The sequence below is a fragment of the Cuculus canorus genome, chromosome 1 (assembly GCF_017976375.1).
Source record: "Cuculus canorus isolate bCucCan1 chromosome 1, bCucCan1.pri, whole genome shotgun sequence".
In the NCBI taxonomy this organism is placed as follows: Eukaryota; Metazoa; Chordata; class Aves; order Cuculiformes; family Cuculidae; genus Cuculus; species Cuculus canorus.
The window spans coordinates 6,244,589-6,316,677 of NC_071401.1; the positions used below are offsets into that span (position 1 = coordinate 6,244,589).

Below are 72,089 nucleotides of genomic sequence, written 5' to 3' on the forward strand. Positions count from 1 at the left end.
CAGAAAGGGGGCCTTGGTGCAAAATTTTATATATTTATTTTGGAGAAGGGTTGGAGGTGTGTAAGGAAAGCTGCAGCTGGGACCTTATTCTTTACTGCTTTATTCAGGTAAGAATGTGAGCAAATAGTGGTGGTTGGTAAAAAGGCACCATCCCCATTTTGTGTGGCAAACTGCAAGCTGGAAGGGCAAAATGCTGTTGCTGCTGTTTCTCCATGGTTCTGTGCAGGAGAGGACAGGTTTAGGTTCTCTGTATGAGCCCCACTGCTTGTGTTTGCATTAGGCAAGCACTGCCTATTACTTCACTGCTTTCTTGTGGGCTGTTTCTGCCTAGCAGTCAGACTGCAAGTTGCTTTTCTGAGTATAGCGTATGGTTGGATTTCACTGCAGTGATGGAGTTTATGCTGATTTCTTTTAAAATATCCCAGTTCTAAAATGGGTATTTGTCACTTAACTCATGTAGCCCAGAAACATAGCACTGCGTAGCTGTTGAGTGTCAACAGGTGGGGAAAGCTATCTCCATGATGCTCTGTCCCCCGACATGGGCGTGTTCTGCAACAGAGAATATTGATGAGATTGAATCATACTTTATAATGACTGAAGGCAAGTATCAGAAGCAAGAGAGTTAAGGATTTCCCCTTTGTGCTTTTCATGTCCTTTGATCTGACACATAACTTACAGAATGTCCTTGACAGGGTCGGAGAGGCTTCTTTTAAGACACTGGTGTCCCACAGTCAGGGTATGTTTGCAGCTGCAATTGGCTAGTGTGTGGTCTGACTGACATTTTTTTGTCTTCTTTAATTCCTGCACACTTTACTTTGATCATGCTACCCTTTTCCTGTTAAAATTATAATGTATTGAACATCTCTAGTGCCAGCCCTGAGCCACACCAGCATAAAACCGCTGCCATGGAGAGGGGCCAACAAGTTTGATAAAAAGCTTTCCTATTCTGGGGATCTGAAGAGAAGTCTGCTTCTTCCTGAGGTCCAGTTTTCCCTGGTAGATTTAAGCAGCAGTAACTCCTCTTTGAGCTATACAAATAGGATCAGGGCCAAAAAGACCTTTCCCATCATTTATTAATCTATATTTTACTTTTAACTATTGATTTTTGCAATTAAACCCCACATGTTGCCTTTTGTCCAGTCAGCACTGCCCCACACTCAAGTCTTTTGTTCAAGTTCGCTGATGCAATGCCAAAAAATGACATCTACTTCTTTATTTAAAGTCAAAAGTTTTGACAATATTACCATCATGTATAAATTAATTTTTCATGTTGGGGACAGCAGGAATGGGTGCCAGCATTTCAAGTCTTTCAGTTTGCTTTAATTGAGTGTATAATTATTTTTCTACAACTAATCAATTCCCATACTATAATTGCAATTATCAAATAATGGAAAGCCTGTTTAGAAATGTTGAAAAGCAAGATCTTGTTAAGATTTTGCTAAAGAAAAATCTCTAAACTATTCCAATTTATTTTCATTTCACCCCAGAGAATTTTTTCTTTCCACCATCCTAAGTCAAAGGCCAAAATGCACAAAGGCAATTGGCAAAGATAAATATCTTCAGGATGATTCATTACATCAAGGGAAAGGCATGCTCTCATCTGATTCACAACGTTCCCCAATGTCTTTTTCTTCAGGAGTAAGTGCAGGCTAGTAGACTGTGACTGCAGCTGGCACAGCATAAGGAGGGAAAACTTGCTGACTTTATCAGCAGTGGATGAGTAGGAGATGCACAAGCTGGAGGGAAATGCCTGAGACCAGTTTTAGACAATGTGAGGACTTGCGAACATAAGTCATCTCCACAGGGATGCAAAATCTGTTGGATCATAAGAGGACGATGTAGTACTCTCATTCCTTGGGCCATTGCTTTCATGGCCAGATAGATTTGAGCACAAACCTCAGGCTGTAATGGCCTGAGCAAGAAAAACATTGACAATAAAGACCTAAAGAGGTTGCTCAGCATTACACCTGGTGCGGTAACATCCCACCTAGCCAAACATAGAAGCTGACATCTCTTGGGGCTGCTGTGGCAGATCCAAAGACATTGCATTCTTCACATTTGCTTTGTGATCAGGACTTGCTGTTTGTATATTTATATGACAGCAGAACTTCTGAGCCACCACGTCACCCCAGGAACTTCACAGTGGTGAGTAAGACCAGCTAGGGAACGGGAGTGGTGCAGATGTGGCAAGGGGCAAGACAGCAGAGGATCAGCTGGGCATTTTCAACAGATTCACAGACCCTACTTATTTGCAGCCTCAGACTGGCTATTGTGTGGCTCAGAGCTTCTACATATCCCTGGTGTAAATTTAGGTTTAGGTAAGGTATAACATATCACCTGGTCTTCTTGTATAATAAAATGAAGCCAACTGACTGAATAGGAAGATGTTAAAAGCATTTGGTCTGTTGCTTTTGGAATATAAGGGAGTTTAAAAAGTATCGTGTGATAATGTTTGTGTTTTCTCTATGATAATAATAGCAACCTGGATCATAATCTTGCCAGCACCATCTCTATTTGATTTAAGGCATAGACAAATAAAAATGTCATCCATACAATTTGTGTTACAGACAGCAACTCAACTCAGAGCTTCTCCTTCCATGACTTGACCACCCTGCATTGCATTTGTTAAAAGCTAGATCTCAGTCTGCATTTTTGTTGCTACAAAATGACATTATTTTCCCCATGGATGCTGTGCTTCCAAATGTATCTCAACAAAACAGCAATTAAGATCAGCACAGATCAACTAATACATACCAAAAATTGCCAGAAGAATAACCTGCATCCAAGTGGGTAGATAATAAACCTGTCACCATGGTAATCCTAAACTCAAACACGATTTTTCTTATTCACAGTCATGAAGACTAGAAAGTCTTAAAAGACGCATCGTCTGCATGGCAGAACAGAAAGAGAAAAGAGCAGCTAAATGAAGTTCCGTCTGTGGAGCAGAGAAGCCAGTTATCCATAACAATCTCATTGCCTGAAAGATGCAAAAGCAGGATTTGTGATGGTGTGAAATAATAACTAACAAGATGGGAGTGAGGGCAGAATCTGGAGAAGACAAATCGTGCCATTAGACTGTGACTACGAAGTGGAACCGGGCAAAGAAACGAATAAGAGAGAAAAAAAATAATCTGAGAAGCCAGCAGCAAACAATCACCACAAATAGCTGCAAATGTTGGAAATGAACTTCAAAGCAATTACTGAAATAAATTAAGTGCCAGTCAACATTCAATGAACTGAGAGTTTTTCCAAAGAGGGAATGGGAGAGAAAGTCTTAGAGATGAAGAAAACTGAACTTTTCAGTTGAATGCTTTCAAGGACAAGGTTCAGGTGTTTCTTCAGAGCTTTGTGTCTGGATTTTACTGGATTTGATCCCTTCTCTCAGCACCGTCCAACCCTGCTGCTCAGTGAAGCGATGATGCATTTGGGCTGAGAAACTGTATGGCTGTTTCAAATCTCAATCAATTATCTTCACAGTGGGTTTAAAATGCAAATGTGAGAATGCAAGAAATGCTCATAAACTGTATGGCCTTGTGGCAGCATGGTGCCCCAATGGCTACCTTAAAGCTCTCGGAATGATGGATACTCCAAATATTTTGGCTGCCTAGTGTGCCACTGGGCCACAGAAGCCTCTGCTAGAGACCGTACATGTCAAAGCACCCACACATGTTGCCAGTTCCTTTTGTTTTCAGCACGAATTGAAGCAGCATGAATATACTTATTAAACTAAATGCTTCATACTTTGTGTAGATGTCTACTAGACCAAGGGAATTTGGTTTGTTTTTAAACTGTTTTCCCCCTCTCAAAAAGTGTACTTTGGACCTCCTTATCCCAGGCTATGATTTCCCAGCCCACTGGGAAATGTGGTGGGGTTCTCCATCCAGCTGCGCCATGGGGACTAAGGTCCTATTGGCTGTCAGCAGGACTCCAGCTCTGGGACGTGACATGGTCCCTTGCCTGATCATACAGAAGGAGCATCCTGGGGGCTTCTGTCTCTGTATGTGTGCTCTGTTCACACCTCGTGACTGTGTCTTTTGCTTTGGTATCCATGCCTTTTCCCTGTGTTATGAACTTTTGTCTTCATGTTTCCTCCAGAAGGGAAAATTGGGTTCAAAAAAGTAGACTACCTACTGAGGAATTAATCTAATAAAAACCAAGACGCCGGTGCTGCACAGACCTATGCTCTCCACCTATTAGTTTCCTGGTGTTTACAGTGTTTGACCTGTGCTATAAATCCTAAGTGGCCTGGGGGCTGCCTACCAGCAGTGCCTCTTTGCGTGTGCCGCCTGTGGCAGAGGTATTCCTCAGAAGGTCCCAATGCTATTAATGTCTGCTCAAGAGAAATTAAAAAGTCCTAAGGCCTTTCTTCATCTCTAATCCTTTTGTTGTCTTTCTGACGTTCAATTCACTTTCCACGTGATTTTTGAGCTAGAGCTGACCAGAGTTGAAAGTAATACATAATGAAAAGATGCTCCATTGGTTTATTTAATGACATTAGGTTATGTAGATTGTAGAATGTATGTGTTATTTTCACTGATGGTCAGAAGTGCAAAACCAAATAAAAAAAGTCTGCCTGAAGTAATAGTAACATTTTTTTCCTGGTGTTGCAGCCAGGCTACTAGCAACCAAGGAATCTCTCCTGTCCTGTATCTCAGCTGATGTGAAATATGATAGAAAACAAGCTTCCAGTACTGCTAATAATGCATAACATTTTAACAGCTGCTGTATTTCACCATAAACCTATGTATTAGGGATACAAGATAAGAGTCAGTGTATGCGGTGAAATCACATAAGCACTATTTTGTTAAAATATTGTGAGGGTTAGAGAGGTGAAATGTACTGAGGATTAAAAAAAAAAAGCTATTGTGGCTTAGAAAACTTACTTCACGAAACAATATTTCATTTTTGCTTTCAAGAGTTTGCTGTGTCGACTACAGAAAGGAAAGTCTGGCTCCTGCCAGTGAGCTGTGACCTGCTCATCCAAACCTGGAAAGCATCTGTCAATGTCAGAGCCAAGGAGGCATCGGGCAAACCCAGTGACAGTGGTCAGGGAAGGGAAACTACTAGAGATGGTCTGGCTGTAGTAAGAGGAAGCGTTGGTCCCCTGCCCTGGGTACCAGTCCCCAGATTGGTCAGACTTGAGAGGGTTTTACTTTCCTTCTTGAGCCTTGCTGGCTACAGTGGGACTATGCCAGCCTTCGCCTTGCTCATTTTCCATTTGCCTGAGCACAGGCAGTGCGTTTACCTGCTATGGATGTTTTATGGAAACAAAACACTGATCCTTGTCCTTCCTGAGTCAATCAGTAGACCTTCCACTGGTTTTGAAAGGAGTTGTGCCAAGTCCTGAGCAGCCAGTCTGTGTGACCCATGCTGAAGAGGAATTCTTCAAGTATATTTGCTTTTGTTTTATTACCCCAAGGCCCTACAGAAGAGAGTCAATCCCTTTCCAAACTATGCTGGAAGTAGGAATGTAATTACTGTTGCTTTCAGCACAAAAAAAAATCTTCTAAAAGCTTTTCCATTTCTGGGAACAATGGTCTGTGTATCTCTCTAGGCTGATGATTAATGCATCTCCTTTTACATCCCTGTCATTTGATTCAGTTATCTCTCTTTCCCGGAATGTGTGTGCATTTAACTGTATGCAAAAAAGTACGTAGAGACCGGGCAGACCTCACCTGACACAGACTGTAGGGGGCACCTCCAGGCTGTGTAAACACCTGAGCACAACTTGCTCAAATCTGCTCACTTTTGGAATAAAGCTAAGATTTCTATTTTTTTTTTTTTCTTACAACATTTGACCAAGGGGGGGTCAAATACACTGTCGTTGACTGAGGAAATCTCAGAGCCAAGTGGGACTTGAGCTTTGCCATGCCTTAAAAAGTAGGGGGTAAGAAAACTGATTTTTTTTCATGACTGATTTTCACAGAAAAACTCAAGGCAAATCCCATAAAATTCTCAGTATGCTGTGTATCTAATCCTTGGCAAGATGTTTCTTACATTACTCATACAAATCTCATTTTGATCTGCTTTATGTTGTCATGTTCACTATCTTGCTGCTGACACCATGATATACATGGATTTGCCTGGGCTATAGCAGCCTTCTTGTGTTGTCCTTCAGAGATTTTATTTCATAGAATGATCTTGGAATTAAACGCTGGTAATGACGTTTCTCAGGTCTTAACAGTACTATGGGACATATGTAGATGTAGACAGAAGGTCAATACTGATTTTTATATGTCGTGTATCTATTGGACCTGTCCTCAGAGCAGATGTTAACTACAGGCTGGCATGAGGAGGTCATTTGTTGAGCTGTCAAGCCTTGTGAGCCTTTCCCAAGAAGAATGACTTTATCACCATGACATTAGGTACGCCAAAAATGTTTATTAACACAATCACCTTCTGTCTGAGCTCTTGTGTTTTATGAATAGGGAGAATGATGTTTATATTTTCAGTCTTAAAGCAGCTTTTATTTTATATTAATGAAAGCTGTAACCAGCTCTCTCCCCTCCCACATGGGAGATGCATCGTCAGCCCGACAAGCTGCAATGATGTTTGAGAAGAAAATGGCTGCAGCCTCTGTGCTTGGGTCAAAAAGCTTGGGAAAAGACAGGTAAGTAAGTGTGCAGGCATCAAAAGCTTCACAGCATTCCTGGGCATCATCCACCACGCAGGTCTCTGACATGTAAAACAGTGTAATTCTGTCCACGAGGGAGAGATGAAATTATACTGCTAATGATTTTCTCTACATGCAGCCAGGTAATTGGCTGGATTAAAAAAAAAAAAATGTACACAATATACTAAAGGCAATTTGCTACATAATTTGGAACAGTTATTTGACTCATAAGAATAAATCAGCTATTTGTTTTACTGGGTATCTTGTACATATGAGAGAAACTAGAGCGATTTGTGATGTATTTTATATAGAAAATGGCCTCTTGGGAAGAGGCCTACAGAGTGAAATCTGTCTCAGAATTAAATGAAATATCTCACATGGAAAATTTGACCCTCTCGCTTAAAGCATTTTTTTGCTGCCCCACTGTACTCTGTGATCTGCAGTGTCTTCAAAGGCAGCGCTCCCAGGGATGGAAAACAGCACAGCAAAGTGTTAAATAAACAAGCTTTTGAATTTTCAAACATGACAACCTACTTTCAGCTGCTTAGCCCAGCACAGGGAATGGAAAATGGAGAGTGCAAAATGCAGCATCCTAGAACTGCTTCTTACTTACTTTTTCTTGCTCTTCATCTGTGTGCAAATAAAAGGTTTTTGTCCTGCAAACTGCAGAAGTCTGCAGATACCAGCCAGAGCGTTTCTGCTCAGGGCAGTAGACCTTATCATGAGCCGTCTGTTCATTAGGTGGAATTTTCTATCTCAGCTGAATTCAGTATTGCACATAAGTAAAGGCACTGTACAACGTCACCTAGTGCTTGCACTGGTGTGAATGGTGGCCTGCTGGTTCAGGTGGTCACTGGGAATACAAACAGTGGTTTCTCGCCAGGCTGTTTCAGCATCTCAAGCTGAGAGGCACACACAGATGTCCTATGTGGCTCCTAAATTCATATGGCTTCTAGTCTCCTAAACAGCATTGAAAGTAATTATCTTTGCAATTGTTTTCCTTTTGCTTTGCCCACAGTTAAATATTTTTCCAGGTCACAGGTTACCATGAGATTGTGTGTTTGCTCATCAATGTCTTCCTCTTCATTTGCAAAGGAAAATATTTCATTTATACTTTTAGTATGATTTTCCAGTGTGTTGGTCTCTTGCACAGTGGAGCGCCCTCCTACAGCAAGTTTGCTCCAAATGCTGCGGAAGAATCTTGTGGAAGCATCTCTTGCTCTACTATCTCTTCAATTTCATTGTAACTTTTTACTTCCATTTAGAGAACGATGGTGTCCTTTGCATTTTTAAAGTATCACTCACAAAGTTTTTACTCAGCCGTTGGAGAGGTGCTGTGATTTTTGTGGTAATATGAGCATAACTCTTGACAGGCAGGTCACTGACCAGTTTTTTTCAGAGGTTTATACTTCTAACTATTTTATTAACTGCACTTACAGTGAAAATTTGGTCTGATGACTCCTTTTTCTGAGACGTGATTAAAGCCAGTTGGTTTGTACTATTTTGTATTTTATGTTGCTCACTTCTACCTTTTAATCCCATTTCCTGTGAGAAGTGACCTGACTCGAGAATGGCTTGTGGATGGCTGTAAATTGCAATTCTTAGCAAATTTGCTATTTGACACAATGCTGTCTCCTCATTCTTCTACAAATCACTTATTTGCCTGAAGTCTTGCAAAAGAATCAACTCTTTTAATGCCTTCTACTTATCTGGGTCTCTGCCTGCTTCTTGTTCCAAGTCACTTACTCCAATACTCTGTATGTTTGTAATTCCCACAGGAATGGAAAACCAGACAAAACATCATAAACCAAATAGTTTCCTAATTAACATGTTAAATCTAAGACACTCCGATATCTCAACTTCTGGGGGAGAAAGGAGAAATGTTCTATCTTTGAAAATGCTCTTCCTTTGTTTATCTTGAAGGCACAATTAATTGAAACTACGCAAAAATACAAGGGCATAATAGTATTGGAGTAGCTGGAAGGTTGCTCTAACTTACACCTCTAGCCCTCTGCAATAGTTTGAAACGTGTCTTGCTGTACTCATATCCCTTTCAGTCACAGCTCCTTCCCTTTTCCACTGTGCTTCGTTTCTTTCTTTCCAGCCATTTAAGACCAAGTGCTATTGTCCTCTGCTGCTGCTGCTGCTGAAGCACAGCAAGACTTTGAAACAGTCTCCATGACAATCTAAGATAGGCAGCCTGGATCTTAATGGGGGTGATACATGACTGCGATTGCATCCTGCGGAGCAAGGGTATGTATATGCTGGTGCTGGAGGATATGGGTTATCCTGCTGGTCCCTCCTTCCTTTTATGAATATGCATTGTGGTATGGGGAACCCTCTTTGCTCTATGCATTCACCATATCTGTTTTTCTAGAGGTGTTCCTCAAAGGCTGATTTTATCTGGTGTGAGGTTTAGAAAGTGATGAGAAATATTAATGGATGAATGATTATAATACCAGGAAATGGAACTGTAAGTGCAGTGCACAGAGATCAAAATGAAACACAGTGCCTGGCTGTGAGATTTTACATAATATTAAAAGGGGAATTTATTCCTGCTTTTTAACTTTCTTCTTTTTACTTATGCAGTTGAATTCTGGAAACTTTATTTCCTGCTAATTGTGTCAGTATGTTGCATTTTGTTCAGTGTTTTAATCTAAAATGAAGTTTTAAAATTCAAGATGTGCTAATTTTATGGACATCAATCATTCATACAGAACAAAGTATTCAAATCCTATGATTTACAAAGAACTGGATGACAGTAGACAATTTTTTTCTTGGTGTTAAGATGTACAAATAAGGACAAAAGCTGCAGAACAGTAATGAACATGAATTCTCTCTGATTATCAGAATGTGACTTTCTTTGAGATTGTCCATGCTATTGTATAAATCTGACAAAACAACTTTAGGTTGATATTGTTTTAGTTATCATAAAATTTCCTCTTAAAGGTAATCTCGGTCACATTAGTTTGATATTCTTTTATTACTGAGTTCTTTGCATCACATTTGAGCCAACAAATATAATCAAGAAGTATCATGGATACTCAAATATCAGACATTTGTACGTCATTTCTTAATGGACCACATAAAAACAGACATCTAAAGTTAGTGAAGGTGAGAACTGTGTAGTATGACATACGGTGAATAAAATTGATAATATTGGAACAGTAATGAGAGCTATGTGATGCTCACGTATCTATTAATATCTGTATCCACATACACCCCCATGTATTCTAAATATATGTACAGTAGCTCTAACTTTCAGCACGTAAAATGAGAATTCATAATGCAGTAGAATGGAAAGAACATGAAAATGAAAACAAAAGGAAAGCCACAATAAAATCGAAGCAATCGGGGGCAACAATAGAAAAAAAAGGATGCTTATTAAAATTCATTCTATAAACAGAGGATTGTGAGTGTAGCGAGCCATTTCCAGTTGAGAAAATGTCAGAGGGATGCTGCTTGTATTTTCTGCAGCAGATGAAACATATGACCCCTCATGTGTACTGTGACCATAAAGGCTGTCTCTCAAGAGAAAGGAGGTAAGATAGAATAATGTATGAACATTTTAGGATGAACAGAAAACATTTTCTTAACATACCCTACCAATGTTATTCCTAATACTTTAGAAAATTCTCCATGTCTGCTTTGACCTTGGCTCCGTCTTGACCCTTTGGTTACCTTTTCTACTCTGCCAGCCCTTATGTTTACTGACTTGTGCCAAACACTCCATGAGTTTCCTCTTTATGTATATTTTCCCTTTTCTCTAGCACATTTTATGACAGATTTTAATATAATTTAGAACTTTCACCCATTTCTTTTCACCAGACTCTCGTTCCTAATTTCATCAAGAACACAACCTTACCTACAAATTCGGCATCTTCTCTCATGCTGTCAATAGGTTTGGAGAGAACATCAGTGAAGTCTATAGGAGAAATAACCAGAAAAATCTCTTGAGAGTTTGAAATAATTCCGATGCAGAAATTGCTGTAAGTGCTGTGTTGCCAGGAAGTGAATAGGTCCTGCAGAAATAAGTCCTGGTGGGAATGAAATTTGACCTCCATGTTACAGGATAGCATTTCAAAAAAAGAACATGCATACCTGGATTAGAGCCAATAGAACTGTTTGAGAACAAGGCCAGGGCAATTGGAGGAAGAGCCAGGACACTAAGAATTGAGCCCGAGGTACAATTGAAAGCGTGAGGGAAATAGAAAGACTCAGCAACCCAAGACTCACATGGATCTCTAGCCAAGTCCAAGATGTAAGATTGGTCCAGAAATAAAAGAAGTCCCCTGGGTCCCTCGCATAACCATTTTCTTGATGACTTTTTATTACTATTCCTTCCTCTATTTCCATTCTTTTCTTGCTTGATGACTGCACCTTCTCAATGTTTGTGTCTCATTCTTGGTCACTGCTCACCCTATGCATTTCTAATTTTATTACTCCTTCAGCACCAGCTCCTCTAGTGCTTTTATTTGTGCTGTGGTTCTTCAAACTCCCCTGTGATCTGTGAAAATCTCGCTAGGAATGAAGAAATATCCCCCATGCGTTACACCTCGGTCTTGCAGAGAGCACATTTTGCTGCTCTGTGTTGCTGCGTCTTTGTACACACACATACAAATTACATTGCCCTTTTCTACAACTATATATCTTAGAAGCTTGAAAGCTACTTGCTGGGTTTTGTCCTCTTAGTTCTTATCAAGTTTCTGTCATCCAAGAACCTTCTGCTCACATAAACCATCTTTCACACTGATTTTCCTTTCCCTTGTGCAGATGCCCTTCACTGTGTTTTTCCAAGGTTATTCCTGTTTTGTTATTTTTGGCCTGTGTTACTAATTACTCTAATCCCTCTTTCCTATATCTCTGGCCTCCCTCTTTTTCTTGTCTCTTCTCAATTTAGTATCACCTGTGAATTTCATTATTACATGGTTTAATCCTCTTTCTAGCTCATTACTGGAAGTATTAAATAAAGTAAGACCTCAGACTGATCCTTAACTATTTATCTGTCCTCCCTACAAGCTGGTATTCTATCATATGTTTGCATTTGTAAGCCTTGTTTTGGTCCTTCATTCCAGACTTCAGACCAAATGACAATTTTTTTCTTTTGCACAAACAGGTTTAGTTGAGCTTTTTGAGGGTGTTTTTGCGAAACATAGAAAAGTACCTTCTATTCTCATGCTCTCCAGTTTTATTCAGTATAGCTGCTTGGCTTTGAGCAAGAGGATGATCAGATCCGTTCTTCAAAAAAATAGGGCTTAAATCCAAGAGTATTACAGTTAGTCTGTTCCATTCATCCATTAATTCAGTAATTCCATAAAAAAAAAATTGTTAGCTTTGTCAGGCAAGATCTATTCTTCATAAATCTTGCCCGTTATTCATCATCATTGCATTATTCTCTGCAAATGAAGTGACTATTTCTTAAGACTTCTTCTACCATATTTGCCAGGGTTAGAAGCTAAATGTTAAGCATTGTAATTAGTAAGACCTTTTTCTTCCTTTTATGAATGCTGCCACAGTGCAACATTTGCTTTTCTGCTCAGTATTGGGTGAAGAAGCGCAGATAAAGGAGTAGTTGTCTGCTTCCTCTCTTTAATACCTCCATGTGTAGTGTGTTATTCTAACTATATGATGGTACTGTCTGGCCATCACTGCTCCTTCTAAATCTCAAGAGTTTGCAAAATAATTTGTGATGAATGTTATAGCAGCTTTCAGGGAATCCAGGAAGAATGGTTTGTATCATGTATCAGGTTGCTCAAGATCTCATCCAACCTGACCTTGAACACCTCCAGGGATGGGGCAGCCATAACTTCCCTGGACAACATGTTCCAGTGCCTCACCACTCTCATGGTGAAGAAATTCTTCCTTATGACTAGCCTAAATCTGCCCCTCTCCAGTCTATACCCATTCCCCCTGATCTTATCACCACAAGCCTTTGTGAACAGCCCCTCTCCAGCTTTCTTGTAAACCCCTTTCAGGTACTGGAAGGTCACTATAACATCTCCTCGGAGCCTTCTCTTCTCCAGGCTGAACAACCCAACTCTCTCAGACTGTCAATATGTCATGCTTTGTTTTGGGTTTGTGGCTTCGAGACATGACAGACATTCTCTGAGTGATGGCTTCTCATTTACCTCACCATCCATCCAGGAAAACTTACTACTGTTACTAAATTATTTTTCCTTTCTAGTGTCTCACAAAATAAGAGCTGTAAGAGCAAAAAAATGCACTTAGCCCCTCCTGAGCTCACTGATAATCTGAGAGTGAGAAGCCACGTTTAACGGTGGCTTTAGCTAGAATGGAAAAGTGATGGCTTTACTTTGATAATTCAGAAGCGGATTAACATCTTGCTCAGTTGTACCCTGATGTGGGAAGGACAGGGTGTAGAACTAAGGAAAGTACCCACTGCAGCAACGCTATCTAAATAAATGGCAGACAGTCAATCAAGACAGACTAGAGCCTTGGCTTTCAAAGATAGTAGAAAATAATTTTTTGTGTCATGGTCTTTTAAATTACATATGTTCATTTCCATTAACGCCTATATATCTCTCTATATATACTTATCTGAATCGAACTGCTTATTAATTAGAAATGGTACAATGTGTTGCCCACCTCTGGTTCATTGTATCTGTTTCTCTGTTCTGCTGTTAAACCCTAAATACAAGTGAGTTCATTTTGCATGGTGAGTGTATGATCGAAGGAAGATCAAAGCAGAATCTGAGTTCAGGCTGTGTAATTTTTGGCTGATCAGACCCAGATATTTTCCTCTGTGTTGAAACCAAGGTCAAAGGAAGTTAACTAACTGGCTGTAACACTTCCTTTGCATTATCAATTGGCAGTTCAAAGGTCTTCTCCCAAATCAGAAATAAACTCTCTTTGCTACTCTCTTTGCTATTTGCAAACCATATCAACCACCAGCACCCTTGTGAAATATTCTTACAGGCAGAAACAGGGAGTCATACTAGACCCTACTTCAGTCTGACAATCTGCTTGGGAGTTTTTCTGACCCATTTGTGTCAGTGAGATACGTGAATTGTACGACAAGATAGAGGGTAAAGTGCATAAGGTGCTTGCACTGCTTCTGTGTTTTGCATATGTTGCTTTCTCCAAAGAGGTAGTTGGACCCTAAAAAAAGCTGAGAGCAGGGATCAGAACTATTGTCAGTCTCCTGCAGTCGGTGGTACAAGGTGATTCAGATGTAAGCGTTACGAACTGTGCAGTAGGCAGATCATATAGCCCACATGTTCAGTATTATTCTAATCTCTGAAAGCTAGATTGCTTTAAGACATGACATTTAACATCTCCTCCTTCCACTGTTGTTAGCATTAACTGTTATAGTCCTGGCTATACTTTTTATGCAATGAAAAACCTGATTCCTCCTTTAATCGCCGCAAGTTCGTTAAAGCCCAACAGATGTAAGTAATCATAGCATCGTAAAACAACATGTATTTTATAATCAGAAAGAAATGCATTTAGGTCAGCAAATATCTTGAAGTTTAAGCTTCCAAGGAGGTTGTAAACAGCAATGCATAAAACAGGATATATCTTAAGACATATAACAGCGGTATAACTGCAGCTTATAAAGTGAACATTCAGAAGTAACATCCAAATTATCTTCACAAGTGGAAATTAAAGTGGTAAAAATATTCTAGGCTCCACAGAACACTGATTCAATCAATTGAGAAAACAGCTAGAGGATTGTGAGTAAATGAGCCCCCAGAAGTTGCTTTAAATGCAAATAACTGAAATCACATGTGTACACATGTAGAGGGAGACCCTTCTTGGCACCCTTAAATTCTTCAGGTAAAACCAACAGGCAGCATGGTCTCCTGACAGGATTATATTTCCTAGTAAATCTCATCAAACCTCTGAAATCTAATAGAGGCCAGAGACAGGAACAAAGAAAAAGCATTTCAGGTAAATTGACTATCAGAAAGGGGATCCGAGCATTGCCAGCAGAGTTAATGTTACTTCCAGAACAGGAAAGGTGAAAATTCTCTAGCCTGGTACATAGTAAATGGTCCACAGCCTGAAATTCTAGCAAATGCTAGTGTGAGCTGAGCAAGCAGTTGCTCAAACATTTGTCCCTCTGGTGTAGCTAGAGGTGATGCCCGAGCTCTGTTTTGAGTAGCTGGTCTCTCACTGGGATGCTTGAAACCAAGCTGGTCTCCAGCAAGGTCAGATTTGGAGAGGCCAAAAAAATGTCCCTCTTCCTCACTCTGCTCATGGGGTATCACCCGACTGGCATTCCCACTATGAAGAACATCCTTTTTACAGTATATTCTGTGGGCATCCAAAGTATGATCACGTATGTTTCCCAAGCCATTTCCTTTGGCCTGCACTTGGGAGGAACAGCTGCAGAGATGAAGGGTTGCTACATTATCTGGAGTGCTCTGGAGAAAAATAAGACCTCATCTACAATAAGAAACATACTCATAGTCTAAGTTCATATGTTAACTAATACACAGTGAACATATTTTTTAATTCCATTACAGACAATCAGCTGTGGAGTTTTGACATTTGTAGACAGAAAAGGAAGCTAAGGTGCCTGCCATGTTGCCTTCGCCTCTGCATCAGAGTCAAGCATAGACTTCAGCACTTCAGAGAGAGTATTCATTTGTATCTTCTGGTACCCAAAGGTAAAAGATTTTATTAAGAAAACTGTATGAGGAAAATACATTAAAAAAAAAAGCAAAATGGAGGATTCATGCTGTGTGCTACATGCGCTTCAAGAAACCTGCGGTGGTTAAAATCTATGAAGACTGAAGGACTGGAAATGCAGCCAGAGCCAGCCAGAACTCCAAGAGGGCACTTTGATACAGGATTTAGGTTTCCCAATGGAAACAAAAGAGACAGAGTACTATGCTTATAAAGTACAGACACTAACTGAATGTAATCGAGTCCTGTCACTTTATAAATTACCATTCATCCTCTGAGCCTTCATAAGTGTGTATGTATGCTCTTAGCCTTTCCTGTCTGTAAGATAAAAAATGTGTTAACTCAAACTACTTTCACAGAACTGAAGTTAGTGCATGTTGGTTTTCAGTTCAGCAAGGAGCAGGTGTGCACTCAGTAACAAATGGTACCTTGACAAAAGTGTTATGAGCTATTCGCAGATCTCAGATTCTACAGTGATAGGTGTACAAGAAGCTGAAGACACAGAAAACTTTCACTAGGCTAAAAGCAGCAGTGCAGCTCTATTGATCTGACGCCAGCTGAAGATTGAGCCTACTGTACTTAGAGAACGGAGATATCTACTTTGGCTTCTCAGATTAAAAAAAAAGAATTAAGAGAAGTGGCAACTGCAGACCCTTTTTCTGGCTTTCAATCTAAGACTTGGGAAAGCTGGAGAGGGGCAAATAGTGAACACTTGGACAGACACAGATCAGTTAGCAACTCTCAGCACAGGCTGATAAAAGTTGTTCAATTTAACCATCTTGATTAATCTCTCCCAGGTGAGGAAAGTGAGAATGGAACAGGTTGAATGTTTGGGCATCCTTCACAAAGAATTCTGGATAGACATCAATGCCCACCGAGAGAGTCTTTTGAAAAGGTAACGAATACCAATGTTGAAATACTGTGTTGGTTTGATAGCAGAAATCAGAGACGGTAAATGGGGCATAGGGCTAGAGAAAGACAGAGGGATAAGAGTGACAAGTGGGAATATGTTGAGCCTGTTCTGTTTCTGCTATATATAGGAGACAGCAGATATCTTACAGAAGGAAATGTAGAACAAGATGTTCGGTTTTGGAGATGATGTGGAACTGACAACCTGAGAAATACCATCCGTAAAGGAAGTAAGTTGAAAATGCTGAGAAATCTGCCTTATGTTTAGGATACGAGTGATGAGCAGGCACTGCGAAGCAAGATGGCGAGACCAGAATACGGCAGTGCAAACTTTGTTCCATTTGCTCATTTAATCTTGATGCTGGCTCGGAAACCAGAGGGGTCATTCAGTAGGTACACTGACAAGAGAAAGCCTAAGTCTAAATAGATCATCAGGTTACATATGCAAAGAGCTAAAAAGAGGATAAATAGTTTTCAGAAAATGAAGTAAGTTGTTAGAGCTGAAGAACAAGTAAGCGAACATCCTTGGAGCCATTAGTTACTTATGCAGAAATATGCCAAATGGCATTTCCATAGTGGTAATAGTAATTAAAAGTGCAAGAGCAGCACTGCACTGGAGGCTAAGCAGCTCCCCACGTGGCTGGCTTCTATCCTGACAAGAAGCTAATAAAGCATTTCAGCAGGCCATGAAGGGAATCTCGAATCAGGTAGCTAATGCTTTCAGTGCTTTATTTGGTTATGAGCATTTTAGGACATTTAAAGACTACATGTAAAATACTGTGTATGTATTGTTTAGCTGCAAAACCAGTTAATATTCCCTTGAGCCCATACATGCATGGATTGTATGCCCCAGTGTGATTTGATCTGTCTGACTCCACTATCTTGAAATCACAAACCTTATTCCTCTACAACTCAACAAATCTGAAGTATATCCGAGGTTTCAGAGACAAAACTTCCAGAGCGGAGGGTTTATCACTGAAATGATGAGATCCAGTAATGGGCACAAGACACATCCAGTCTACGCACCTCTTCTGTTCACATTCTAGGGATCTGAGCTTAGATACAGGACCTGGAAACTCCTGCAGAGTCTCAGCAGTGGCACTGATGGAGGCAGTCAGGCCAGCTGCCTGTCAAGGACTGTAGGAAGAAGGTGAATGAGGCTTGCAGAAAGAAGAGCAAAATGTCTTATCTGTGACGAAGTAAAAGGATACCATCAGCCTGGATAGAAGGAAGGGGCAGTGAATCTTGTGTAAGGCTTTTTATTGTAAAATATTGACTATGTTCATTTGGATGCTGCCCAGCCATCCTCACAAACAAATGTGCTCCATTGACACTGATACTTCTGTGCTTCCTACTCAGCTTTTCTAAGACAAAGAGGGTCATGGCGAAATGATGCTGAAAAAAAAAAGATCTCCCATTTTCTGAGCTGAAGCAATGCCAAGATCAATATTGCATGAAACAATCATCTGATGCGCCGTAACAGCACTGTCTGTAGCTTTCATTGCAACCCTTCTCTGTGTTTCTGGATGATCTCTGGAAACAGAGGAATGGTTTCCTTGTTGTTATGAGTAATACACATCAAAGTGACTTTAATGCATGAAACCAAAAATGGCAAAGGGTTTCTGAGGAGTAAACAGTATGAACTCTTATCTCAGATACAAATAAAGGAATTGCTGTTCTTAACGTGGGGGATTGGGAGCCCTCGTGGGTTCCCATAGTCCTCACTGATCCACAGGCAGAAATTCTAGCAAACATTGTGTTCAGGACAACGTCAAAAATGGCTCTTTCTTCTACCCACAAAAGTTATGTGGTTTTCTATCTCATGTTTTACATCATTTCTATCTGGGTTTATCCCATTTGCTGTCCTCAGAAAGCTCTCCCAAGATTCTACTCTCCAGTAACCTCAGTAACAAATCAGAGACATGCAGTACTTTCTGCTCAATTAAGAACAGAAAAACACCCCTAGTCCATGCATTATGTAGCCTGATGCTAAAACTGGTGCTGAGCAGCTCATACGGATGTTCAAGAAGACTACAACAGGCAGTGGAAGAATAATGTCTCCATAAAATACACTTCCTCCTGATCTTTGTTATTTAGTCATAATTGCCCAATAGCATTTGGACTTTTTTTTTTGATTTTTTTTTTAAAGAGGAAAACTGCAACAATCTATATGTGTTCCTTTCTACATAAATGTGAGCTTTTTGAGGACTCTGCCACAAAATGAAATCTTTCAGCAGGGAGAAATCTAGCAACACTGAGTGCTATGCCTGCTGCCTGCCCTGTTCTTCCCTCACTCTAACTCTCGCTGGGACCCTATGCATTTATTCCCTGCCACCAGCTCACTGTTCTCCATCTCTGAAACATTATATAACAGCGTGGAGATGTTTCTTTGTGGGAATAGCTCTGCCAACCAACTCACTCTTGTGAAATGAGGATGCCACTCCGGCAACCTTACTATCCAGAGATGAGCTGGGCAGTGTGAGCTAAGACTGCAGGGCAGTGAAAATGATTGCGAAACATTCCCAGCTTTATAGCCTCTCTTAGATTTGGGATGGCCTACCAGTTTATGCTGTTAAGTGTTGTCTTTATGCTCTGTGTTTCCTTCACAGATGCTGCAATACAGGGACTGCTCTGCTTCTGCCACTGACCTTTTCTGTGGCCTTAACTAAATGGCTTTACTCACTGGTTCTTTAATTGAATTGCGCACTTGCAGAGTGTGATCCCTCTTTAGTGTGCCAGCGTCATGGTGTTGACTTGGTGGAGACTTTTAGCATTGTAACATAATAAGTAATAATGAAAATTAACTAGCTTAGAAGAATCAAGCAGATTTCATTCGGCCCTGAATTAAAACCTTTTCTGTTCCATGATATTCTGAGGTTTTGCTAAGCTTTTGAGAAAAATAGAGATGGATTTGTAATGTCATGTACTGGCTAAGCTTTCAGACTCATGTATGCTTACACAAATATTTTTAATATCACTTCACTCTTCATGTTCCTATAGTCTGCCAGTTTTACACAAACCTAGTCCTGTCTAATTTTTCCTACAAAACAAGCTATTAATAGATGACCGTTTTGCTGCTCCACTGCACTAATCATTTGTTTGCGCACAAAGATTACTTACAGACTGTTCTTTTTATTAAGCTGATTTAATTTGTTAAAATTCTATTTGATTATATAGAAGAAAGAGGCTGTTGAACCTCTGCAGATGCCTTTGACCTGTTCCACAGAGCAATATTGTGCTGTCGTCTCCAGAGTTCTGTAATCTATACATTTGCTTTTCATTCTTATTCTAATTTTGTCTGCTAATATTACCTTTCCAAAACGACTGTTTCATTTGCCTTTCAGCAAACAATATTTCACCTTTCCAAACTGTCTTATCCATATTTTTACTAGGTTTCTGTTCTAATGCAATCCATTATTTTTGAAGGCTTTCAACAAGTAGAAGGATATCACCGTACTCAGAGTACTGGTCAGAAAAATGATCGTTAAGGTTTTACGTGACCGTTTTTAGAGACTTTGACTGTGATGATTTATAATAGAAGAAGGTGCTTAAGTTCACCCATGCTGCACAAATTCAGCTTTCTCTAAAGCACCGAACTTCTCTTTGATCACATGATCATGTTCTCCTGCCTTTCATATAAATGCATGGTTACACATATCTAGAAAGAAGTGAATAAAATGAGACATGCTGTAGCCAGCAGTTACAGTGACAAGATTATTCTGAATGGTCGTTAAAGTTTCTCGTGTTAGTGACTGGCAAATAGTTAAGTCTTAAAATCCTGAGTCCAATAGAATGTAGTGGCAACTGTGAAACATAATAATTTCCCAATAAATTTCTTAAAACAGAGGACTTGCAGCCTATCAGATATACAGAGTTCGCCTGTCTTTAATTTTAAAAGCCCAAAGAATGTACAAACCGTGCAAGCTTGTAGTCCCTTGTTAATTATACTCTGTGTTTATATAGCAGTTTTATCTCAAAACCCTCTTCAAACATTAAGACTCCTAGCACTTCTTTCCTGTAGGTATTATTATCCTTGTCATTATCATTATCGCATTTTCCATTTTATAGGTGATAAATGAGCAAAATCACACTGTGAGTCAGTAGCTGAATTGGGAATAGAATATTGTAGTCCTGATTTTGTCTGTTGCATTAATTACTCACTAACATTATTGTTGTTTGTGGGTTGAAGTTCGGTGTAATATCTCTACAACTAAGCAGGATTCTTTTGATTTGCAAATTTTTTGTTTGTATAGCTCTCGAACTAATATTTTTCAACTGTTAGTCTGGCTTTAAGTAGCTAATAAGAGATGCTGTCATCTTCCAGTTAAATAAGTATCAATAGATTTTGTTTAATGTGATACAATTTGCATAATGGACTGGAACAGCTCAAATGAAGCTTAGTCTATCAAGCAATGAAATATTTAGGTATTTAGGTTGTGTTCTAGTCTAGCAATAGTAAAAGTCATTATGGAAATCTATGGAGAAACGTATTTTTGTAAAGCAGTTGCTCTTTAAATGACAACTGTTATTAATTAGTCTTTTTTAAATGTGAAAATACCATATGTGATGACTAAATTGAGTTAAAGCCACTTGCCAAATTATTTTTTCTTTAAATCAGAAATAATCTTGGCTAATACAAAACATGCAAATGACACCTTCATCAACTAGAGGGTTAAATGCATTTTCTCCTTTTCCAGGACTGTTTTCATCTGGAAAGGCAATCTAATCACTTCATTGGCTAAAACATAAGTAGCTTAGCTTCAAAACATCCCACTACCAGCATCCTTTTCCTTTGTTTCTCTGTCATCAAATGTTGTAGGAAATAGTGTGATGGTGTGCTGTCTCCCACCTCAGCCCGACCTTCTTGTGTAACTTATAATCAAACGATAACCACCAGTGGTGATCACCATGCTTGGTGATGGTCATGATGCGTGCATTCACCTCATGGTGATTTCAGAGCAGACAGATAACAACACAACAGCCAAGGGCTAATCTATGGTAATGCATTCACCTGGCCACAGCGCTGGTCAGGGTCCAACTCAAGGCAAATCTGGAAGAAACTGGCACCTGCAGCTGGTATGTAAAAATAACTATGAGTCAGTCATCTTACTCCATAAATAGTGAGGAGTCCAGGAACCCTTTGAGCTTTCCTGAAATGACGGCTGTCTGCCATTGGGATCTCTTCTTGAACCGGACGGTTCTCAAGGTTACTCCTAGAGGCTGAGAGAATCCTTACCGCAACAGACCATTGGTAAGTGAATTGGGAATAAATGCATAGCAACATTGTGACCTTACCTAAGAGGTATAAAGGAATTGATGGCGCATATATAAGTCTTTAGACATGAACTGTTGACCAAGTCTGAGACTAAGACTGGATCCAGTCACACCTAGACTCTCTCTGAGGAGGGGTTTAGAATGCAAGGTGGTCCTCTCTGAGCATCACCACTCGAATGGAAGGTCTTTCTGAGTTCTTATCTGACCCTGTCCTCTGTGCAGTATATAATCAAGCATATCTTGCCTTCAAACCTTGTAAATCACCGTTGCATTTATTACCAAACTTTGTTCAATCTCTGCTTTATATCAATAAACGTATTGCTGCTTCCCTCTTAAGAGAGAAGGGCATCGCCCTATTTCTCCTTCTGTGACAAACAGTGGAATAAAAAATAAAAGCTGTCATGAGAATTTACTCAGAAAACCTCAAGATACAGTCCTATGATGAACTGAAGTTGCCCTGAGAACTGAAGGCATGGTGCTCCTATAAGGAACTGCAAGTCACTCAGTAAGAGATTGTGATTGTATAGGACTCCAGTTAAGGCAACTACTAGCAAAGAACATTTAACATCATGTTCTAGACTGGTACTAATGAGCAACTACTGGCCTTACAGAATCAAGCTCTTTCCTTATCATCCTCCCCAATGCGTCTTTTCCCTATCATTTGCTGGGAACAGTCCTTGTCCACAACACTACAGTGGCACATGGTTTATGATGGTGGTTGTCATCACAGACCTAAACTGTCCTACAAGTCATGCTAGCAATGAAGCTGCACAAACCCTCAAGACCATATCCAGCCCCTGTCTACTTCTTCACTAAGTAGATATACATCCGGGAAGGATTGCAGTTGACTTTTTCAAAGAGCACCATGCTTCTCTGACTTTTTGACCTTAATGATCCTGCAAACTAAATTCTAATCTCCAGCATCTCTTCCCTCAGCCATCAATCTCCCAAACAGGGCACTCAAGCAGAAGCAGTGTGTCAAGTTTTTTTTGGTCCAGTCCTCTTGGACCCTGTGTATTTTTCACCCAAGAACTATTTAACATAATACATAAATGGCCATTCTGATGAGTTTTCAATGCTGTTTTGTGGATACAGCAGCCATACACACAATCATTATGTACCTGACAGCTGCAGAGAAAAAAATCCTAGTTGTGCAGTTCCTCTCATTCATTATCTGTACCAACAAGGCTGCAATTCACAACATTTATTCTGTGCCATGTTGGCACTTTACAAGCTGATTTATTCTTCCTTAACGACCTATACATTTGCTTATAAACCAGACCTCCAGGCCTCCTAACCATTTTATGACCTCAGTTACAGTGTATTCCTTCCTTCCTTCCTTCTTTCCTTCCTTCCTTCCTTCCTTCCTTCCTTCCTTCCTTCCTTCCTTCCTTCCTTCCTTCCTTCCTTCCTTCCTTCCTTCCTTCCTTCCTTCCTTCCTTCCTTCCTTCCTTCCTTCCTTCCTTCCTTCCTCTCTCTCTTCCTCCCTTAGTTACTTTCCTCCTTCTTTCTTTCCTTCCTCTCCTCTTCTTTCCCTCTCCTTTCACTTCTTCCCTTCCTTTTGTTTTGTTTCTTTCCTTTCCCTCTCTAATTTTTCTTCTCATAGAAAAAAATAAAGGAAATACACCTTCATATTCTATCTCAGCTGTGCTTCTACATTTACCATCATTAGGAAGACATCCTCTTCTCCTCATACCTTTCCCCAAGAGTTTATAACATACTTTAACACACATTTAGTGATAAATGTCCAACTCTTTTTCAAACTTGTGGAGTAAATATGACAGGCTGGAAAGGACTTCATAGATTTGAAAGTGGCAGGTGATGTATATGTATGATACATATGAGAACTATATGTATTTCTTATATATATATTTCTCATATACATATATGAGAAATAGTATAGCATTTCACATTTTTTCATGCTATTACAGTTAACAGAATTTTTAAACGTGCATTCTCATAAGGATTATTACATACCTCTTAAAATAGAGCAGCTGAAACTGCATTTATTATTAGAACCTTACACACCTGTGACTGAAATGACAAATTATATTTTTATGTTGTATAATTCTCAGTTATGTAATTCCAATTTCTTTTAATCTCTCTTCTCACTGTTGTGTGTTGCTCCCCAAATAACAGCTGTTTACAACTGTCATGTCTACACTGTCTCTCCCGTGTTCCATCTGCTCTTCTTTATTTCTACAAAACGCATTCTCAGGTTCATTTTTGCCTATTCCTTTGTTTTCTGTTCCATAGCCTCAGTCTTTCCTTTGCTTTCCAAGCTTTTCTTTTCCACGTTGATTCTACTCCAGTGTGACCCACAAAGGCGGTGAGAGATGGGTTAGCTGGACTGTACTCCTAGTCCGCTCATGGCAAGCAAAAGCATTTGTACCGTAGCAATGATTTAGAGACCTAATTTGTATTTCTGAGTCATGGAGGTCAGAGGTTGGAAGAAGTGCTAACAGGAAAGAATGGCTAGACCTAGAATTCCTCCCAGTTCTATATGCTTCAGGTACGTCTAATCTAAGTATACAGACAAAAGTTATGGTTTCAATACATTCTTCAAGCATGTGCAAAATAGCTAAAATTCCTCCTGCTATCGTGTAAGAAAATTGCCACATCAGAATATGTTCTTGTAGGTCTTTAAAAAAAAAGATCAGTCTTACTGAGTGTTTATTGCAATGATATTTTCTCCTTATTTCCAGCTGCAGTTGCAGTTGTTTTTATTTTGTTTTTGAGAGAGTTTTATGTTCTCTCAGAGCATCTCTTGATAAAAATCAGATAATTTGGTTGCTTCTCCAAAGTGTTTTTAGTCTACTTTTAGAAATGACATGGCAAAGAACGTAACAAAACTTAGCAGAAGGAGACAGAGAGACAAGACCAAAGAGTTCAGTAATAAGCGATTACATGGTTCTCCAGTAGAGTCTAATACACTCTGTGGTGAAGCAAGTTTAAAATGAAAACACAGCAACCAGCTGCTTTCTTGCTGATATCACTGGGAAAAGAAGTACTTCTAAGATTAACGATGTTATTTTTGTACAAATGGATTATTCACAAGCACATCCTACACGATATCAGGTAAGCACTAGGAATAACAAAATGAAAACCTTGCGCTTATTTGCCTTTCAGACCTTTTTCTCTTTTCGAGGATGATCACATAACTCCTCATAAGATAGATGCACCTCGCCTTAGAACAGACCATCCCTTTTGCAGATGGGGCAGCTCCATTTGCCATGTGGGTTTTTGGAAAAGAGGGGAAGAAATTCCTGTATGGGGCTTGTGCTAGTTTTGACTGGGATGGAGTTAATTTTCTTCATAGTAGCTAGGATGGGGCTATGCTTTGGATTTGTGCTGGAAAGTGTTCATACTACAGAGATGCTTTATGTGCTGCTGAGCAGTGCTTATGCAGAGTCGAGGCCTTTTCTGCTTCTCACAGCATCACGTCAGTAAGTAGACTGGGGGTGCAGAAGAAGCTGGGAGGCAATGCAGCTGGGAGAGGATGCAGTTGGGAAAGCAGACCCAAACGGACTGAAGGGATATCCCATACCATACAATGTCATGCTCAGCATATAGAGCTGGGGGAAGACGAAAGAAGTAGGACACTTTCAGAGTGATGGCATTTGTCTTCCAAGTAACAGTATGCATGATGGAGTCCTTCTTTCATGGAGACAGATGAACACCTGTTTACCAATAAGTAGTAGTGAATTAATTCCTTGATTTTCTTCACTTGCATACACAGCTTTAGCTTTACCTTTTAAACCATTTTTATCTCGACTCACAAGTTTTATCACTTTTACCCTTCTGATTTTCTTCCCCATCCCACCACAAGGGAGTGAGAAGCAGCTGTGTGGTGCTTAGTTGCTTGCTGGGGTTAAACCATGTTGCTGAAAGCTGCTTGATCCAACCCAACAAGAAATCAGTGACATACTTAGTTTTACCTTTCCTGTTGGCAGGTGTTTGCATCCCAGGTTGGATTTGACTACAGGGCATGACATCTCAAGGAATAAGACCGTCACATTTCTGGACCTACTTTAGAAAATATGAGCATAAAGAAATTCTGTGCTTATGAAGTTTGGCCATGACCCTGCAATTAAAAATTAATATTATTTTCCCACTTCTTCCAAACTACACCCTCACAAGAAAAATGTCAAGGTAGTGTAAATGTAGTAAAAATCAGTTTTGTGATTATAAAAAAATTTCTGAAATTAATTCAAATTTCTCTTAGAGAAGCGATACAGAAGATGGTCGCTTGTTAACATCCTTGCAACAAGCAGGGTAACAGACAAGCCAAAAGAACAATACCATTCACAAAGGCTTTATCTATGCAACAACATGAGAAAAAGGTATTTCCAGCATTTGGCATCTGGATTTCCTTTACTATTGCAATATTTCATGTACCAGAGGTCTCTTGGGTGCATAAGGCCCAGAAGGTTAAGAGTAGAAAAGAATAATAACGAGTGCTGCTAACTTCCTTCTTTACAGAGTAGTTGATTAAAAATAAAAAAAGAAGGATAATAAAAAGCCCTGGGCAAAATTTGAGCTATGTACTTCACTGATGAACAGCACAGTGAGCTTGGAGTTGACTGAGCATGGATTTTTTCTGCTAGAGTTAGAGGTAAATGGCTTTGTCATCCATTATACTTTCACAACTTTCTTAGATTTCCTCCCTGGAACAAAGCCAGGACTTTATGGGGAGCAGGAGTGTTGTTACGTATGTGAAATGAACAAGAAAATGTCCTGTATCCGACTGAGCCACAGGCTGCCTGGACATGAAAGACCCAAATTCAAGTCCCCTCTCTCCCAGCTTCTCGGTGACAGTCACGGGGCTGTTATCCTGTGTGGCCCTTCCACACTGTTGCTGTTCCAGTTTGTTTAATTATCCAGATGGATCATATGAGCATCTGTAAGGACTGCTCTCTTTCTGGCCCTTGGGATAACTGATGGAAGGTGTGGCTGTTTCTTTCACTCCTTTGGAAGTTTCCCTCTTATCATCCACTGTTGGGATGGGAAAGTGAGCTGGATCACACGATGCCACCTTGGGGCTGCACAAGCCCACCATCCTTTGGGACTGGATCTGACCCTACTGCAAGTGGAATTTGATTAAACATGTGCTTTATCCCATATTAAAATCTGGAGTGAATGATATGTTGAATTAGCTCTGAAATGCATTCAAATTGTTAGGGGAAGCAGGTGAGGCTCTGTTAACATGAAATCAGATTTAAATTGTGGTTCATTATGCTTAAACTTCTCTCCAGTCTAACTAAGCAATACAAGGTTCTGTTTTCTCTCTCAATGATATCCACTGGTACAGTTTATGTTTTGCCAACCACTAGCTATGTTTTCTATTGAAAAAGCATAATTAAAGTCTACTCCTCTGAATTCTCTGAAAACTCTGTGAACTCTGAAAGGTCATTATTCTGAGTCTGCCTTTTTGAAATATATTGTCTAACGAAAAAATAAATAGCATTTTTAATCTACAATTACAGACGAAATCCTGCCCTTCTTTCCTCCCTTTCTATTAATTTTACTCAGATCTGCTACTCATTAGTAGATGTACATACGTTGCAACTTCAAAATTCTGTTGTTATAATTGAACTGAAGATCTGTGTATTCAGCGTGTGTCCAATGTGGTTTATTTATTTCTTCATAGTCTGGACCCATATTCTCCTCCTGGTGTTATTTAATACTCTGATGAATTTACCAAAAGCTTAGTAACCTTCCTCAGTTGGCATCACATGCATCCTTTCTTTTTCCCTTGCATCATTCCATGTGGTAGGTTTCTCAGTTACTAGCACAAGAAAAAGAATATTTTTCTAAAGTAAGAATATAAATGGAATATGTAAAATGGTCCTTAAGCTTCATAAGGAATCACCTCCTAAGGAGGAAGTAATTGTGAGCCCACATCACCCAGACTACTCTCTTTTAGAAGGTATAGGGAAGAGGAAGGAAGGGAGGAAGGAAGGGAGGAAGGAAGGAAGGAAGGAAGGAAGGAAGGAAGGAAGGAAGGAAGGAAGGAAGGAAGGAAGGAAGGAAGGAAGGAAGGAAGGGAGGAAGGGAGGGAGGGAGGGAGGAAGGAAGGGAGGGAGGGAGGAAGGAAGGGAGGAAGGAAGGAAGGAAGGAAGGAAGGAAGGAAGGAAGGAAGGAAGGAAGGAAGGAAGGAAGGAAGGAAGGAAGGAAGGAAGGAAGGAAGGAAGGGAGGGAGGGAGGGAGGAGAAATCTTCTGAGAGCTGGGTAGCCTAGGAAGCAGCATCCTCAACCATAGTCAAGCTATTTGCAATCAAACATCTCTCAAAGACATTTATAGTATTTTTGCAAGACAAATGTTTACTTCTGCGGGATCTTAGCTGACCTAGCAGTGCATATGAAATGCAAATCTATTCTATTTTGGTTTAAAAATTCATTAATTTACAGTGCTAGGGTTACTGGCCATGTTTAAATCACTGGGCTTCAACTGTAGTAGTGGGAGCATGTAGAGTCCTAAAAGAACTCTATACAGATGGCCTTAATCCCATGGGGAGACTGCAAATTAATATCAGGGTCATTGGCATTCATTGAGTATTTGATCTGTCTGGCAAATGGTCTGTCTGACATCAGTCTTGGTGTAAAAAGGATCATGCATTATTCTGTATGCAATCAACTGCTAAATTTAACCAGTGGTGGGGCAATAAATTTTTTTTCAAGAAGGGTCCTTAATAGCCCGGGGCTGAACCATCAAAGCCTTACTTACATGAACAGTCTTTGCTCATCCAGGTTATCTCATTAGGCAACTGCCTTGGTAAAAAAAGGGCCTTTTAGCACAGGGTTTGAGGAATTAGCATCTGAAGGAACAACTTCTCTAATTAACAGATTAAAAAAATATCCATGTACAAAAGTCCATTTGGAGGATTTGCAAATATATATACTGTCTGCCTCTTAACAGTGTGAATCCACAGAAAACTGAGAGTTATCAAGGCTGTAATGAGTACAAACATTGTTATAAAATACAAAAACTATCCCCCTAATACCTTCTACTGTAGAGCGGCCAATCCTACTTGAGCAGGAGACCTAATCTCCATAAATGTCATACTGCCTATGTACTATGGGGAAATTCACTATAACTAATGAGCTGTTTATTCTTAAAAGAGGGCACTCTTCACGATATCATATCCTTATTTTCATGCTAAATAAAGGAAGAGATTTTCACAACCACATTATCTATTAGAGATATACTTTTTTTTGGTATTTTTATATTAAAATCTAATAAAACATGTTGATTAGCACAAAGGAATACCCCACAGCTATTTGCCCATAACAATACAGATTCTTTCCCACAGTTTCTGAAACTCCCTGTATTCTGATCATGGGTATTTGAATTCATATACATTGGCTGGCAGCCAGTATGAATCAGAATGCCAAGGTGAATATATTTACAGTGTAGTTATTTACCCTCTTCTCCATAATGTTTCTCTTCTGACTCTGTCTCATTAAAAATTGTAAAAATTAGTTGCCAGCATGAGCAAGAACGACTTCTGATTTTTATTTCTTTCAGCTAAAGCAGAAATATTCCAAAACTGTATGTGAACAAGAAAAGAAAAGGGACTGAGACAGCAAGGAGTTAAACACTTGCTAAGGTCTCTGCCTTTTTCCACTTATCTTTCATACCCTGCAGTTTAGGAAAAAACTTATACTTGGAATAATTATCATACTAATACAGAAGACACATTTTCTATTTGCTAGTTCCAAATGCAAGGAATAATGTAAATAGCATTTTGAGGGTAATAAGTAAAGCATATATGAATCGTTCTGGGCATTTCAGCGCACTTGGCTGGGTGAAAGCGGATGAGTCCAGACAGGGGCAAGAGAGACAGGAAGAGTCAGCCTGGGACACGAGGAAGACAAATGGTCAGATGGCAAAAGAAAGATGAAAAGAATACACAAATTATTTTAAATTTAATTAGGGCAATTTAACTTTCAGTAGCTTTGTGTTGCCTCTTCTGACAAGTAAAACCTATAGACATGGTCAAAAGACATAGTCAAATATTATAGTGCAATAACTAAACAGTCCTATCTTAACTTTTGCAATAACCACATCAAGAATCAGTAATTTCTCTGGCTTCAAAGTTTATTCAGGCTACAGTTTGGTTAAATCTGCTGTACAGGGCTAGCATCCTGAGATATCTTTATACCCCTATTCCAGCTGCCAATGCTGTTTTCTGTGAAAAAGGCTGTTCCTATGTTGTTTTTTTTCCTGAACATGATATTCTAATCATTTAGCAACTTCTGAATGGCATTCTCAGATCAGCTTCTATAACTCCACAAACATACCCATGCTTTTGAGATTGGGTGGTATCCTTGTCCCTTCTTCAGTTTAAGCTAAAGAAGTCTATGATTCAGTGGAGTCTTGCCAGGGAGTGCAGTGCTACCTGTTTATAGAATCATAGAATCATAGAATCATAGAATCATAAAATAGTTAGGGTTGGAAGAAACCTTAAAGATCACCCAGTTCCAATCCCCATGGACAGGGACATCCCACTAGATCAGGCTGCCCAAGTTCCCATCCAACCTGGCCTTGAACACCTCCAGGGATGGGGCAGCCACAACTTCCCTTGGCAGCCTGTGCCAGTGCCTCACCACTCTCATGGTGAAGAAATTCTTCCTAATATCTAGTCTAAATCTGTCCCTCTCCAGTTTATACCTGTTCCCCCTCATCCTATCCCCACAAGCCTTTATGAATAGCCCCTCTCCAGCTTTCCTGTAGGTTCCCTTCAGGTACTGGAAGGTTGCTATAAGGTCTCCTCTGAGCCTTCTCTTCTCCAGGATGAACAAGCCCAACTCTCTCAGGCTGTCCTCGTATGGAAGGTGCTCCAGACCTCTGACCATCTTTGTAGCCTCCTCTGGACCTGTTCCAACAGCTCCATATTCTTCTTACGTTGAGGATTCCAGAACTGGACACAGTATTCCAGATGAGGTCTCACAAGAGAGAAATAGAGGGGCAGAATTACTTCCCTTGCCCTGCTGGCTACGCTTCTTTTGATGCAGCTTCTTTTGATGCAGCCCAGGATACAGTTGGCCTTCTGGGCTGTGCGCACACATTGCCGGCTCGTGTTGGTGTTTATCAAAAACGCTTGGCTGCTTCTCAATGGGATCAGAGTTGTTCTGCAGTGGCACCATGACGAGTGCCTCTCACACCCCCTACCCTGTGTTGCAGCTCTCCTCCACCCAGTTGCTGCTTTGCAGAAAATAGTTGGAGGAAAGAGGGAATGACCTGAAGGTTGCTTTGCCCTTTTAGCCTGTGGTGGCTTTTTTTGCCCCTAACACAGTGAGCAGGGAGCGTAGAACATCATTAATCATTAATCTCAGATGTGCATCTGGGAGAAACATATGGAGGAAGAAAGAGGTGCAGCTGTAATGTCAGAGAGCGAATGGAGAGTGGCTGGTGTGCAAGAAGGAATGTGCATGTATGCAAGGATGTCCAGGCTGAGAATGCATGGAAGAGTTGTGTTTCTGGCAGTGACACAGGGTAGGCACCTGAGGAACCTCAAAAAATGGAGCAGTGGGCAAACAGGTGGGCAAAGGCTTGTCTTTCAGTTCTGGACTGAAGTTCTTCCCTCTCTGTGCAGCCTCCACAGCACCCCTTTAAAATATCAGACCATAACATTCTGAAGAGAAGGAGTAATAGAAACACCCATTCCTCTGGTTTTAAAGAAAGCTGTAAGTTGTAGTCCCTTTGCAAATGATTGGAACTATCCCAACAGTGCTGAACACAGTTCTTCTCTGGAACAGTGGAAGAGTTAATAGTGACCAGCCAAATATCAAAGACCAAAGCAGTACAGAAGAAACCTATCATCTTGAAACAAGAGCTTACCAGCTCCCACGCACCCCTGAGACAAGTCCTTGGCTATCAGGGTCAACAGATCTAACCGATCTTTGTGTTTGAATGAAGATTTTTCCAACTCATGCCAGAGCTCATCTGGTACAGACTTACTTCCAGGCTGTTCAGGTGGCTTCAGGCCAACAGATAAGACTGACATTTTCTAATTTTCCTTAAAGTCCTGTTACTTACTTTAGGGCTTTTCAGTAACTATGCGCGCATCACCCAGAGTTAGTGTAGAGCACACAGCATGGGACTAATGGGATCTCCCCGGCTGTCAGATTTTGTACCACATTACAGTATACAACCACATCACTTTGCTCCTTTTGGGTTCCATTCTATAGGTAATTATTATTTTTGTCTGCTTATGTCTACTGGAAGTATTTTTCTAAATCATCAATTTTCTTAAGTTTAAAAATCATCTGATTTTTAGCTTATATGTATTAAAAGACAGTTCATATCCACGTGTTCTTGAAGAAACCACCTGCAATACTTGGGTATAGCCTTTTTAAGGTAAGTTTTTACAAACATTCCCTGTGCCTGTGATATCTGCTACAATTTGGTACAAGGGTCCTCAGCATTCCTTAGATCCAAAAGATTCCCATAGGCCTCGCAGGAAAGAGATGGGTGTGCTGATTGTGAGCCGAGACAGGTTATCTCCTCGTCGTGGGGGATTTTGGTGCTGTATGGTAACCTGGGACCCAGAAGGGTGTGGTATAGTTGCAAATGTGAACTGGTGATGGGTGTACAGAGCAACTGGGAGATGAAGGTTGTGGGGGTAGCTGTGGGTATAGAATCATAGAATCATAGAATAGGTTGGGTTGGAAGAAACCTTAAAGATCATCTTGTTCCAACTCCTCTGCCACAGGCAGGGGAGAGGTCCCACCAGATCAGGCTGCTCAAGGCCCCATCCAACCTGGTCTTGAACACTTCCAGGGATGGGCATCCACAACTTCCCTGGGCAACCAGTTCCAATGTCTCACCAACCTCATGGTGAAGAATTTCTTCCTAATGTCTAGTCTAAATCTGCCCCCCTCCAGTTTGTAGCCATTGCCCCTTGTCCTATCACTACAAGCCTTCATAAACAGTCCCTCCCCAGCTTTCTTGTAGCCCCCTTCAGGTATTGGAAGGCTGTTATAAAGTCTCCTTGGAGCCTTCTCTTCTACAGGCTGAACAACCCCGACTCTCTCAGCCTGTCACTTGGGAGAAGAGATCAGCACTCACGTTGCTACAGCCTCCTTTCAGGCAGTTGCAGACAGTGATAAGGTCTCCCATCAGCCTCCTCCTCTCCACGCTAAACAACCCCAGTTCCTTCAGGTGTTTCTTGTAACCTTTGTTCTCCAGCCTCCTCACCAGCTTTGTTGCTCTTCTCTGGACACGCTCCAGTACCATGCATGGATTTGCCTCAGTATCAAATCACAGAATTGTACAATTGTACAATTGTATAATTGTAAAATTGTAGAATCACACAATTGTAGAATCACAGTAACATAGAATCGTAGAATGATTTGAGTTGGAAGGGGCCTTAAAGACCATCCAGTTCAAACCCCTTTGCCATAGGTCATGGTACAGGTCACCCTCAGCATCTGGGGATGCAGAGAACATAGCAGGGTGAGGTGGGGGATGTTGGACTACTGTGGGGACAGGAGTGATGTGCAGGGTGCACGGAAGATGTGGGCAATAGCACAGGGGACACCGAGGATGTGGGCGATAGTGTGGGGCACACTGAGGATGCAGTTGATAGCGCAAGGGACACCGAGGATGTGGGAAGTGGAGTGGGGGCACCAAGGATCCTGGCAGTGGCATGGGGGGCACTGAGGATGCTGTTGGGCGGCACCGAGGATGTGGGCAGTGTTGTGGAGGGCACCGAGGATGCAGGCAGTGGCACAGGGGGCACTGAGGATGCCGGTTGAGGCGCAGAGGGTGCCAAGGATGAGGGTGATAGTGCAAGGGGCACTGAGGATGCAGGCAGGCAGTGGTGTGGGGAGCACCGAGGATGCTGTTGGTGGCATGGGGGACACTGAGGATGCAGGCAGTGGTGTGGGGAGCACCAAGGATGCTGGCAGTGGTGTCGGGGGCACCGAGGATGTGGGCAGTATTGCAGGGGGCGCCGAGGATGCTGTCGGGGGACACCGAGGATACTGTTGGGCTGCACTGAGGATGCTGTCGGGGGGCACCAAGGATGCTGTCGGGGTGCACCGAGGACGCTGGTGATAACGCGGGGAGCACCGATGCCCGCGAGCCCCGGGCGGGTCCGCCGCCCCCTCCGGAGCCGCGGGGCAGTGCGGGGCGGCGGCGGGCGGGGCTGACGTCACCGGCCGGGGCGGCTATAGGCTGCGGGCGGCGCTCCCCGAAGCGGCGGCGGCTCCGCTCTCCGCGCTCACTCCGCGCTGCCGCAGCTCTCAGCGCCCGCGGCGCTCGGGCGCTCCTCGCTGCCTCCGGCCCGCAGGTAAAAGGGCTGCGGGGACGGGAAACGCCATCGCGGGGCAGCTTCCACCCCGCACCGGGCTTCCACCAAGCGAGGTGCGGGGTTCCATCAGTCGGGGTGCGGGGTTCCATAAGCCGAGATGCTGGGATCCAGCAGCCGGGATGCGGGGATCGCGCAGACGGGGTGCGGAGTTCCATCAGCCGGGATGCAGGGATCGGGCAGCCGGGATGCGGGGACCCATCAGCCGGGATGCGGGTATCGGTTGGCAGGATGAAGGGAAGCATCAGCTGGGATGCTGGGATCGGGCAGCCGGGATGCGGGAATCGGGCAGACGGGATACGGGGACCCATCAGCCGGGATGCAGGGATCCATCACCCGGGATGCAGGGATCCGACAGCCGGGATGCGGATATCCATCAGCTGGGATGCTGGGATCGGGCAGCCGGGATGTGAGGATCCGGCAGGCGGGATGCGGAAATCGGGCAGCAGGATGCGGGGATCCATCAGCCGGGATGCCGCTCCCTTCGTCTTTCCCTCCCTTTCCCTCCGCTGCCAGCTGAGGGGAGCTGCCCGGGATGCCGAGTGGTTCTCCAAGCCGGTTCCCCGTCCCGGTGCCGCCGCCCGCAGAGGAGCCGCTGGGAGCGGGGGGCGGAGGTGCCGCAGCCCCGTGTTTGGGGAGGGGGAGCCGCGCAGGGTGGGTGCCTCGGAGCGCTGATGTGTCCGGCTCCCTTTGCAGGCTGCTCTTGTCACTTTAGAGCTGAGCCGGCAGCATCCCGGGCATTTCCAGGCAGCGCCCGCCAGCAGCCCGGCACTGGTTGAGATTTAGGCGTCTTCAAGAGAGGAGAGGAAGATCCTCGTCTTCCGAAGCCTCCTCAATGAGTGCCAAGCTCTCCAAGGAGTTGAGGCTGTCCCTGCCACCTTGTATCCTGAACAAGACGTCTGCCACTTTAAACACCAGCAGCACCTGCATCACGCAAGTGGGTCAACTCTTCCAGTCCTTCTCATCCACCTTGGTTTTAATTGTCTTGGTCACCCTCATCTTCTGCCTGATCCTTCTCTCCCTCACCACCTTCCACATCCACAAGAGAAAGATGAAGAAGCGAAAAATGCAAAAGGCTCAGGAGGAGTATGAACGGGACCATTGCACCCGCAGCAGCAATAGCGGCAGCCAGCACCCTGTGATGGGGGTGCAGGGAGAGGCACCCCAAGGAAGAGACATCCGTCTGGGAAGACCCCCCCAGGACTCAGAGATCCAGCGTCCCTCTCCCTCAGAAGCCCCAAGCTCCCAGCAAGCGCGGGCTTGTTTGGACACAGCTGGTGCGGGGCTCTTGCAGACAGTGATTTTGTCATGATGGTTTGGGGGAGACCTCACAAAGGTGTTGGTTGGTGTTTGTAAATACCTGAGTGATTAATCTAGTCCCTGAAGAAGAAGAAAACATTGCTAATTCAAACGAACCGACAAACCCACAATCCAAGCGCATGACAGATCACATTGCGTTTCTCATTGACTGTGCAAGGAAGGGATACATCTTTTTACCAGAGAAGGAGCTGCATGCGGCTACCAAATATCAAGTCGCCCACCTGGAGGAGAGAGTCGGGGGGAGGGGGGTTTCGGGGTGGGGAGGGGGTCCCTTTTCCCTGGATGTCACTACCGTGAGGGCCAGGGCAATTCCATTCTCTTGGGATTCTTGCTGCACCCTCTCACCATTGCATGGTGTGGGTTGGGGTGTGGGTGAGTGGCATCGGGGGAGAAGCAGGTCTGGCAGGTGACTTGAGACCCCCTATCTCCTCAGAGCAGGGTGACAGCACACCCTTGTCTCTCCTTTTATGCTAGGACCTATATCCTTGTCCCACACCTTTAGCTCTTTTCCAGGACTATATATTGGTTTGTGTAGAAATGGCCACCCCTAGGTGGGCTTAACTGGAAGCACGCTCTGGACCCCCAGCCCTCTGCCCCCCAGCTGCAACGCTGAACATCCCATTGTCTGGGGGGATGGAGCCAGTTTTCTGGCCAGTTTTCTCCATCAGAGCGATGTCTGAGCTTTCCTCTCTCCTCAGTTCCCTGCATCTTCAAATGCACCCCTCTTTCCCCCCTAGTCATTCCCACCCCATCCCCTTGACACGAAACCTGAACCCCTACCTGGTACCATTTCGTGTTGCAGGGTGAGGTGATGTGCAGTAACTCGCTCATCCTCTCCCCAGAGAGGGTGTCCATGTACCTCCTGTTGGTCCTGAAACAAATCCAGTCCTGCACCAGGCACCTCGCACTGAACGCCTGCATTTACAGCTTCGCCTCCCAGCAAGGAATCTTGCAGCAGTACTGAGCTGGCTTCTACTTTTTTTTGGCCAATATATATTTTTAACTCTCCTAATCTAATAGACAGCACTTAATTTTTCTCCCCTTTTCCCTTCTGGGGGACGAACCATGCACTTGTGCAAAGTATCTGCTCTTAAACTCTGGCAAGTATTTATTTCAGGAGTGGCTGGTGTAATTTCTCCCTAGCAAGCACCAGGAGTTTTTTTGTCAGTGGATGGCAGGTGACAGTGGCTGCTAGTACTGTCTGTGTTGAAAGAAGCAACGTCAGGTACAGAAAATGCAGCTTTGTTTAGAGATTACTCAATGACCAGTACTTGAAGGTGCCTTAACAGAGTGCCATATCCAAACTTTGAAACATCCTGTGTGGTATCATGGCAGAGGCAGCCCTCTACTGTGCATATTAACACGTGAAAAATACAGCAAAGGAAAGGTGTTCCCTAGGGATTTAGTTTTTCTTTCTTTCCTGGCATTTAAAGTGATCCGAGGAGATAGTAACAGTCCATAGTTTTTAATATTTTATATCCACTTATTCCCTCTCTGCTATACTCTGCCTCCCAGGGTGGCTGCTAGGCTAGAAAAAGCCCAGCCACATGTACTGGGAGGTCTGGGGATCGCGTGCTGTTAACCAATTTAAAACAAGAAAACAAGGTGGCAGAAGTGCTCTGTAGTCCTCTGACAGCACCAAAATGCAAAGGTTTCAGAGCAGCATTTCTGTTACCCAGTTTTACCCCTTTTCGATCTTGCCTGGCCCGATGGGAAGTTGCTATTGAGTTTGGATCTGTGCCTCCAGTGTTTTAGGCAAGTACTGTATCATCTAGTTCAAGGAGCTGCTCCACCACTGAGGTTAGCGTGGCAAGCGTACCTGTGACCAAATGGTGTTTAGCACATTGCAGTTTGATGAGAGCAAGGCTGACTCTCACCACCGGTTATGATCAGATGCTAATGACTACTTCATCGTTGCTGGGCAAGGAAAATTGGCTATGTTTCGTTTCTCCTAATAAAGGATGCATGAACTTTTGTGTTTAACCTCCTTATGCAACTGCAGCACAGTATTGCACCGCAGGGAATAGATTTAGGACAATGAAGAGTGTTCAGTGAGCAGGAATGGAGCTTCCCGATTGTTGATCTCCACTAAATAGAGAGATATTACTTTCCCCTTTATTTTGTGCCTTTAAAAAAAAAAAAAAAACCCACAAAACCCAACAGTGTGTAATTTCAAGTTTTATAAAAGCAATAAGATGTTCCAAATCACTTCAGTGCATTTCTGGTTGATGATTCCACTTCTTTAGTGTCTGAAGTCAGATACTTTTCCTTCTGCCTTATGCACTCAAGGCATGCAATAATTCCCCAGAAGTGTACTGCTTGTCACATCTCATTGCAGTTATAAAATTGCCCTATTTTTGAAGAAAAAAAAAAAGAAGGATGGAGGGATGGATATATATATATCTTTATATATACTATAGATATATAGATATATATAATTTATATAATCTCATAGCACTAAAAGTAGCTGCAAAGATGTAGTGAGTTAAAATATGTTCTGTAAAACTCTATCCTCTGTTAATTAGCTTTGATTTAATATTTTAATATCTCTGTATTTATGTAAATCTGTGTAAATTATGTGGTCTATAAGTAAAATTTCATACTGACTTTAATTTTCCCAGAACTGTGAGCTTCTTGTGGTGTCATTTAAGGTTTTGCATTTCTAAAGTTAAATTATACAAGATATGAGGAGTTATAAATTCCTATTATCGCACCAAAATACTGCAATGAGGTTCATGCATACTCCCAATATACAATACTATCTTAAAGTGTTGCAAGCTTAAGAGGTTTAATTGAACGGTCTCAGGAGATCTAGCTGATACAAGCAGGACATGTAGGCTTTCATTTTCATGAAACAATAAGCAATCTAGGGAATAAATGTGGATTTTAAAAACAGAGTTTATGCTTGGAGGTTCTGTCAAACCAATTGCTTCAAAACCCTACAGCTACAGCTAAACTTCTGCACTTAGCATTCAGTATTAATAAGGCTGATGCTTCTTTCCCCTCCCCCCTCCTACTTAAAGTAGAGAAGTGTAGGAAATTGTTCATATTTCTAAAGCATACATTTTCAGCTAACTGTGAAACTGCCCAAAGGGTTTTGAATATACATATTTTATGCAAATGTAATATCTATGTATCTGTATCCATATATTTAAATATTTTTGTGTAACCTTTTCTACAATATTTGATAGAGATGCCGGGTAAATGCTTGTACCATTCTCGTATGTAAGGAAGGATTTATACCCTCTCAATGTGGACATTCTTTTTCCTGTGAATTTGCACTGGTTTTGACAGGTTACGATGGAGACTGGGCAGCTGAGTGCTGACTGCTGGAAGCACAGACAGCCTTTTCTCCGTTAAGGGGCATATCCTCTGGCTGGATTTTCCTGGTTCTGAGTCGGATGGAGCCAGTTGCCCACTAAACATCCTGCATGCGTAAGAATAAGGAGTGCTGTGGTGCTCAACAGTTCCTGTCTGGTCCAACCATCGTCCCATGGAAGAAGCATTGACTGCAGTGACTTTTTGTTTTGTAGACCGTAGTGAGAACTGAGAACCTGCTGGGTGACACGGTGGCAGTGCTGCGGCTGGATCGGAGAGTCGGCAATGCCTCATCCTGTGTTCCCATCCTTGGAGCCTGCTGCTACGCGGGGGCTTTGTCCAGCTCCCGCTGGCGTGGCTTCCACTGACTGCCAAAGGACATGAATCCCGTCTGTAGTACACACGGAGGGTGACAGCTCTCAACATCACCACCACTGTCCCTGCTCTGTACGCCTCCCTGCAGCCTCCACGGGGATGGAAACCACTGCATCCCACAAGTGCTGGGATACCTCAGCCTGGCAGCACCCGGGAACCCATGCTGCTGCTGTCAGCTCCACTTCTACGGACTAAGGAGTTTTGGTTTCCACATGGATCCTATGCTGATCATGGACAGGGATTGTCATTTCATTTAAATGTGTCATTCCAGCATTTTCTTTTCTGTGGGGGTTTCTCTACTGCAAATGTAGTCTTGGATGAAATTTGCAGGCTCTCCATCAACACATTTTAGGTTTTGATACATCTCTCTCAGACATGTATCTGTGTATGTAGATATATATCTAGAAAGAAATGCTGGACAAAAAGCAAAGAACAGACTCCACCTTACGGATAAAACTGTCCTATGACTTAAAACTGGGGTTTCTTTTTTGCTTTTATTTTTAATTAATTTTAAAGGCTACTATCTATAATGTAAATAACAAGTTACTCTGTGACTAATGTTTTCCATGGCATTCCTGAGTATTTGCTCCCTTGTTTCTGGAAAGCTATGTCCAGTGTTATGAAGCAACTGTGCTTTTCTTCTATTGTTATGAATATAAATGCAACTTTTAGATAGGGAGAAAAAGAATATGATTTGACTCTTTAGACAAGACTGAATTATTTTAAATCCAGTTACAAGTCTTGGTTGCTTTTTTTTTCTTTCTAGTGGTTATTCTCTCTGCACGTTTGTATTTTTTTCTATGGGTACTTGAAACCCTACATTTTAATAAGTATGCAAGATATGAAGGAAAACATGAAAAATGAAGTAGGAAACATTCTTTTTTCCTCTTTTGTGTAAATAGCAAAATTTATAATGACTTAGATACCATTTCATTACATCTTTATAGAAGTTGGCATGACTCATATACAAACCTTCAATAACGCTTTCATTTTTGTTAAAAGTTAGAATTACTTTTATCCAGGTCTGACTTTCTCATCTCCTTCTGGTATCTAACTCATTTTTTTCTTTCTTCTTTTTTTTTTTTTCCCCTGAAGGCAGGTTTTCCATCTGATCACTAAATAAATTTCTGGTAGAACAGAGCCTCCTTCTGCTTTTACATGTAGGTCTCTGGTCTGAATCCAGCCAAACCCAATAGTGTAGAAAAAGTGTTATGAACTTGCAAGAGCTGTATTCTGTATGAGTCTGGATGACTTTTTGACTCACAAACAGGTGAAATGCCTGGCAATGGTGATAGTTATCTTTCCCGTTTGGAGTAGTGGAGGTGAAGCCTCCCCATCCGCTGGATGGACTTGAATGAAGGGCAACCCATTCCAGACACAGCAGAGACAAATAGCAACCTTCTTCCTGATAATGTTGCTTTAAAACATCATTTTCTATATGGCACTAGATCTCATTTCTGTAAATTACATGCAATATATTTCTTATTCAAAACAAACTTTTCATTGCTTCATCGGTACTGTATGTTCTCTGTGGATAACTAGAAGAATTCTTTTTCCAACCCTTTTAACCCAATATGTCCACAAGCATCAATTTTGTATGAGTTAGGAAATAAATAAATATTTGGATCAGAACACTGTCAGTAAAAATTGCCTTTATTTATATATTCCAGTGTTCCATTTGGCTTTTCTTTGTTGTTTTCATTCTTGAAATGGAGCAATATAATCTGTTCATCATTTTACTTCTCTAAAGAGGACAAAGAATATGAAGGAAGCATCGCCAAGCACACGCATACAAACAGAGAAATATTTCACATTGTACAGCGGAACAAAATCTTGTAGGTTTTGTTGGTATCACAGTAACTCTTTGTGCTCTGTTTTTCAGACTCCCTCAAATCAAGCAAAATTTTTACCTGAAATCATCCGAAAGAACTCATATGTAACAAGAAGATTGCTTTTCTTTTACAGTTTTAGCTTTGTTTAGCACACAGCCGATGACAAAGTACAGGTTAAAACTTCTCAAATATCTTGTAGCCAAAAAATAATAAAGTATCCCTGGAGGTTATGAGTACTGTAAATAAGAGATAAGTACAGAAGATTAGAAGGAGAAAATATTAGCTCTATAATACAATAAAAGCAGCATGTGCTGGAGGATGAATTCATGATTGTAAATGAGCGCCTTTACATTTTATTCCTGGCTCTGTCACTCACACGTTGTGAGGCTCTCAGCTTCCAAGCTATTTATGTAGTAAGTGATATGTAACTTATCCATTAAAAAAAGACATGGAACTTGCAAATATACAGCCCTGAAATAAATAAATTAAGCATAATATACTTTAAAAAATACTGATACGATAATACGAATTACAAGAGTCTTTATGCTAATCACCTGGGTTTGATTATGGAAGTGCTTACGTCTGGCAGTGAGTTCCAAATGGTGCAGTGCCGAGCTGGGAGACGGACGGCTGGGCAAGATGTTTGTACCATCAGACTGAGAGGCTCAAACTAATTTTCAAGTTCAAATGGAATATGTATTATGAAGGAAAGCCAAAACAACTATGGTTTGTTTTACCATTTCATCACTCATACCACCTTTTTTTTTTTTTCAGTGCAGAAATCAGTCTGGTGTGTTTTTGAGCAGAGTCCTGACTAAGGTAATAATATAGGAAAACAACCTTCCCGGAACCTGAAAGGGGTCTACAAGAAAGCTGGAGAGGGGCTGTTCACAAAGGCTTGTAGTGATAGGACCAGGAGGAATGGGTATAGACTGGAAAGGGGCAGATTTAGGCTAGTCATAAGGAAGAATTTCTTCACCATGAGAGTGGTGAGACATTGGAACATGTTGTCCAGGAAAGTTGTGGCTGCCCCATCCCTGGAGGTGTTCAAGGCCAGGTTGGATGAGATCTTGAGCAGCCTGATCCAGTGGGATATGTCCCTGCCTATGGCAGGGAAGTTGGAACTAGATGGTCTTTAAGGTGCCTTCCAACCCAAACTATTCTATGTTTCTACGATTCTATGAAGAAATGATTCTTGGGACTAAACCCATGACTAATGAAATTCATAAGAAAACCTCTCTGAACTCGAGTGGCCTGGATTATGCCCAAGATGATACCAAATCTCACTCCTTGCAGCTGTCCATCCCTTGATAGTGGCATTAGACTCTTGATTTCTGCAGTGTTTCTAGGACACAGGGATTTCTCTCATCTTTTGACTCACAGTCCATACCCAGGTCATGTAGGGGTAGCGGAGGATTGCCTGGGAGTTACTCACATGTGGCACACTCGTGTTTACTTTTCTTTAGCTTTTGTTGCGTTCTGTTATTTTCTCTGAATCTGACTCCTGGCAGAGACCCTGTTTAGTTAGTCTTTCCATAGGATGGGCTACGTTGGCCAAGCTTGTTTCTTCCCTCCAATGGGTAATCTCAGACTGCCTCTGGTATTAGAAAATTACTCTGTATAAGTGATCAATTGGTTCGATTTCTGCAAAGATACTGTAAGACTTTCCCCTCATTTTGATTCAGCATTGTCACCCACTTACCCATAGTCCAACCACATTGATATAGTATCAAAATCTCTGCAATACGGCAGAAGCTTTTGAGAAAGTGCTAGACTCCAAACAGTTTGAGAACTCCCGGCATGCTTCCCAAGATAGTCCATTGGCTCTGGAACAACAACACATTTCCTGATTAAGCTGATAGCCCTAAACCACAGGCTGAAACTGCTGAGAAATCACCATTCTTTCATATCGAGTACAGCACAGTAGGGAGAAATATCAGTTACAGAGGGGAGATTAAATTAATGAGAGGATACGGTGATAACATAGGTATTAATATGCAAATATATATGTAAAACCTTTGAGACAGACAAGATCAACTGAATTTCTAGTAATGGCTGACAACTCAGTCCACATATTCTTTTTTAAATCAGATTATCATAAAATCATAGAATAGTTTGAGTTGGAATGGACATGAAGGATCATGTAATTGCAACCCTCTGCCTTGCACAGGGACACGTCCCACCAGACCAGGTTGCCCAAGGATCCATCCAAGTTGGCCTTGAACACCTCCAGGGATGGGGCAGCCACAACTTCCCTGGGCAGCCTGTGCCAGTGCCTCACCATTCTCAAAGTGAAGAATGTCTTCCTTATGTCTAGTCTAAACCTGCCCCTCTCCAGTTTACACCCATTGCCCCTCGTCCTATCACTACAAGCGTTTGTAAACAGTCCCTCCCTGGCTTTCTTGTAGCCCCTTTCAGGTACTGGAAGGTTGCTATAAGGTCTCCTCTGCGCGTTCTCTTCTCCAGGATGAACAAGCCCAACTCTCTCAGACTATCCTCAGATGGGAGGTGCTCCAGCCCTCGGACCATCATTGTAGCTCTCCTCTGGACCTGTTCCAACAGCTCTATTTCCTTCTTATGTTGAGGATTCCAGAACTGGACACAATACTCCAGATGAGGTCTCACAGGAGAGGAATAGAGGGGCAGAATCCCCTCCCTCGTCCTGCTGGCCACGCTTCTTTTGATACAGCCCAGGATACGGTTGGCCTTCTGGGTTGTGAGCGAACATTGCCAGCTCATATCTAGCTTCTCATCAATAAGCACCCCCAAGTCCTTCTCTGCAGGGCTGAGCTCAATCACATCATCTCCCATCCTGTATTAAAACCTGCAGATTGCCCTGACCCAGGTGCAGGACCTTACACTTGGCCTTGTTGAACCTCATAAGGTTTGCACAGGCCCACTTCTCCAGCTTGTCTGGGTCCCTTTGGATGACATCACGTCCTTCTGGTATGGCAACTGCACCACTCAGCTTGGTGTCATCTGCAAACTTGCTGAGGGTGCACTCAGTCTCGCTGTCAACATCATCGATAAAGGTATTAAACGGCACCGGTCCCAGTATGGACCCCTGAGGGACTCCACTTGTCACAGATCTCCATCTGGACTTTGAGCCATTGACTACTACTCTCTGAATACGATCATCCAACCAATTTCTTATCCACTGTACCATGCATCCATCAAATCCATATATCTCCAATTTGGAGAGAAGGATGCAGTGGGGGACGGTGTCAAACGCTTTACAGAAGTCCAGATAGATCACATCTGTTGGTTTTCCTGTAGCCACTGCTGTGGTTATCCCATCATAGAAAGCCACTAGGTTGATCATATAGGACTTGCCCCTGGTGAAGCCACACTGGCTGCCACTGATCACCACTGTCTTCCATGTACATTACCATAGCTTCTAGGAGGATCCGTTCAATGACATTTCCAGGCACAGAGGTAAGGCTGACAGGTCAGTACTTCCCAGGGTCGTCTTTCGTACTCTTTTTAAAAATGGGGACTATGTTACCCTTCTTCCAGTCACCAGGGACTTCTTCTGGTCGCCATGACTTGAATGCATGTTCTTGAATGGTATTAGACATATGCTTTTACTTTGTTGCTCAGCTAGAAAAATCAATCAGTGAATCTCTGCTTCTCTATGAACTCCAGCTGAACTATTTAAAGTTTATTTGTTTTCATTATAGATATACAAATTCTATTAAACCATCCTTCTGACAGACCTCAGCAATAGCACAGAGGAGACTTCACTTCTAGCACACATGTCACTGCTTGGTCAGTCTGACAATGGTGAAGCGTAAAGAGAGACAACTGCCTGGATGATCATATGGGGTCACTGTAAAATCTGTAAGAAATTATTGCATTTGAATAGAAATCAAGGAAGTTGTAAACCCTGAGACAGCCATGACTTTTTACCTATCTACAGAGAAGCAAGTTCAAGATATCTCTGCTCATCACTAGAGTTATTCTGGATTTATAGACCTCTAGAATCGAGCTAACTGTATGGGCCATTACCGATTTGACAGAGCTTTTCTAAAGCAGTTCCTCCTGGGGTAAAGGGATGGTGATGAACACAGCAGAGGAGTGAAAAAGGTAGCTGAAATGTGACAGATGGGTTTTAGTATTACTATTTATATAGTGCTGTAGCCATACTGCAGGGATAAGGGCAGATTCCTTAGACTCTTACACTTGCAAGTGGGAAAACATGACAGTACCAGAAAACTCCTTTGTTATCAGATCTGGGTGCAATATCTTTTATAAATGAAAAGTTCAGACACTACAACTTCCACTGAAACTTTTGAGATTGCTATGCAGCAGTTAGGCCTTCTCTGTTTCTTTTCAGAAGATTTCTTCTAATGTTCTGGAAAGCAGAATCACAAATTGTATCAAAATTAAATGAGAAACACGATGCCATAATCACTGTGAGAAAGCTGTGCTTCTGAAAGACACCAGGTTGACAAATCTCTATTTGTTCATAGCCTTGACACTTTACCACCAGAGAGTAATATTTCTTCTCCACTGATGTGCATCTGTTGCAGCAAGGGGCCAGGAGGAGGATTTCAAGTTCCCTGGAGGAGGACTTCAAATTCCCTGAGCACAGGATCCTCATTATGCTCCTTCAGACTGATGAAGGTGGTGAGATTGCAATGGCAATAGCTATCAACAGGAAAATGGAGAGAAAACACTCACCTGTGTTTTCCATGCAAGTCACGAAAAAAAAAAAAAGGGGGCTTTCGGAAACATGAAGACCTTGATGGATTAGCACTGGTGATTTGGAAAGGGAAATCCCCAGGATTTACTTCACAGTGCCTTGGTCTTCCTGTCTCCTGACTGCTGTCAGAACTCTTCCAGCCCACTTTACCTGAATCCAGTGTTAGGTCTTCACTAACTTATTTTAATCTGAAGCAAGACATGGTACACTTGCATGGATGGACAGTGGATGAGTTAGTGAATCACAAGGGAGCAATAACCCCTGGGAGAGCAGTGGAGTAGTATCCAGCACCAAGGGGAAGGATGCAGAGGCACTGAACCCTTCAGCACAGTTTGGGGGAAAAAGAGTTTATGAGTCCCATTTACTTACTGCTGATGTCACGGATACCTGGGACTAAAGTACAGACAGGTTGCTGTGGCTTTGGAGCTTCCTGTGGCTTTCAGGTACTTTGAACAAACTACTGCTACAATTCCTGCCACCTGCTTCCCACACCATGGTATCTAGCTGCATTACCTTGCTTTTCACCCCCTATGCTTTGAATAAGTTCCATCATGTTTCCCTACCTATCTCTCCACTCCTCTGTGTGTCCAGCCCCATGCAGCTCCTGCTCCCGACCCAGTTGAATTGCATGTGGTATAAACTGATCAGCATGCACACAAGGTTCCAGTTATCCCTGGGTTCTGTGCCCAGGGCAGGGGGGTTGGAAATAGATGATCTTTAAGGTCCCTTCCAACCCTAAGTATTCTATGATTCTGATTCCATGATCGCTGCCTTCCTACCCACGCAGCCACCAGCGTGACCTTCGTCCCCAACCCAGTCACCCACAGATCTCACAAGGAGTCAACACCATGCAGCTCTCTGCTCTTCCATCAAATATAGCTGAAATCATCCAGTGGATGGAAAATCTGTTGAGAGAGGACAGCTGACAGGCAGTTGGGCAGTGAATGTGCCTGCACAATATTGCAGGCATTATTGAAATCAGTTATTTTTCACCTCTCATGAATTGTAAGTAAATTTCAAGACTTTTCTGGTGCCTTACTCATAGTTTTGAAATGTTTGAATTTGGCAGTGCTGCTCTACAGTATCTTCGAAGCCCATCTGTGCTGTTTATATGCTCTTTTTTCAACCCCCGGGCATTGTCTCTTTCCTTTGGTTTTCCAGACTGTAAACTTTTGAAGCAAGAAATTCGGGATTTGTTTGATAATAGCGATGGTTTTGTGAAGATTGTTCAGAAGGTGAATCATAGATTTCTAAGACTAAAAAGGGATCTGGAGGCACATAGCTACATACAAAATGATCTACAGTCTGTCACAAATGGAATTTTAATCCAGTAATTGATGTCTCCTGCCTGGCAGGTCTAGTGGCACAGAAACATTCATGTTTTAGAAAGAGTCATAGCTGACTTCCAGCTTGCAGGTGGTGGTGGACCCAGTTTATATGTTCATAAATTGTTTCAGAAATAGCCTAAAAATAGAAGATTCATCCCTTCCAGGCAATATTTTTCAATATACAGAATGAGGTTAGCATACGCAGTAGTTATTAGGACACTGTTAAAACACAGACACCTGGCAAAGAAGGTAAGCCATCTGTGAAAATACAGTTCCTGTTACCTGTAATGATCCAAACAATGCCTCATCGCTTATAAATTCACAGCACTGGGAATGTAAACAAAACTGTGTCCCAGAGGAAAAATACGGGAAAGTGTTACATACACAACCATGTACCTACTTGGGAGATGTCAGCTGAAATAAATTAGTTTGTGGTCACTGTGGACTATTGCCTTGCAAAGGAATCTAGTTTTATGGATTTAGCCTTCTGCCCCTTCATTGTTTCCCACTTATACAATCTTTCTTTAGCAAAACTATCTTGTGCAGAACGTACAAATATTTCTCTGCTCCTGATTAACAGCGAAGCAGGCTGAGGTTAATTATTTTTTGACTTGACAATGCATTGAAAGGATTGAGGGCTGGACCAAAACCCTGCTGAAGTCAATGGGAATCTTACAACCATTCTTTTGGGATTTGGATTAAATCAGAAGTATTCCTGGTGCGTATCTCATCATTTTTTTAGGGTTTAGTGTGCAACAGGCTTGCCGTTATTTGTAAATTCAAATCCTGTTTTAGAGGTAAGTATCTAAAAACTATTTGGTCTTCAGATTATGCAAATTTATTTTCCAAATAATACTTAAGGACATTTCTTATTTGTTTGGTTTTTTTTTTTAAATTAGGATAAATTCTGCCATTTATGTCAATTTTTAGTCTACAATTACAGGGATCTCTAACTGTAGAGGAAAAACAAATCATAGAATCATAGAATCATAGAATGGTTTGGTTTGGAAAGGACCTTAAAGATCATCTAGTTCCAACTGCCCTGCCATAGGCAGGGACACCTCCCACTAGATCAGGCTGCCCAAGGCCCCATCCAACCTGGCCCTGAACACCTCCAGGGATAGGGGAGCCACAGCTTCCTGGGGCAACCTGTGCCAGTGCCTCACCACTCTTATCGTGAAGAATTTATTATTCTTGAATGTAGTAAAAAAGCTCCTGAAATTACAAGCGATTTCTTATTGTCTAAGAGTAGCCAGAATTCTTCTCATCCTTCCTCCTATGAACAATGCAGTGGTTGTAGTGTTATCAACTGCAAGTTTTATTCATGGGTGTACGCTTGCAGCCCAGAAGGCCAACCGTATCCTGGGCTGTATCAAAAGAAGTGTAGCCAGTGGGTTGAGGAAGGTCATTTTGCCCCTCTATTCCTCTCTTGTGAGACCTCATCTGGAGTATTGTGTCCAGTTCTGGAATCCTCAACATAAGAAGGAAATAGAGCTGTTGGAACAGGTCCAGAGGAGGGCTACAAAGGTGATTGGAGGGCTGGAGCACTTCCCATATGAGGACAGTCTGAGAGAGTTGGGCTTGTTCAGTCCGGAGAACAGAAGGCTCCGAGGAGATCCTATAGCAACCCTCCAGTACCTGAAAGGGCTACAAGAAAGCTGGGGAGGGACTGTTTACAAATGCTTGTAGTGATAGGACGAGGGGCAATGGGTATAAACCGGAGAGGGGCAGATTTAGACTGGACATAAGGAAGAATTTCTTCACTTTGAGAATGGTGAGGCACTGGCACAGGCTGCCCAGGGAAGTTGTGGCTGCCCCATCCCTGGAGGTGTTCAAGGCCAGGTTGGATGGGAACTTGGGCGACCTGGTCTGGTGGGATGTGTCCCTGCCCAAGGCTGGGAGGTTGGAACTAGATGATCTTACAGTCTCTTCCAATGCAAACTACTCTAGGACTCTATGATTTTATGATTTAAGGAGTTTTGCAAAAGGAAACCATGACAGTATAAGTCTTTGTTACAAAGCAATGTCACTTCCTTCCTCACTTCTGAAGACAAACTCACCTTGGTCTTGGTGACCAGGGAGAGACTCATCAGCAGAGAGTTTGAAGGTCTGGGTAGAAAGCACTATGCAGGAATTTAGGGTTCTCTAGGCTGACTGGATGTGGACTGGTGCCTTTGGACTGTAATTGATCCTCTTGAGAACTAATCATGGATGCTGGTCTTGGTGCAGTTGGAAAAAAAATCAACAATATTATTCTTTCAAAGATGACCACAGCTGGAAATTCTTTAGTGGGATATATATGAGGGCAGAGGCCACTTGTGGTCCACAGATTTTTGTGATTATACGAATATGTATACATATATAAAATATATATATGTGATATACATATTTCTGTGTAAGTGTATCATCCGTGTACCTAAATGTATAAAAATTATCACACACAGATTTTGGTCTAATGAATAGTCTTTAAGCCCAAGATAACACTTTCAGGTTAATTAGATTTTCAGAAAAGTTTGGGGTTATTCATTCTTTCATCTGTGTCCTCAAAAAAAGAATTATAGGTTATTGAAACTTCTGGTTATTTATAGGAGTATAAGCAGTGGAATCAAAGCAATTACCTTCCAGTCTAAGCCGAGAAGTAATCTTCATTTTGGGTTGTCCTAAAAAAAGTGAATAGCATTCATGCTTATCAGTGAATGTCTCCTAGGGCATATAGATAGAACCAAGGCAATGTACTGAAGCAAACCAGCATTTTTCTTTTAAATAATAAATAATTAAGAGAACAGCCACAGGATAGTGCAGGAAACATGCTTTCTAGTGAGAACCTAAAAAAGTTGGTCTGTTCTGCTTACTCAAGAAAATGCTGAAAGGTGAACAAAGTGCTACATGGGAAAGATATTTTTCATGGGGACTAATTGGATAGAATAAAATAGAATAAAAAATACTAATGTCTCACAAAGTGCAGAAGTTGATGCTGTATAATATGGAGAATATTTGCAATAGTAGAGATAATGAATTGGGCTATGGTAGTTTCTTATCATTTGAACGGTTTAAATCCATATGTTATTCTAAAATGTCATCACTTCTAGAGATTGCACAAGGTTGCTACAAAGATTTTTTGGTAATTATATTTCTCAGATGGATTTCTACAGGAGATTGGACAAGTTGATTATGTCACTTTCCTTTAGCCTTTAATCTATTGATCCACAAAATATATTTTTCACCATAAAGGAGACTTTCTGTGAAAAGGACAATATTATTTTTTTGTAGAAAATTGCACAGAAACTAACAATTAAGAGAATTTCCATATTTTTGACACATGTATTTTTGTTCCAATGCTAGCATTTCCCAGAGGTGAGGGTTTCTCTCCTTTTTCATAGCAGACCTTCACTACTGCATGAAACGTTCAACCAATAAAGCACTCTCCACACACTTGACAAACACTGTTAAGTGCATAGTGGTAAAGGCTGCCTCAAACAATACTCCAGTCCCCTCTCCTACACATTTCATTTCAAGAGATGAACTAAAGGGTTAGAAAACGTGTAAAGAAGGCAACTTGGCAGAAGAGAATACCACTGGATTGACTGATGGTTTTCAACAATAATTAAGGCTTTTCATAAACTGAAGGTATTGTGGGATTCACAATCAACCTTTCTATAGATCAAAACCCAAACTTTACAGTTTACTGGGTAGGAACAAGATAGTAGCCCTCTGAAAAGTCCTCTAGGGGCTCTCTTTGTGTGCTCCTAGAAATCTCCCAGCGCAGTAGGATGCATTTACACAGCCATGTTTGAAATTTGTTTGCAAAGTTTTTATCCTGGTTGTTCTTTCTTTACATCGTGATCATTGTACAGAGAGAAAAAGATATCGCCCAGCATCATACTGGAAGAAAAATAGCCAGTTGTCCTATAAGAGTGGGCTTGTTAGTACATTCATGGGAACAAAATCCAGTAGCCTGAAGAAAGGTGTTAAGTACTCTCAAGATTGTTGCTGCACCAGCTAACCTCATGGATGGATGCAGAAATTACTTGTTAACTCCTGAGTGATGCAGGTCACATTCAAAGAGCTATAGCGCTGTACATACTGGAGGAAAGAAAGATATTACTGAAAGACTCAAAAATTTCCTGTGGAGTGGGGGTGTAGTGGTAAGTGGAAAGGAAGATATGAAATGAAGAACGAAAAGAAAAAATACGTAGGAAGCATCTTCCAGACTTCGTTTTTCCTGTTTCCTGATGGTGTCTCTAAGTCACTGGTAGTTTCTCATGGCTGTGGGCAGAAGGAACAGCTAACAGTGGGTACTTGGGAAATATAGCAGCACATCAGCTTGATTCTTAATACACAGCCAGGATTAAGCAGCAACTAGGTGTGGGAATTTAATTAAATGGTCTTTGGGACCATTGTCTGCTTTAGTCACATAAATCCTTTGTTGGATGTGGTCCTGTTAATACAATAAGGGAGGAAACCAAAAAGTTGCAGTGTCAAGGTCTTTTATTTGATGTAGCTTTTAACATCTCCCCTGCATCTGATCTAGTGAAAACCCTCTCCACTCCCACTCAATTCTGTATTATAGTGGGTACCATTATTAAAAGATTGGCTTGTATCCTTGCATAACCTCATATCCTAGCTCAGATTCCCTTGCAAAACAGATGTGTTCACTCCCCACGGTTTTGTCTTGCTCTGCCTCCTATAAGAAGTTTATAGTGATGAGGTTAGCTATCTGTATAATTTGAACTATAAGCTCCTTAGGGTAGTGACTTTGTTCACATACACCAGGCATGCAAACGACGCTGCGTAAACACAAAGGCTGCGCCACTAACTAATAGCAGCTCAGTTCCAAGAGTGGCTTACGCAAGTGGTGGGTATTTTAATGCTAACTGTTTGCACTGAGAACTCTCTTCTATGTAATGGAAAGTGAGAATATCGTTTTAAATTTATGGAACTGTTTGTGACATTAATTCAGTCCCAGATGTGTTGAATTGTTCCGATATGCTAGGCTGAGAAGCTGAAGCCATTGAAAACGTATATAGTGGGTTGTTAATGTAGGAAATTAGAACACTTGTTGAAATGTTGTCAGCTGAGTTTAATTTCCAGTGGATTTATTGAGCATGAAACTCATGGATGACGTTGCATTGTCCTGGATTTGTTTTTTCCAGCCACATTGTATTTCCATTACAATATTACCACTACAGGTGATATTTTTTGCTCACTGAAAAGTGCAAAACATTAATATCATTGTCCATGGGACATTGATGTGCTCTTTTAAAGGTTCCTTTCTGTAATGAAAACGACCTCAATTTGTGTCACTGCTCATAAATAACACAGCTCCCAAGCTGTCTATTTTGCTGCAGTCGCTGGCAGCGGCAGAACTATCTGTACTTGGATGTAGAAGCATGTGGCCCTCCAAGACACACAGTAATGGTGATGTTGGTCTGTAAATCACTTAATTAATGTAAAAGAACATTGCAAAATTTTTTGTGGTCTGGAGGAAGGAGATACATTCACAGCTCAGGAAACTGAACAGTCTCCAGTCAGTTTGCCCGTCTGCTGCAGCTTCTAGCTGCTGTGTGGAAACAAGCTACCAGTACAGCTGGTTTCATATAAGAACATTTGTGTGACTGAAGAAGTTATTAAGATCTTAAGCAGATCTTAAGCCAGTTTGGGATTACAGATTTCTCATTCATGCCTGAGACTCTCCTACCAACATGTCATCTGCACCCACTATTAATCTGATCTTAAATGAGCTCCAGAGGACTAGTGTCGTAGAGCCCTTGTGCTTTAGTACTGAGCAGAACAGTGAGATGTGCTGCAAAAGCTATTGGGCTGCATGAGATTTCCCAAGCTATCTAGCTGCAAGTACTAGGAAGGTTTTAAAGTCAGGTAAAATTAAGTACTTAACCCAAGTAGGAATCCTTAGGGACCTAAGAGGGGGATGACTATCTATGACCGGAACCCACAGGCACGAGTTTCTCCTCAGATGTTGGAGGGATCTTGTATGAGATCCATCAGCCTTGCATGTTGGAGGAGAATCCTCAGATGCTGGAGAGCAGTGTTCAAATGCTTCCTCAGTCTATTGTAATTTTAACCCTCCAGCCAGAAAAATAAGTATCATATTTAAGAACATGCTGGGGTGGGCCTTTCTCAGTTTTTTTTTTTTCCCTTAAATTATTATTCCTTATTTTCCTGGATTGATTTAGTATTTTCTGACCTGAAATGGAATCTCAAGTAGTGTTTTATTGTTTGCAGAAGAATCCTGCTCTCTTTTTAGTTCTACTTCTTCTGAAAGACAATGGATTATGTTAGATACCTAGAAGGCTTTATCTACCAGTATGGAAGTGAAGCAACGGGCTGTTGGAAACATTAGGTGGAGAAGACAAGTATTAGTACAGCTCCTGTAAGGCAGATGCAAAGTAAAAATAAGACCAGCTCTGTTCCTACAGGCTGGTAGGCAAGATATTGTGTTGATCCTAGATGGGCAGAATAGCTAGTAGTAAGGTCCATATTGTGGTTTTAGTATATGTCAGTGCTGTAAAAATTTGGTTGCTTTTAGAGGATAAAAAGTTGGTATATCTCTCTTTCATTGTTTCCTTTGTCCCTTGCCATTTCACTTGGTCATTCAGAGCAACTTCTGACTTGGCCAAAGATAAGAAAAATAATATAATTCCAGTTTCAGAGAACACCCTGATTCATGTCCTTGAAGGGAGAGGGAGAGAGGTGAAGGCAGTCACAGTGGAGAGAGGGATGGGAAGAAGTGAAGGTGGGAAGAGTAAATGGCCAACACGCTTGTTCACACAAACACATTGTAATTAAGACCAGGAGCTGATTCAGTAATAATAGTTGCTTATGTAAAGCTAAATACTACTGTTTTACTCTAATTTAGATGACAATTTTTCTGTTTCACTGAATGCTGAACAGAAAGCTTCTTACAAATCAGCTCTTAAGTGCATCATGTAGAATTTGAGCATGCCAGAATAATCTGCTCATTTCAAAGGATCCAGTCTACTGAGCCACTTTCTTCCCAGCTGCCCATGCAATGCTTCAGATTGCTTATTAGAGCAGTTAGGCTTATAGAATATTAATGAGAAATATCATGCTTTCCTATTAAATTAGTTTAAAAAATTCAAATACTTTGTATTGTCTTCTCTTTTTTCAAATTGTGGGCTGCTAATGGAGGAAACACACATGCAAGATTATTTTTAGGTAATTTTTACAGGAAAACCAATGCTAAAGGACAAGAACTTGAATCACAACATTTCAGTACAATCTTAATGCAGATATTCTCCTGGATGGTCATAAAATTAGTGTATTTACAATGACAAGATGTAAGATTATGGCACTTTAACCATCAATTTAAAATTTGAACGATAAACAAAGGAATTTGTTTCAGACATTTTTAAAAAGTGTTTTAAAAAGAGGACTATAATGAGGGCAATTGTCCACGAATTTGTTCTGTTTGCGTTTATTTTCCATATGTAGTAAAGAGGTGTAATCATGGAATAACAGAAAATCAGCCTGGAAGAAATACCATCAGGTCATTAAACCTGCACCCCCCTCTCCGGCTATATCAGAACGAGGGACCTCTCTTCTGTTGGTAAGCAATTCATTAATCGCTAATCACAAATCTTCACACCTGGTCATTTTAATATCACGTACAAATCCTCCAATAATTAAGATGAGCAAACTTCAGGGCTTTATAAAAGCTTGAAGTGTATTTTTATGTGCCTTTTCCAAGGACAACGTAGCAGTCCCTATTTGCAAGTGGCACTCAGCTTTGACAGAAGTGTCCCTGGGGAGCTGAAACCAATTTGAGAGGTAAAGCGCTACAGGTTCTTGTCAGAGCTGGTTGACACAGCCAGAAGACTCTCCTATTGTAGTTCTGAAGTCAGTGCAGCTTCCTGCCACCCTGAGGGGATTCAAAGCTTATTTCTCATTTCAGTTCCTGAATGTCTGAAGTCTAGACCACCTGAAACGTGGTGTAGATCTTGTATAGCTTTGGACTGGAAGGCAAACTGGTCACATCATCTCACCGTGATAGATAATAAGAGGTGGGGATGCAGATTTGGGAGGAAGACTTGAGGTCTCTCCAGACATTTACATTAAGACTGCCGATTTCAGGGAACTGCAAATTTGATTTGTTCCTTTAAAGGGTAATGCCAGAGGTATAAAGACACTTAATATAAATGGAATTTCTCTGACTAGGTGTGATAGCTCAGTCTGTATACCACACACAGAAAGTGCACATGTGGTTCTTAAGATGTCCCAATGTAGGCTCCAGAAACTTTAATTGAATCTGAAGATTTAGTACATCACTCTTCACAAGTCACTCATTTCTTGACTTTTTCTTTGCAGAGCAGTGGGATTTGATCAGCTCCTTACCATGCTTATAGGTTCCATTGGGACTACCTGAAATGCTGTGCAATAAAAGCCCCTAACTCTCCACAGTACCTTTGCCTGAAGCTCGTCTTGCCTCCAAGATATCTTCAGGTCACAGAGAGCTTTCAGTCCTGAGTTCCTTCTGTTGCTCTGTTACTACCAAGAACTTTTCCAAACAGCCCTCTTTGTCTGCATCCTCTAGGGAGAGAGCATTGGGAGAGGACAATTATTCTGAAGAGTCATGGTCCTCAGGGCATGGATTCTAGTTTTGTCACATCTGGTTATTGTGTAAAAACACAGTCTTTGTAGCAGAAATGTCATAATCTAAGCAGACAGAAGACATAAAATGTGGGTAGAGAGAGGAGATGTACTGGGAAGTCGTTCATCTCAGGTCACACAAATGATCAGCGCTGGAATTGGCACTAAAAGAATAACATCTTGGGCTCTCAGTCCCAATGTGTGGGTGCTGCTAACTACCTGTCAAGGTTTTTGCAGATGACTAAACATCAAATACATTTTAAAATGGATTTTTCCACCAGAAAATAGTTTCTCAGTCTGCTCAGGGTCTTATACTTTTCTCACCCCAGGTTTTTCCTTTTTATTGCCAGGTTGCAAGATCTAGTCTACCTAACACAAGCACCGAGAAACAATAGCATTGTGCCTGAAAAGAGTACCCAGAGACATTGGAGCAACCTCCCTAAGGAAGTGCTGCAGTGAGATGTCTGTTTGGATTGCTTTTGAACTAAGGTTTTTCAGTGGAAGGAGATAACAACCAGAATGACAATTTAGCCTCAGAATGGAGACAGCTTAGATAAATGCCACAATTTACCTGAGATGAGTTTGAGCCCTGCCATAAAAAGGGTCCTTTGGATCCCTGCACATTGAAGTGACAGGTAACCACTTCCAAAAAATAGTAGTTTCTTATCAGAACCCAATGTAAAAGACCAATAGATATGAAACATACTTATTGTCGTTCTTTACAAGAAAAGAGAAAAAAGTGAAGACTGATAACACTCACCCTCCCCGCTCAAGATTTTGTACTTCCCTAGTGATGTAAGACAAAGAGAAACAGCCAACTAGCTCAGATCCGCTTCACAATAAAAAATTGTGAACTGGTTGGAGTATTCAACTACTGCAAGGATCCTGCATGGCTTCCCGTCTGTTTTCTTAAAAAGATCAGCATTGTTAATTGATTTAAACGATGATAGAACTGTTCCTGAAGCCTTCAGCATATTGGCTGTAAAGCAGACCCAATGCTGTCTTTTTATTTCATAAAATGGCTGTGTTTCAATGATAAAAAATAGCCAAAGGGGAACTTTTTGGTTAAAGTAATTTTTTTTTTTAAAAAAAAAAAAAGTGCATTGATTCCAATTAGTTGAAATCTGCTTTAACAGGAGAAAGTGATTGTTTTACACAAGGTTTTCATCTAGTTGTCATCTTTCTTTGGGACTTATCTGGGTGAGCTGAAGGAGCTCCTCAATTCTTGGCCATTTAGAGTTAAATACTGCTGAGTGCTTTGAGTGTGTTCAAGTCAACACAGACAGAAGAATTTGGGGAGTGCTCTGGGTTTGTCCTGACTGATTTTGGCTGTTGGTCAGCGTGGTCTGAAGCTGGACAATGCTGAGTAGTGCCAAGCACAGAAGCTTGTGGGTTCTGGAGGAGAAGGGGTGAGGACATGGAAACTTTAGAGACATTTTTGGCAGAGGAGAACATCTTATACAAGAGAAAGGAAAGTGACAAATGATGGTAAGTATGGCATTACTCAAGAAGGAAGGGCAGAGTGTGGCACAGTAGCTTTGCTAGACTGAAGCAGAGGGAGGATTGAGAACAATAGCACCAACCCACCAAAGGGGTAAGAAGAAGAGCAGAGCAGGAAAAAGGAGATTTTACCATTACTTCCAAGACAAAGGAATACTAACCCTGAAACCTCTCCCCTACTTCAGCGTGCTACTGGTGCCTCCCCTCACTGGTGCTGTCAGTCAAGCCTGTGCTCCTGCTGATTGTGCACAAAGACACACTCCATTGCAGACCGAAGGTTAGCTCTGGGCCAGTCTAGCAGGAGAGAGCCTAAACATTCTGTGCACAGTAAGTCTTCTGCTCAGCTAGCCTGCATTGAACCGACACAGCATGACCACAACTTCATTCATTCATTTCTCCCTTAGGTACCTCAAGCACGGTTCTTCCAAAGCACGATGTGGAGGTGCTGAACCTCAGGGAGCAGTTTTGTAGTCCACTTGATATGACTGAGCCATCTGCTCAGTTGGGGTTTTTTTTCCAGGTTTTCAGATAGATCAATTCCCTGATCTGACCCACTGTACATCCAAAAACCACCCTGTGTGGCTACAAGGGAGGGAACGTGGCTGGACACAAAGAGCAGGGAGTAGAACTAAACCTTCAGACAGCAGCCCACACTTGGGTCAAGTCAAATCTGTTAGGAAGTCAGAGCTGGATCTTCAGGGGCTCACAGTCAGCTCCACAGACACAATGTGGGAATCGACTTCCGAGTGTGAAAATACCTTCCTCAGTTACTGCATATTTCAGTTTTGTTGCACACATCGCAGCATTACTAACACTTCTCTATAAAAGGGAAATTTCAGTCACAGGTGATCAATGTTTGTGAAAACGCTAGATGCTACCGAAATCTGAAGTAAGATGTATCATCTCGGCTTAGCTTTGAATAAAATACCTAGCAAAGCATCAAATTCCTGTGTATTGTGTCACTTAAGCTTTTCAAGCACCCCACTCATTGTGTGACAGGTTATACTTTGCAATGATGCGAATGTCAGAAATATTCAAAAGAACCTCTGGGAGGTAGATGCAGGCTTTCCAACTCTTTTGCAGTGATTTGCCCCTCACCTCCCCCAAGTTTACAATCTCCTTTTTTGTGTTTCTGGAGTGCTCAGCACAATGGATTTGTGATTGAACAGCACAACTTCTGTGTAGAAGCTAGTGCAGTAACAGTCATAAATAACAGTAAAAAATAAAGTCAAGCTCCTAACACCAGCAAACAATGACACATTGCAGTGTGGTAATATATAGTATGTGAAGCAGAGAAATTAGAGCACTTCCCTTGTCTCCCATCTTCCTCACAGAGGCCGAAATGGTATGGACTTTTATGTTTTACATCTGAAACACTGGGCTCTCATTTTTTTATGGCAATGGTTCAATTACTTTCCTCTTGAAGATGACATCACACTGGTGACTACAGAAACCTCACCAGGTGAAGACCTGCAGTTGTTGACTATGTTGTGAGAGAGGTATTGCGGTGATGATTATATACTACAAGTATGAGAGTGATTAGATTACATAGAAATATAGAATCATAGAATGGTTCGGTTTGGAAGGGACCTTAAAGATCACCCAATTCCACCCCCTTGCCATAAGCAGGGACATCTCCCACTGGATCGGGTTGCTCAAAGCCTCATCCAACCTGATCTTGAACACCTCAATGGGTGTGGCATCCACAACTTCTCTGGGCAATCTGTTCCTTGCCTTGAAGTCTTCACAGTTAAAAAAAATCTTCTTAATGTCTCATCTAAATCTCCCCTCTTTCAGCTCAAAAATCACATGAAATGTTCTAATTAAAGCCAACCTCCATTTGTTCCTATTTAATTTTTCTTTTTCTTCATATTTAGCTCAGACTTTGGGCAGCTTTGACTGTTAAGGTAGAGTGATTATTGCAATGTATGACAAACTGACATTACCGTAGAACAATAAGAGAGGAAAGTACATCTCGATCTTCAAGTCCAGATCCCTTTTTTTTTTTTTGCAGGCAAACATGTCATTTTCTCTCTTTTGTAAGCATATCAAGCTTGATCGGTTTGTTGATGAAAGTAAGGGGGAGAAATAGAAAAAACTGTAGCGTCGCTGAATGTTCCATTGTTCATTAAACCATCATTCATAATTTAATGGTAATGATTACAATGGCTGGTAGCAGGAGTTTGGGAAACATGTTAAAAGAGAAATGACAGATAAAATAAAATCTAAACAAAAAGCAAAAATCATAGGCTTATATTTTTTCATAATACCAGAGAACGACCGTGAGATTTTTGCTCAACTTCTTTCTTGTAGGTAGAATTTCTTAGACACTATCACATGAAAAATTGAAAAAGCAATTTTATATTATATTTACAAAGGAACAGATTCATTGCGTATTTAGGCCTGCTAAAGAAAATCACTTATCTAATCTAACCAATATACTGTATGATCCTTTTTCCACAGCTAAGACCTCTGCCGGAAAAACAGTTGAAATATAAATTCAGTAGCTCGGATTCAGGAAAGAAAATTAAGGAGTTGTTTGTGGCCTTCTGTTAGTCCCAACTGTTGCCTGGTAACTGTCTAAAAATTAACTGCGCATCACCTGGCTTCTAAGGACTGTGGCATCACTAGGAAACCTGGCATCTGCTATGTCTTACATTGAAAAACAGAACTTCATGGCTTGTTTATTCTGATTTTTTTGTCGTAATCAGGGAGGTTATTCAGCTACACAGCTAAGATTCTTATGAATGTTTACCATAAAGTAATTTAAAATATTGTATAAACTGAAAAACAATCTTGTTTTAAAGTGTAGAAATGTCACACAATCAATTTCTGCTGCTATTATGTGGTATTCTAGATTTTATTCTTTCTTTGGGTGGCACAGGTATTGTCTTTAATATCTTCCCTAATATCTGCACCTCCTGAGCTTCACCCAAGCTTTGCATGAGACTAGAACCTGAAAACAAAATGCATTGACAGAAGCCGTGGTCAGATACTCCTGAAATGGAAATCTGGCAAGCATACCTAGAGCACCAAATGAACCTTGACCAGATTTATGACAGAAACTGGGTTAAAAGAACTTCAGAGGCTGCATGATGCTCCATTTCAAACAGATTTTAGGGATAGTTTGTACCTGCTAATCTTATGGCAGTGCTAAGGAGAGTGACGTTTTCGATGGCTATAGGGTAGAGAACGGGGCATTGGTATTTAACTGGGTGAAACCTGTGTTCTGCAAATCATAGAATCATTTCGAATCATAGAATCATAGAATAATTGGAAGGGACCTTAAAGATCATCTAGTTCCAACTCCCCTGAAGGGGTTTGGAAAGGACTCTTAAGATCATTGAATCCCACTGTAAACAATTTTATTGAATTAAGCAATAAACCTGGGACTACAAGCTGCTCCCTCTTTTATGCTTCTGGCCAGTGAACACTGAATCTGAGGGCACTGCTGCAAAACTTACTTCAGTGCATTGGAAAGTCTGGTCTGAGGTTTTGTTTTTTTTTTTTTAAATTGTTCACTTACAGATGCTGTGTCAGGTTACTGTGTAATATTCATCCTGACATTAATTTTCTCTGCTGGTGGTGCTCTCCTTTGCAGAACCTCAGCATCCTGCACACACCAGTTAATTAAGCTTCACAATACCCATGTGGGTGTATTGTTTTATCGTCTTAATTGTACAAAAGGGAGGATAGAATCACAGAGAGATTAAGCAACCTCACCAAGGTCACTTTGTTAATTAACACTAAAAGTTTATTTAAAAAAAAGAAGGGAAGGACACTGTGAAGGTAAGCGAAGCAAAGTAAAGGTAAGTTTACCATTGCTTATGTTTATTTGCTATCACAGAACTACTTGAAAACTATCAGGGATTTGGCTTAGGTAAAATCCTGAAGGGGCTGAAAATCAGAGAGTGCTGACTTCCCTCACTCCAAAATTCACTCAGCTCTCCCGACACTAGAACTCTTTCTCTGTACCTTGCATGGTCTGACTGGAGGCAGCAGCCTATATGAAGTCCAGATAAACCCATAGATATGCAACAATATTAGAGTGTCACTGGGCAGGTGACAGGGGAGGGAGTCCCAGTAACCCACTGGGAAACAGGAGCATCTTCCAGCCTTCCTGGGCTGTCACACTGGACCCTCAGCCCCAGGGCGAGAGATTATCCAGAGCGCTTTTTGGACTGAGGGGTTCAATACTTATGGGGTGGATATAGGACAACATGGGATGCTGGGGAAGAACATTTTGGCTTGGTACAAGATTTTTCATAGAATATTCAAGGGAGGAACCCAGGGTGGGCAATGGGAAGGATCAAGGTGGTCTAGGGAGGAATGAATGAGCAAAAAATAAAGGGAAAGGGGATAAAAGGGGTTCTTTGCATGACAACAGTGGTTAGTCAGCACAATTCTCTGGCCAAGCCCCACATCCTAGTCAGCGCATCCTGAACTAACTTCTCATTAAACTCCATTTCTAAATATTTTCTTGATTGAGGGACTGTGTATTCTGTACACACGTGTATATAGGGATCACACTGTCAGCCGTCAGTCCAACCAGCAATCAGAATGTAGCTGCATCTGTGGTGCCATTAATGGGAGTGAGCAAGGGTATATATATGTCTGTGTGGGACTGCTGGTGAGTATCAAGCTGGACCAGCTGGTGAGGAGGTGACATGACCTGGGAGACAGAGTTTTTTGTGTCTAGAAGTAAGACAGCATGAGAAATTGGCCACTGGAGGGACCAGTGTTTCCAGGCCAACCGCTCAAGAGGCCATGGGGTCTGAGCAGATTGAGAGACCTCTCCATAGGTGTTTGTGTTTCTGTGCAGAAGGCAAAGGGGAGAGTTAGGTTCTGGAGCCAGCTGTGGGATAGTCTGTATCTAAGGCCACAACAACCCTATGTAGTGCTACAGACTAGGAGAAGAGTGGCTAGAAAGCTGCCTAGAGGAGAAGGACCTGGAGGTGTTGGCTGACAGCCGACTGAACATGAGCCAGCAGAGTGCCCAGGGGGCCAAGAAGGCCAATGGCATCTTGGCTTGTATCAGAAACGGCGTGACCAGCAGGTCCAGGGAGGTTATTCTCCCTCTGTACTTGGCACTGGTGAGACCACATCTTGAATACTGTGTTCAGTTCTGGGCCCCTCACCACAAGAAGGATGTTGAGGCTCTGGAGTGTGTCCAGAGAAGAGCAACGAAGCTGGTGAAGGGGCTGGAGAACAAGTCTTATGAGGAGCGGCTGAGGGAGCTGGGGTTGTTTAGCCTGGAGAAGAGGAGGCTGAGGGGAGACCTTGTTGCTCTCTACAACTACCTGAAAGGAGGTTGTGGAGAGGAGGGAGCTGGCCTCTTCTCCCAAGTGACAGGGGACAGGACAAGGGGGAATGGCCTCAAGTTCAGCCAGGGGAGGTTCATGCTAGACATCAGGAAAAAAATTTCATGGAAAGGGTCATTGGGCACAGGAACAGACTGCCCAGGGAGGTGGTTGAGTCACCTTCCCTGGAGGTGTTTAAGAGATGGGTGTCTGAGGTGCTGAGGGGCGTAGTTTAGGGATTGTTAGGAATGGTTGGACTCGATGATCCAGTAGGTCCTTTCCAACCTAGTGATTCTATGATTCTATGATTCTGTGATTCTATGATTCTGTGATTCTATAAGTCCAGCTACACGAAGGATCCATGCTTGCACGTGTGAGTGCGCATGCAAGGAGCATATCAGCTGCAGCCACAGCTGGGGCCGCAGACTCAGGGTTTCAGATATCCAAGTGCCAGAAACTGGGGAGACTAGGAACCAGGGGCAGCTACTGGGCACATTGTGTGCCTGACCCCAGCTGCTGAAGGGATCCACATCATGCTTGTACATTTTTATTACTAAAGACCTTCACCTTGAGCAGCCAGAGAGGAGAAGAGCATAAGGCCGTTGCTATTGAGTGTGTCTCTTCTGTGGCTGGATGTATATGTGTACCTATGAAAACACATATTCCGCCTCGCTCCTGACCAGACTAGGGGGCATGTAGGTGCAGCAGCCTCACCTCCATTGATCTACTGATTCAGCAACTGCTGATATTAAATATATATATATCTATATATGCATCTATATATGTATATGCATATATATGTTTATGTGTGCATGTGTGAGCCACAGTTTTCTTGTATTTCTGTCACTCAGTCACATTTTTCAGATAGGGAGAAGGGAGAAAACTGCAGGTTAGGGGCATATGGGAAAGCCAATTGGCCATTTCTGTAGACACCAAGGACCTCTAGGCACAGCTGAGCTGTCTTTTATCCAGCAAGGCTGCATCAAAGGACATAGATAGCCATTTGTTTCAGGAAGGTCAAACACTGTTATGCATGGTCCTTCAGAAAGCTAAATGCCTCATTCTGCAGCACTAGGAGCCAATCTTTTATATGGCTTATATATGGCTTTATATGGCTTTCCAAGCACTATTTCCTAGCATTGTAAGTGACACTCATTTCAAATACTTGGAGAGGAAAATTTTGTCAGCAAGATTTTCCTAACATCAAACCTTTAAAAGCAAGCAAATGGAACACTTTTACAATTTTAAGGCTTGCTCTTCATGTGCAAGGCAGGGAGCATTTTGGAAACAGTATGAAGAGAATTTTTTTGTTTTTACAGAAGGAGAATGGGAATTCAAATTCTGCACATTCTTGCATCTTTCAAATTGCTAGCTATGAGGTTGAAAGCTAGTAATCATTATTGTCTCGAAGCTGGGAATCCTGTGTGTATCAGTATGCCACAGATGAGTGGAACACACCTCACTCAAAAGAGAGAAGCAGCAATATGTTTTATTGAGGTAAAATAATAATTTAAGAGAGTTCAATGAATTACATAGAATTTAACAGAGTTTAACAGGGTTTTACCAAGGTTCAGTAAGTTTGGTGGCAAGATTCACCTTATTAGTTACTGCATGGAAGGAACATACAAAGGAAAATGCTGTTAGAATCAAGTTGGAATGATTTACAGTGACAATAGAGATGCAAAGCAGTAAGGAAGACCTTCTCATTGTGGAAGACTCTTTTTTTCAGAAACAGCGCGGCCAGCAGGACCAGGGAAGTGATTCTTCCCCTGTACTCTGCGCTGGTGAGGCCGCTGAATCCTGTGTTTGGTTTTAGGCCCCTTACTGTAAGAAAGACATTGAGGTTCTGGAGCTTGTCCAGAGAAGAGCAATGAAGCTGGTGAAGGGGCTGGAGAACAAGTCTTACAAGGAGTGGCTGAGGGAACTGGGGTCATTTAACTAGGAGAAAAGGAGACTGAGGGGAGACCTTACTGCTCTCTACAACTACCTAAAAGGAGATTGAGGAGAAGTGGGTGTTGGTCTCTCCTCCGAAGTGATAGGTGACAGGACAAGAGGGAATGGCCTCAAGCTCTATCAATGGAAGTTTAGATTGGACATTAGGAAGAATTTCTTCACAGAAAGGGTTCTCAGGCACTGGCAGAGGCTGCCCAGGGGGGTGGTTGAGTCACCATCCCTGGAGGTGTTTAATAGGCAGGTAGATTAGGTGACTGGGGACATGATTTAGCAGTAGACAGATATGGTTGGAGTCAATGATATCTAAGGTCTTTTCCGATCTAATGATTCTATGATTCTATGATTAGTCATAAGGTTCAGGGCAAACCCTCTTGCTTTCTAAATTCTTGGTGGCTCCTAAGTGCAGCTAGGTCTAATCTTAGACTCATCCTTGGACAACGGTTTGTGTTTAATGGAAGAAATACAAAAAGCAAGGGAGATGGTCCTGTTAAGAGGTTCAGAGTGGACCCCCTTGTGTTCTAAACTCCTTCTCAGAGGATCCTAGGTGTGGCTGGATCCAGACATAATCACAGACTTGGTCAATAGTTTATATCTAAAGGATTACATGTACAAAATTTATAATAATTAATATTGAGTAGCTACATGGTTTAGTAATGTTTCATCATAATAAACTCAACAGCCAATCAAAGTTACTATACTACAAGTTTATAGGTGATATCAGTCACTTACTGAAGATCTGCTCTTGGTTAAAATTCTTTCTGCCTCAAGGAGTAACCTCAAGAGGTGTCCCAACAGAGATCACCGCCATGCAACCATGTTGCCTAGTAGGAAGAGCTCAAAGAAGACTCATTTAGGCTGTCATATTTATAGAATAAAGTGGTTGGCTTGCAGTCTAATTACATGTGACAGAAAATGTATGAATGATATTCCTTGTACCCGGAACTTCATTTGTTCCTTGCTATATAATCTTGGAAAAGTCACACACTATTCATGTGTTAATCCTATGACTGGTAATCCAAGCTCATATGCATCAATGCAAACTCTGTCACTCTACTCCTTTGTGGGTTTTCAATGAACAGATTTGAACTAGAAGAGTTCTTGACCCGGCCGCAGTTCAGGCCTTCACCACCTCTAGATCTTGTAAGAAACCACCATCAGTCTGGTCAAGGGTTTGAGCACACCTAACACACAGTACCAGCCTTATTTTTACATATTCTTTGCACAAAATCACTGATGACAATCTACATGGTAGATAAATTGCATCCCACTCTTTTTGATTACAGCTTTCTCTATCTCTTTTGGAATGACAGCCCCAATACTTTCACATGGGTGAACTAAAGGGCTGGAAAAGACAAACAGCTAAGGGGAAAATAACAAAGCAACAGAAATGGTGACTGTAAATTGACACAATGAGTGAAGAAGGGTCTTTCCCTGTCACTGTGTCAGCTACTGTGGAGACTGACTTGAAAGAGTTCCTGAAGTAAAGGATCAGGGCTATGGGCAAAGTGTTTTTTTATTAAGTAAAGCTCTGAGTTTACATCCCCTTTAGGACTTCTGAGTGTTGCTGCAGCCCATATAGTACCGCAGTAATGCCTTTATTACACAAGATCTTCTGAAAATGAGAGTGAGACTTGTTATGAAACTGATTCAGATTAACTTGTTTCTGCTAGAAAAAAAGTCAGCCCAGAGAAGAATATCCCAAGGTCACACACCAAATCCTAGGACTGAGCTATTAGAAAATAATTGATTGGTAATAAGCTGAATGGAGCAGATCTACAACATAGGTTTGCGTGGCCATGCTCTGCTATCCCAGTGTTCCTCATGCTGAGCACACTGCAAAAGCTGCATAACGGCTGCTCGGCTGCACTATTCTGGGACAGCCAGAATATAATAATCAATGTTTTTGATTATAAGCTGTGACCAGGTAGGGTTGCCCTTCTGGCCTGGCTCAGTTCCTTGGGAGTATGCCCATAGCACAGCACAGGCATAAGTAGTAATATCTAGCATATCTGTAACCAGCTATGCCAAATTGTCCCTCGGTCATCTGTTGGTAGAACTGTAAAATGCTAGGGGAGCCAAAAATCAGTGTTTGCATTAGCATTACAGCAACGGGATTTGCCATTTAGGCTTACTGTTAAAATTTTGATGGTTCCCTCCTGCTCTGTCAACACCTGAATTACAGATTGATTTGACAAGTCCTGGTTTTCACTTTGCAGTATTAATACTACCCATTATTAACTGGCAGATTCTTGTAGAACTATGTCAAAATTCGTCTGGTAGTAAAGTGATGAATTAAGGCTTAACAAAGTTCCTGCTCTACCTCTTTTAATACTAGCTAGTATTTATCACCACCTGGTATGGAAAAGCAGCCTCTGCCTGAATGTTGCAGAGTATGAGACTGTGAACGACCAATTTAAAAGTGTCTGATATAAGTCTTTTTGGTCTGCTTGGGTTTTGAAACAGGAGAGGTGCTATTTTCCAACATGGGCTTTTTGGAATTCCATTAAAATATTTGATGCTATTCAACAAAAAGTTGTTACAATGCTGCATTTGTGTGAGATCATTTTCTTGGACAATCATTTACCTGCAAGCTCAGGAGACACTAGGCAGGTGTGTGTTAGAAGAATCCGCTCTTCCTCCTGCCAAGTTTATTTTAAATGTGCATAGCATAGACAAGGTTGCAGTCCAGCTGGAGTGTCACAGCCCGTGTGGCAAAACAGATGACTTTAATTTCTTAAAGAAGCAATGGATGGGAAAGGACTCAGCAGACTAAGGGGAATTTATCAGATCTTGGCCAAAGTTGATTTTTGTTGAATACAATAAACTGTTAGCAATAAAAATGATCACATCGGTTTGGTGAGAAGCCCATCTTGGGAAATGGTCAAGGACATTTCTGCTCAGCATAGGCTGAAAGCCACATCTCAGCCTAATGGTTGGTTTGCTTTCCTTGAACTTTCCCTCCAGTTCCCTGCCTGGGAATGACCCATATTGGTGCAGTCTTGCTCCCCAACGCCTGTTTCTAATACTTCAGTCATACACAGCCAAAACTAAATAAATGGATGGAGGATGTCTAGACACCTAAGTGACACCTTAATTTAGGGCAGCATCCAGTGTTCATGAAAGTATCTGAGAAGAAGGCAAATGGGAATGTGAGGTGATTTTGATAACAATATGAGGAGAAAAACATCTCCTTATTCTCACCTGACATTTCTCAGTGCATCCTGTCTACTATCTGTCATCTAAGTTATACACTTTCTGTCACAGAGATTGTCTTTATTCTGTGTGTAATACTGAGCCGAACATATTGCTGCTGTTATAATTTCAACAATATATATATGTAAATGTTCTGTGAGTGCAGCTCGGGATAGAGGAGAATGTCAAGGCTTGTTGTTGATTTGATATATGCAACTGATTTAATTGTTGTATGAAAAAAAATGAAGATGTCAGCAATGAGCTATTCTTTGTCACAGCTCTGTCCTATAGACCTTTTGTTCATTTATGAAACAGAAGGCTTGGTGCTGAAGCCAGTTTATTAATGTGAGAGTTAATATGGCTAAGACCAACAAAGAAATGGCCAGAATAGAGCCATAAGCTGTGAAAATACAACTCTGCCAATGGTTTACTCTCAAGACGGCAACAATATCTTTGGAAACTTTGAGGATGCATGTCTTGGGTTCTAGATCTATGTAAAATGGTAATAAGAAGATGAAGCTGAGAATGTGCTTATTAAATTCTTGTATGACAAACGTGATAATGTGAAAGCACACAGAGATTGGGAATGTAATTTAGGATTATATGGATAAATTGGAGAGAAAATGTTAAAATAGATGGAGGTTCTGTATTCAGAAAGGACTAATCTGCTATCTAGAAACTGAATGAGGGAAACACAGGTTAAGTACCATTTTCACAGAAAGGGATTCAGGGTTTGCCACAGTTTATAGAATAACCACGAGTCAATATTTTAGGCTATGACAAAAATCTGCAAACATCAGATTGGGACACAAGAAGGGATGCCTAGAAATAATCCTTCCATAGTAATAATCCACAAGTATGGAAAATACAGTTGTAGAGGAGAAGACAAATTGTTGTCTTTTATATTCCTTCTATAGATAAAGTAGGGAACAATGGACTTTAATTTCAGTGAGGGGAATTCAAATTAAGGAAAGACACTAAGATGTTTTCTGTCATGACAATTAATCCCACTGTCAGCAACAGGTGGTCTGCTGATAATGTTGTCTGGTACAATCCCAGAGCGGAGACATGGAAAAGCCTAAATTCCACCAATGGCACTTATCCCTGTTAAGAAATTAATGTCAGGGCTACATTCCTATACAGACACTTCATTTTGTCAACCTTGGACTTTTTTCTTTTCAATTTTAAGCCATTGGCTTTGGAAAATGACCGATGAAAATCTCGACTATGGCTGACAATGACCATGGTAGCTTAGCATGATTCTAAATTACCATGAATACTAAAACAGAGATTTCTCAGAGGACAGCCAACTCGACCTTGATTGTAGCGAAGGTAATGGTGTCATTTCCATGCCAGCAGAACATATCCTACATTCTCCACTGAATTGATGGATTCAAGGCAGTGAGTAGCTAGCTGGTCATGCCTGGTAGTTACAGTAGCCCCAGGCTACACTTGCTGTGCAGGGTGATGCAATCCAGAATGCTGTGCTGTACATGCAGCTGATGCTACACTAAGATGTAACAAAGAAACCATCTTAAATGCCAGTTCTCCATGGAAAGTAGCGGGGTTTTTTTTGTGAAAGCATGTTAATCTGTTTTTTATCTGCCAAGTTAGGGCAAATTCTAATTTCGTTAGTTAACCATAACTGATCAGTTCCCTTTTTAATCTACAAGTTAACTCAGCAAAGGTAAATAACAACTGCTAATCTCAAAAGAGGGGTCTGTAACAACACAAGTGACTGTGGCTAACTGGGGAGTTTGCAGTCAGTGCTCTAGAATGGCTGAATATCAGCAGTCAGGGCAAGTCAACCCATTCTCTAAGACCAGCCTCAAATATTTTGAAATTCCTTTTGGGTTTGTTTTTGCTTTCTTTGCTAGCAACTGTCATGTAATACTGCTGGGAAGATATGTCAAGGTAATCCACCCTAGAGGCAACTGTATTTTGGTGACAACATGCACAGGAACAAACAGCAAAAAGCTCCCAAACCTTTTCTTTTTTTTTTTTTTTTTTTTTTTTGTATGACTAGGAGAATTATATTGATACATTCATTTCCTTCTCCTTACCTCAGTTCTCCATTAATTTTAGGTCTGCTTCAAAGTCTGAATTGAATTTTCAGTCCAGCTTTAACTGATTTAATTGATAAACACGAACAATATGCATGATTAACGCAAAGCATTTGCTCAGGTACTGCTATAAACATTGACTTGAAGTCCCAAGACTTTGACCCACCAAAAATTTTAGCTTGTGCATTGCTGTTAGAGGGACTATTAAACACAGGGCCATAATGATGAGTTTTGCAGCTACCTATACGTAGTGACTTCCAGAGACTTGACTGGTAATAGCCAAATGCTTGAATCAGAGCTGAAGCAAGTCCTTGGATTCACAGCATTGTGGATACTTTTTCTTCTCTTCCCTAAAATTGACCTTGATATCCTTATCTCTCAAAACCCACTCAGACTGTGCTTCTCGTTCTCAAATTTGACTAGACAAGTTGTTGCAAAGGTACATTTTGTTTGCCTTAAAGCACTACCTGCAAAGAGATCTAAAGAAATTTGAGTAATTCAACAGAAATTAAAATCTCTCTGCTATCGTTGAGGTCACTTTATACAGCTGGCAGTATAGCAAAGCTTGTGGAGCATTGGAGTTAGTTCAGCAAGAATCAGGCCCATGTATTAAAAAAATTAATTGCTCTGTGTGTACATTCTCCTTTTGCTCTCTAAGTCTGTTTTTTTTCTTATTAATATGAATGATCAAGGAAATGGCTGCAGTATGTTTACACTGGCATACAGAAGTGTGGCTGTAGATCATGGTTCCATATCAAAGAAATCGTTAGTCCCTTAAGCTGTATAACTCCAGTCACGTAGTTACAATAGAACTGTTCTTAGTCTCTAAATACACATCAAATATCCAGGCTTCCCCTGCGCTCTTTTACATGTACACTTGCAAACATGCATATAAACACTGTTGGCATGAAAAGATGAAGTAATTGGTAATAAACCTGGAAATGATAGGGAATAATTATGTCAATACTTTAGTTGTCATTAAATTGTTCTAGGCATGAAAAGTCCTATAAAATACAACTAACCCTACAAAGCTATGATTTTCTATTTTAAACCAGCAGATGCTCTCTGTTATTCCCTCATTATCAAATGAGACTGAAATGCTCAGCATTGTCTTAGGATCAATTCACTTCTTTTATAGATTGGAAAAGGGTGCTTTGCTTGGGAGCAGCAATTAAAATAGAAGTCAAATGATGCTGTATCTTCCTAAAGAAACTTCCTGGCACTCAGTGTCTCTGTCTTGAAGTGCACTGTATCTCTTAAAGAAAAGATATAGAGTAAGAGGAGAATAAATGAGATAGAAAACACGACCAAGTCTCATAAAGAAAAATGCATACAACCTTTTGGGTCAGAAAGACTTCCCAACAGCATTCAATGATGTTTTCATATGCTGGGCTCCCCACCAGCCTCGTCTAGCAGCACCGGTAAGTTCATGGGAGACTAAATGCAAGTTGCTCAATTTATACTCAAACTTATAAATTCCTTATTTAACCTCTTTAGGAATTAAAAGAGATTCTGACCTTAATGTCTTTAGAAGAACAGCTGCTGTCTTCAGAATATCTTCTTAAAGAGAATAAATGTCTCAATTGCTCCTTTCTTCTTTATGTGTCTAGAGTTCACTGTTTAATTTTATATTGTAATTGCATATTTTTTTTTTAAGTTCTATCAGTTTCTTGCACTTTTCTCTGCATAACTACTGCTAGCTGAATTTAAATAGTCCAGCTCAGTTTGCAAAGTAGCTGAGTGCAAGTGAAGGTCATTGATGGAGCATTGTTCTTAGCCTGCAATAGGACCATGTGTGTGGGGAAAATGGTGCAGTGGCATGAAGAAAATCCTTTGCCCTTTCTGGACAGTGCTGTTCATTGGCTTTTTCTTTCAGCTGCCAAAGCTCCTGGGATGCAGAGTGGCAGTACCTGGTCCAGAAGCTCAGCTTATTTCAGTCTCTGGCTGTTGGGTTGCTTTATGCACAGAAAATGCTCACATTACATATAGAGCATTGCATACAAGGTGTCGTTACTGAGGCATTTTTTCTGGTTTCCAGAAGACTTCCATGGAGTAGAGAAACAAAAATAAAAAAAAACTGAGTCCCAAAATGGAAACCCAAATGGTGGGGCTTGCATGTACTTTTACAGAAATGCCTGCAACTTGCTTCCATTATATCTCTTTAGTGGCCTTGCCTTTCTCTCTCCTTACAGCTAGTTGCTGGGGGTGAAATGATTGATGGTTTGGCTGCAAGCAAGATGGCCTCAGCAGCAGCTGCTTTGAGAACAACTTCCAGCTGCTGATCATAGAATCATAGAATAGTTTGGGTTGAAAGGGACCTGAAAGACCATCTAGTTCCAACACCCCTCCTACGGGCAGGGACACTTCCCACTAGTTCAGACTGCCCTGATCAGGGAGAGCAATATACATCTGTGAGGGGGAAACCCATGTAGAGCATCTCTAACCTTCTTGTGGATGGCCAAAGCATGAGTCAAGTCGTTGAGTTGGATGTGAGTCTTTACAAGAAGATATGCTTCCTCTCTGGCAATCTAGAAGTGCTTGATTCATGCCAGGGTGCTACAGAAACTTGGCTTTGTGTGCAGTTTCTCCTTCACCAGCTCCTTCACCAGCTCCTTTTGCTCCTCTTTTGTGAGTCAAAATCTCAAAAATTCATGTCTTATGTAATCCACAATTAACATTCATTTGCTTGGAACTGGAGGATGACCTCTATTACATCCTGAAGTCACTTCCAACCCAGTCATTTGCAATCTATGCCACAAGACTGCCAAGACTACCTGCCTAAAACACCAGAGTTTTTGCTGTAACAAATA

At 41.5% G+C, this 72,089-nt stretch overlaps 1 protein-coding gene and 1 long non-coding RNA gene across 5 annotated transcripts; both read left to right on the plus strand.

Annotated features, from left to right (window-relative positions):
• The first annotated feature begins 8,731 nt into the window (after positions 1 to 8,731).
• LOC128850983 (uncharacterized) lies at positions 8,732 to 22,821 on the plus strand. 2 transcript variants are annotated; one of them, XR_008448255.1, is made up of 3 exons: positions 8,732 to 8,866; positions 15,103 to 15,557; positions 16,063 to 22,821. It is a non-coding gene; the product is annotated as an uncharacterized LOC128850983 (long non-coding RNA). The 2 variants fall into 2 exon arrangements; XR_008448256.1 differs by having other exon boundaries at positions 15,103 to 15,246.
• Positions 22,822 to 33,468: 10,647 nt separating this feature from the next.
• C1H11orf87 (chromosome 1 C11orf87 homolog) lies at positions 33,469 to 39,453 on the plus strand. Of its 3 annotated transcripts, none has more exons than XM_054056725.1 (2): positions 33,469 to 33,747; positions 34,462 to 34,604. In XM_054056725.1, exons 1-2 carry the CDS (start codon positions 33,481 to 33,483, stop codon positions 34,549 to 34,551), a joined length of 357 nt encoding a protein of 118 aa, XP_053912700.1. In that variant the 5' UTR covers positions 33,469 to 33,480; the 3' UTR covers positions 34,552 to 34,604. The 3 variants fall into 3 exon arrangements, with proteins under 3 accessions (XP_053912700.1, XP_053912698.1, XP_053912699.1); XM_054056723.1 differs by having other exon boundaries at positions 33,595 to 33,747; positions 34,462 to 39,453; XM_054056724.1 differs by having other exon boundaries at positions 33,666 to 33,821; positions 34,462 to 39,453.
• The last annotated feature ends 32,636 nt before the right edge of the window (positions 39,454 to 72,089 follow it).

What these genes read in the sequence shown, in the direction of transcription:
- C1H11orf87 (XM_054056723.1), top strand. Translation starts at nt 34,601, where the DNA reads ATGAGTGCCAAGCTCTCCAAGGAGTTGAGGCTGTCCCTGCCACCTTGT.